Below are 72089 nucleotides of genomic sequence, written 5' to 3' on the forward strand. Positions count from 1 at the left end.
TTTTAATTTTCATTTGCAGAGACCCCAGCACAGGTTCTGGCTGAGCTCAAAAGTGGCAGTGCATGATAGATTTTGTTCAAGGTACTTTAAGCACATATGAAAGTAGGAAGTACCATTTCACAAGATAGATTATTCTCATAAAAAGTCCAGCTCAGATGGCAGACTCAATCATTTGACAGTTTGTAAAGTTACAGTCATATATTGGGACCCAGATTCTGTTCTTAGCTACACCTACGCAACCACCACTGAAGTAATGGAGGCTGAATTTGTTACTTTTGAATGTTAACATTTGCACTGCATTAGAAAAAGAATGCAGCAGTTACAATATAATCCTCCTGGCTTTAAATGTGTCTGAAGATGTGGGATTTTAATCAAACGTTAATATAAGTGGATTCTCAATATAATAGTTACTTTTACAGAGCCCTACCAGCTAGATCAGGATTAAGCAACAGGCATTTCAATAGTGATCTGCAAAAAAGAGCTTTAAAAGAAAATGGTAGCTAAGCACACACAATATAAGGATTGGCTGGAAGAATCCTCTTAGTGTAGTTAGTCAGTCAAATATTTCTCTTGATTACTGTGCAGGACAGAGGGAGAAATGGGCAGTTGTAGACCTTTTGTAAATTTCACTATGCTTCATATAATTGGCTTTACTGGCCACTGTATTGTGCTGCTCAGTTCACCAGGAAAGGCCAGAGAGATGGGCAGACAGATGAGGAGTATGGCAACAATTACACCAGGATGTTTATTGGGGGTTCTTTGCCATTAAAACATTACCCTAAGCCTGCACAGCCATTTTTTTTCTTGCCTTTCTGTTGTCTTTCCCTATTCATTTATACTTTGTCAGGTTCCTGAAACTTGTGGTTTATTGTGATATGTTTAAAAATCCATCTTAGCATGTAGCACCTTCCTTTTTCTCAATGGTAGCAATGAGAGTCATCAACCAAGCCTAGCAAGATATTGTGTGATATTTAATGGCACATTTTGAGCTGCAGGATTGTTTTTCAACAAAATGGTGAGGAAAGAAATTGTGCACAAATTGTAGAGAGAAACAATGCAGACAGATGGTGTCTGAGCTGTTTAGTGCATTATATATTTGTAAACAAATTATGTAAATTTTAAAAGAAAAAACTACAAATTGGTCTTAAGACATCTGGTAAAAAACAGAATTTATTAAGCTAACATTGAATTAATGGAAAATAAGCAATTGCAAATACACAACCGTATTCTTGGTTCTCTTTTTAAAATTCTCATGTCCCCCAAAAATTGGTGAGATTGTGTCTTACAGGTGATTCAAATATTGAAAGATGAGCCAGTATGCTGCTGCCAGTACTACTCTTATTTAATATTTGTTTTACAGGAACACTCAAAGGCTGTAATCAGGATCAGAATTCATTGTACTTGGTCACATACAAGTCACAATTCCTGTTCACCTGGAGTTAATTGCAGGACCAGGGCATAGAAAAACAAATGGCACATAAAAGATGGGAAGAGAGATATACTATCAAATATCTACAATTTAATTATAGGAAAGGATGGTAGCACTGCCTATAATTAAGGTTGCCTGCCCCTTTCCATTAGACAACCCTGTTTTCAGTTGCCTATACCTTTGATAAACATTAACCATTTGGGCTGACATTTTTCATGCCTGGTGTCCACCTCAGGGTGAATTTTTCTGAAAGGTTCAGCCAAAACAGTCTAGCTGTTTCCAAAACCTGAGGCTGGCAATCTTTTCTTTAAGAAACTCTAGCTCCCCCATGCTTTGTAACAGGGACTTGAAATTTGGAAGGGGGTGGCCTTTGTGTCAGGTATGTGCCTTTTGCCAACCCTGTGAAAACTACCCAAATTTGACCAAACTTGCACATGTTTAGTAGGGACTTTTTAAAGTTTAGCAGCTAAATTCTCTGATGTTTCCATCTTCACTGTGCATACTCCATTCCATTACAGCTCCCAGTGCTGACCAAACTGCACACACACCATACGTTGAGAGCATGCTCTAGCCCAGGGCTAGAGGGATCACTAGGAGTTCCATAGCTGTTCTATACAGACCGGAGGGAGAGCACTGAGAGCAGGGACCCTGTCTCCCCGGTGCTCTCAGTGAATGTCCTGCTGGTGCCCAAGCAACATAAATGTGAATGCAGAGGGGAAAAGAGCCAGACCACAGAGGTAAAGGGTTAGGTAGGGACAAGGAGTCTGGTGATACTGATACTAGGAGTAGAGAGAGAGAAACTGTGATTGGGATTTGAAGGGGGTTGGTGATTGGAAGCCACAGTGTTGGAGACTAGGAGTGGTTGGGCAAGGAGTCGGGAACTGGGAGCTAGTGCAGGAAATGGAGGAGGGAGACTAGGACCCAGTTGGTCGGGGATGAAGGGATTACTGAGATCAAGAGAAGTAAGAAGATGGAGACTTGGACAAGGAATGGGGAAAGGGAAGACTGAGAGTGGATGAGGAGCTGAGGAAGCTGACTAGAACTAGGAGCCAATGGGGGAAGTTGACTAGGGACTGGTAAGAAGGAAATAAGAGACAGATCCAACAAGAATCCAGGTGGGGACTGGTTATACAAGGCAGCTGAAACTGGGATGAAAAGCCTGAACAATTGGAACTGGGTAGGCAAGGAGAGCGGGACTGGGACAAGGACCCAGGGTTGGTGGAGAGACAGGGCTAGGATGAGAACATGTTGGAAGGGACAGGGCAGAAAGGGTTCACATTGGTGGGAAACAGGCAGAAAAGTCTGTGACCACTAAAGCACACTCCCCTCCAGAGCCTGAAATAGAACTCATGAATCTGAGTTTCACCATTCCTCTGCTATCAGCAAATAGCTGTGGGTCCCACTGGTAATAGGTCTGTTTCACTGTTCAATATTTTGTTTTATCCTCATTGTTCTGTGTGTAGCCTTAGGACTTATGTAGCACACCTATTGAAACCTCCTTTGAATACAGAATTATTAATTTCTGCACAAGCTTTTCTATGGCGATCACTTGAGAGTCTGTGGGTTTCACAAACATTAATTATCTTCACAACTTACCTGTGAGGTGATATTATCCCTATTTTGCAGATGGGAGGCAGAGGCACAGAGATTAAAATAAAAAAATGCCCACTAATTTTGGATGCTCAATTTGAGATAAGTACGTAATTTTTCAGAGTCCTTAGCATTATATATCAATGTATATGTGCAAAGCACAGCTCTCATTAACTTCAGTAGCAGCTATGCACTTCTGCAAATCAAACCCCAGGGTCTCAAGTCAGGAACCCAGAAGATGTAAAACACTCAATTAGAGACCACAGCTGAAAAGTTTGGTCTGTTATTTGCCTAGTATTACATAGGAACTCTGGCCTAGGCAGGGATAGAATCAGATTATTCAGGGCAGCATTCAACTGCCTGAACGAGACCATCCTCTCTCTTCTGGCAATCTCCTGCCTCATTCAGTACACGCCTTCCAACTCCTGCAAGAAATGAGGAAGGGATCCCACATACAACAGCCTCCTTTATTACACAACCATGATTCATCACAGGATGCACAGAATGAGGCAGAGGTTCTGTGGAAAAAATAGCACATGATCAGGTAATTAAAGACTGTATAATAATGCATATACACAAGGAAGACAAATTAAGTTTAAGACAAAGAAAAGAATGACACGAGAGCTACATTTCTTAAACAACCCAGTTTTTAATTAATTTTAATTCATAAACAAATTCATTGTAAATTAAAAGAAAATTTATTTTGTCCTCAAGGAGTAAGGCCTATAAATTTGAGGAGGATATGTTGTATTCTTCATACGTAACAAATGGTTTGAAACTGAATTCTACCTTGATTATGGAGTTGCAACCAGTTCTTCTATTATAAAGGACCTCTTTTTTTCTCCCTTCTAACTAGAACTGGTAGAAAAAATTTTGGTGGAAGAGTTTGCCATCTGTAGACGCAATTTCATCAAAAATGATACTTTTGCAGGAACATATCAATTCTGATAAAATTTTCAATGGGAAAAATTCAAAATGAATTGTTTAGACTTTATTGTTTAGATTCATTTCATTTTTACTACTAGTTTATAAAGTTTAATATTTTATGTACGTTATACATAATTAATCATTTATATTTTATTAAGGTTTTGACATTATCAAAACAAAATTTTGATGGTTCTGAATCAAACTTTTTTAAAATGTTCGTTTTGTGGAATATATTGATACAAACATTGGCTTTTTTTTTTAAGGAATTGGAACAAAAACAGATTTCTAAATGTCAGGATTTCCTCCAGAATGGAAATTCCAGTTTCTAACTAGTTCTATCCCTGACTTATTCAACAGTCAGCCTATCAACGAGAGGCAGCCCTTGGTGTCACTTATCTTGTATCATCCTTCTTTCTCCTCTACCTAGCTCACAATGGTATTATACTTGTCCAGTTTCTTGGATGTGTCAAAGCTATTGGCATATGAGAAACATTCCCCACTGTAACTGGTGTTTTCCTGTGTGTCTCATGATATGTTCATTGCCTGTATCTCAGATCCCTTCTCTATCGGATTAATTGTTTTGAATAAGCAACCTTTTATCAACTATAAACATTCCTTGGAAAAACCTTCTCACAGTAATGGTGCCTCTGTCCATATTCATATCTTATCACCCCAAATAAATGCCTTATTGAATCAGAATGCCTCTCCCCCCTCCAACAACAATCTGCTTTTTGTGCTGGCTGCTTGCATGATCCTTCTCGTTCTACACTGGAAAAAGACAGGAAGTTTATTTAAATCATTTGGATAATGCACATCTTATTGATTCTTGTAGTAAGAGTTGTTGTTTTTGTAGCGGATCATGTTAGTTGTCACTGCCTGTCATATTATGTGTCACTGAGAGGAAGATTATCAATAATTACTTGGAGTATTAGCATTGTTGGGTAAAGCAATGCTTTGGGGAAAAAATATATCAGGTATTTTTCTACTGCAGGGGCTGGACTGCATTCCCAAAACCTCCAGAAGGAATATGGGTTTTATCCATGTGTGGTCACTTTCATAAACTTCAGTCTGGTCTTCAGTATTAGAAATAACCATTTAGGAAGTCTGTGTCTGTAACTAAATAATTATTGGACTTTGATTTGCAGACATTAACACATTAAACAGAGATAATGTGACATGAGGAAAGAACATTTATTGATCCTATACAGAATTGCTTTTCAGCTTGGTTTGTTTGTAAGGCACTGACAGAATGAGATCATATAATGAGCATTAATGTTTATGGATAAGAATTTGTTTTATGTGTTATCCCAGAAGTGTACTTTTTTTTCTTTTCAAAGAAGAGTTTCTATGTCAGTATGTTCCTTAAAACTCGGATTCTTCCAAGAATATGTGAAACACCAAATGATGCTGTAGAATTACACATAATTAGTTGAACTGATTGAAATGTCTTGACTAATTTTTGCCTATTAAAATGGCTTGTTTTCAAAAATAAAATTTTTGCACAAAAATATATAATATTAATTTCCCTGGTTTCCCCCCATTTTCACTGGCAAAATGGAAAAAGGAGGGGGAGAAAGGGGCATAGAAGGGGGAAAGAGAGTATGGTTCTATAGAGAAAAATTGTAGCACAAGGTTCTATATTTTTCATCCCTCAGTGATTTCAGATGATATTCCTTAGTTTATAAATCAAATAATGTTTTCTTCTAACCACCACTCATGTAAATGCAGACTAGACTCTGAGAATCAAGATAGTGTCAGGACCCTGATATTTAACCCTGGCCCACCAGAACCTTAGGTGCTGGGCCATAGTGATGCACTAAATCATAGCTCCTTACCAACAGCCTTAGTGCTAAAGGCCTACAGACCGACAGCAGCCACACCCCAGACCCCTGACTGGAGGGACAGGCAGAACTCTCATTGGGTACCAGGACTACATAAAGACACCAGGAAGAGAATGGTGTGAGCAACAGATCATTGTCTGCTGGTTGCTGCCCAGACCAGCTTGCCTTTACTGCCCTGCTTAATCCTACATTATTGCCCTGCTGCCTTGCCTGACCCTACTTTGCCACTTCACCTGATCTCATCTCCCCAACATACTGACCTGGTCCTTTTGATTGGATCTACTGGCTCCTGCGAAAACTCCATCAATTGCCTTGGACTGCCTCTGAGATTAATTGATCACCTTTCGACCTGACCACCTGTGCACACTTCACTACTGCTCTAGACTGTCCCTAGCCCACCGTTGCCACCAGGCATTACAGATTCCTTCAGTCTCCCCCTAGGCTCAGCCTTCCAGAAAAGGGTATTGTAATGGAATGCTAAACTCTATTATACTGTTCAGCCACTAGATGGTACTGTGTGGAAAATACCTCATTTAAACGAAGCTCAGCCATACCTGGCAGAGCATTAAAGGATCTTATGATGAACACATCTGGTGTATAAAAGTAAGTTCTGTAGCCAGTCCATATGTGTACAGGGACATGATGTCAGAAGTAAACTAAGAACAGGAATGGAAGGAAAACTACAACAAAGGTTGCAGACAGAAGAAACTAAGCAACAAAGATTTCAGGATCTCAACATGCCATTTCTCAATGCCCCAAATAACTTCAGCTTTGACAAACTTCACAGTGGACAGCCTGGAAGCAGTAGTTTGCAAGATTTTGAATTACAAACAAACTCCACAAAACTGGAGATATACAGGTATCTTCTTAAATGTACAATATGGGGAAACAAGCAGAGCATATCTCTAAATTCTTTGACTTTACTGAAGACAGTCACAAAGATGACTATGCAAGGATTCTGGCTATGTTTGATGCATACTTTATACCTCAGCAAAATGTGATTTATGAAAAAGCATGTTTCCACCTGAGAATTCAAGAACCAGGGGAAAATGTTAAATGTTTTATAAGAGCTTTGCATACATTGGCTGAAAACAATGATTATGGGAATGCAAAACATGAAAATATCAGAAACTAGCTGGTTATTGAGTTAAGAGATTAAAACTTTTCTCAGCAGTTACATTGGAAGACAGATTTAACTCTAGCCACAGCTATACAAAGAGCAAAGCAGGTGAGGTGAGACAGCAAAACCTAGAGCAATTTGACAAACTTGAAAACCCTGAAACAAGCTTAGAAACTTGAGTAAGCAGACATTTAAGTGTTAAAAGTCATTATCATAAAACCCTTGTCTCCTTGCCTCAGAACTCTCAGACAAAAAGCAACAAATTCCAGCCTACTTCCACAAAGTGTGGAAAAAAGTCATATCCCAGAGATGATGCATGTCCAGCCAAAGGCATACAGTGTAATAAATAAATGAAATATGGACATTTTGCAGCTGTTTGCCACATCAAAGCAGTCAGGGATTTGATTCATAATACAGACAATGAACAGTCACAGTTTCTGCAGTCTATTACTTTTGATGACATAGAACTTACCTGGAGAGTGAAATTGAACTTCATGGCAAGACTACTGACTTCAAAATAGATTCAGAAGCTGACGACACAGTCATCACAGAAAAGACTCAAAATCACCTTCAACCCCTCCCAGAGCTGAAATCACCTGCCACAGCTCTGACTATCCTGGAGGTATTCTGAACTGCATGGCACAGTTCACCACAGAAACAATGTACAAAGACAAAAGCTATGCATTTAGAGTGTATGTGATCAAAGGATGATAGACCAAATAGTCTTCTCTGCTGCAGCCATGATAGGCCTAGTGAGAAAGGAAGAAAAACTCAATGGACTATTTGGGAATATTGGACTTTTCAAAGGAAACCCAGAACTAATCAACTAAAGAACCAATGCTGGATCGTGCAGTGTACAAACACCTCTACAAGGGAGACCTTGGAAGAGACTAGTTGGATATTTATGCAAATTCAGATGACATCATTACCTGGTTGTGATGGTTGATTTCTCCAGGTAAATAGAAACAAAGTACTTGAAAGATATAACATGTCACAGTGTTCCTGAGAAACTGAAATGCACTTTTGCTCACTTCAGTATTCCAGAACAACTAATAATGGACAACGGACCACAATTTACTGCAGCAGAATTTGTCATTCTGAATGAAATATGATTTTGATCATACTACTAGGAGCCTATATTACCTAAAAGCGAATGGAGAGGCTAAGACAGACAGCCAAGAAAGTCCTACAGCAGGAAGACCCATTCCTTGCACTTCTGAGTTACAGGTCAACACCGATAGGGGCTACTGGATATAGTCCCGCACAGCTCCTGATGGCACGACAACTTAGAACTACTGTTCCAACTTTGGAAAAGAACCTATTTCCAAAATGGCCAGACATGGATAGTTACCAAATTGGATAAAAAGGCTAAAAGAGCTTATGAACATTTTACAACAGATGTTACTCAGTTAGGTCTAGAACCTGTGTCAAACTGAGCTCAGTATGGCCACTTCGAATATCTGGTGATGCCTTTTGGACTTACTACCATGCCCAAGACTTTTCAGCAACTAATTAATGATGTCTTCTTATGAGATATACTGGACCACTATGTGATCACCTTCTTAGATGACATTCTCATTTACTCTGAAGACCAGCGTATGCACAACCAGTATGTGTGTAAGATCTTAGAAAAAAATCTGCCAACGTGGCCTCTATGTTATGCTGGAGAAATATGTCTTTGATCAGCCCACTGTGGAATTCTTACGCTACATTCTCTCCACTGAGGGAGTCTACATGGGCTCCCAAGAGATAGAAGTGGTTTGCTCTTGGGCAACACCAAGAAACATTTCAGAAATTCAGCACTTCACTGAATTTGGGAATTTCATAGATGGTTTCATAGATACTAAGGTCAGAAGGGACCATTCTGATCATCTAGTCCGACCTCCTGCACAGCGCAGGCCACAGAATCTCACCCACCCACTCCTATGAAAAACCTCACCTATGTCTAAACTATTGAAGTCCACAAATCGTGGTTTAAAGACTTCAAGGAGCAGAGAAGCCTCCCTCAAGTGACCCGTGCCCCATGCTACAGAGGAAAGCGAAAAACCTCCAGTGCCTCTCCAATCTGCCCTGGAGGAAAATTCCTTCCCGACCCCAAACATGGCGATCAGCTAAACCCTGAGCATATGGGCAAGATTCACCAGCCAGATACTACAGAAAATTCTTTCCTGGGTAACTCAGATCCCATCCATCTAATATCCCATCTCAGGGGATTAGGCCTATTTACCCTGAATATTTAAAGATCAATTAATTACCAAAATCACATTATCCCATCATACCATCTCCTCCATAAACTTATCCAGTAGAATCTTAAAGCCAAATAGATCTTTTGCCCCCACTGCTTCCCTTGGAAGGCTATTCCAAAACTTCACTCCTCTGATGGTTAGAAACCTTCGTCTAATTTCAAGTCTAAACTTCCTGGTGGCCAGTTTATACCCATTTGTTCTTGTGTCCACATTGGTGCTGAGCTGAAATAATTCCTCTCCCTCTCCTGTATTTATCCCTCTGACATTTATAGAGAGCAATCATATCTCCCCTCAACCTTCTTTTAGTTAGGCTAAACAAGCCAAGTTCCTTAAGTCTCCTTTCATAAGACAAGTTTTCCATTCCTTGGATCATCCTAGTAGCCCTTCTCTGTATCTGCTCCAGTTTGAATTCATCCTTTTTAAACATGGGAGACCAGAACTGCACATAGTATTCTAGGTGAGGTCTCACCAGTGCCTTGTATAACGGTACTAAAACCTCCTTATCCCTACTGGAAATGCCTCTCCTGATGCATCCCAAAACCGCATTAGCTTTTTTCACAGCCATATCACATTGGCAGCTCATAGTCATCCTATGATCAACCAATACTTCAAGGTCCTTCTCCTCTTCCATTACTTCTAATTGATGCATCCCCAACTTATAACTAAAATTCTTGTTATTAATCCCTAAATGCATAACCTTACACTTCTCACTATTAAATTTCATCCTATTACTATTACTCCAGTTTACAAGGTCATCCAGAGCCTCCTGTATAATATCCCCATCCTTCTCTGAATTGGCAATACTTCCCAGCTTTGTATCATCTGCAAACTTTATTAGCACACTCCCACTTTTTGTGCCAAGGTCAGTAATAAAAAGATTAAATAAGATTGGTCCCAAAACCGATCCCTGAGGAACTCCACTGATAACCTCCCTCCAGCCTGACAGTTCGCCTTTCAGTAGGACCCATTGCAGTCTCCGCTTTAACCAATTCCTTATCCACCTTTTGATGTTCATATTGATCTCTATCTTCTCCAATTTAAGTAATAATTCCCCATGTGGCACGGTATCAAATGCCTTACTGAAATCTAGGTAAATTAGATCCACTGCATTTCTTTTATCTAAAAAATCTGTTACTTTTTCAAAAAAGGAGATCAGGTTGGTTTGGCACGATCTACCTTTTGTAAAACCATGTTGTATTTTGTCCCATTTACCATTGACTTCAATGTCCTTAACTAATTTCTTCTTCAAAATTTTTTCCAGGACCTTTCATACTATACATGTCAAACTAACTGGCTGTAGTTACCTGGATCACTTTTTTTCCCTTTCTTAAAAATAGGAACTATAGTAGCAATTCTCCAATCATTCGGTACAACTCCTGAGTTTACAGATTCATTAAAAATTTCTTGCTAATGGGCTGCAATTTCAGGTGCCAATTCCTTTAATATTATTGGATGAAGATTATCGGGCCCCCCGATTTAGTCCCATTAAGCTGTTTGAATTTCACTTCTACCTCAGATATGGTAATATCTACCTCCATATCCTCATTCCCATTTGTCATGCTACCATTAGCCCTAAGATCCTCTTTAGCCTTATTAAAGACTGAGGCAAAACTATTTGTTTAGATATTGGGCCATGCCTAGATTATCTTTAACCTCCACTCCATCCTCAGTGTTTAGCGGCCCCACTTCTTCTTTCTTAGTTTTCTTCTTATTTATATGGCTATAGAACCTTTTACTATTGGTTTTAATTCCCTTTGCAAGGTCCAACTCGACTCGACTTGTAGCCTGTCTCACTTTATCCCTACATGTTCTGACCTCAATAAGGTAGCTTTCCTTGCTGATCCTTCCCATCTTCCACTCCCTGTATGCTTTCTGCTTCTTCTTAATCACCTCTCTAAGATGCTTGCTCATCCAGCTTGGTCTACAACTCCTTCCTATGAATTTTTTCCCCTTTCTTGGGATACAAGCTTCCGATAGCTTCTGCAGCTTTGATTTAAAGTAATCCCAGGCCTCTCTACCTATAGATACATAAGTTCTTCAGTCCAATCCACTTCCCTAACTAATTTCCTTAATTTTTGAAAGTCAGCCCTTTTGAAATCAAAAACTCTAGTTGCAGATTTATTTTTGTTAATCCTTCTGTTCAGTTTGAACTGAATTAGCTCATGATCACTTGAGCCAAGATTATCCCCTACAGCCATTTCTTCTATGAGGTCCTCGCTACTCACCAAAATTAAATCTAAAATGGCATCCCCTCTAGTCGGTTAAGCAACTACTTGATGAAGGAATCCATCAGCTATTGCATCTAGAAAAATCTGAGCCCTATTATTATTACTAGCACTGGTCCTCCAGTCTATATCTGGGAAGTTAAAGTCTCCCACGGCCATGCAGTTTCCATTAGTATTTACTTTATTAAAAACATTAAAAAGGGCTCTATCCATATACAATTAGATCCCAGAGGTCTATAGCACACCCCAAGCACTATCGTAGGAGAGGCTCTACTAGTTATCTTCCCCAATGTAATTTTTGCCCGGACGGACTCTGTCTTATCCATTGCATCGCTTCTTATTTCTTTACATTCTACCTCATCATTGATATACAATGCTACTCCACCACCTTTACCTTTATTTCTGTCTTTCCTAAACAGCACATACCCTTCAATAGCTGTAGTCCAGTCATGACTACTATTCCACCATGTTTCTGTTATCCCTATAATATCTGGTTTCACTTCCTGCAGCAGTAGCTCTAGTTCCTCCATTTTGTTACCTAGGCTCCTCGCATTGGTGTACAAACATCTTAATTTTTGCTGTTTGGCCTCGCTCACATTTGTACCCTATTAGGCACAGTCATTCTACAGCCAGTATAACCTATTAGACTAGTATCCACACTGCCCTCGCTCCTTATATACATTCTCCTACCCACGGCTGTATCCTTTCTTACTTCATCTTCTTCCCTCTCAATGCTAAAATCTGGTGTGGAGTTTACCTGGACATCTCCCAACCATCTCCCCCAAATTCCTAGTTTAAAGCTCTCTTTATCAGTTGTGTCAGCCTCCATCCTAGAAGTCTATTTCCTTCCCTACTTAGATGAAGTCCATCCCGAGACAACTGCCCTCTGTCCATGAATGACTCCCAGTGGCCACACATCCCAAAGCCCTCCTTATAGCACCACTGCCTAAGCCATCTGTTGACAGTCATAATCTTGTTATACCTTTGTTGCCCTTCTCTAGGAACAGGCAGGATCCCACTAAAGATCACCTGAGCCTCAATTTCTTAAGCGTCTTCCCCAGCCTAGCATAGTCTCCCTTAATACTTTCCAGTGAGAATCTAGCCGTATCATTTGTTCCCACATGAAGGATAATTAGGGGATTCTTTCCCGCTCCCTTTAGGATCCTTTTCAACCTCAGGTCTACATCCCGTATCTTAGCACCCGGAAGACAGCACACCCTTCTATTCTCTGGATCTGCTCTGGTTACAGGCCTGTCTATTCTTCTCAATAAAGAGTCCCCTATGACATAGACCTGCCTTTTCCTGGTGACGGTGCTATTCCCCAGTCTCTCCCCTGTTCCCTCTGGCTGCAAGTTCTTTCCATTCCTATTTTCCCTTATAATCCTCTTCAACCCATCCTGTATCCTCCTGGGGCTCATATTTGGTGTAGTCTCCCTTGACTCTTCTGCTTTTCCTATAGGACTAGCCTCTCTTCTCTTCTTCCTTACCCTTCCACCTTCAACAAATACCTGCTGAGCCCCTTCCTCATTTTCCAACTCTGCAAACCTATTCCTAAGCTCTATTTCTCCTTCACTAGCCCGTCTTTTCCTCTGTCTGGTTCTTTTAGTCACATGCTTCCACTGACCACTTTCCTCACCCACTCTCCCCTCAAAATTCCCCAGCCCTGCTTCCATCTGTAAGTCTGAGCTTTTCCCTTCAGATACCTCATGTCTTTGCTCCATCATCTGCTCAAACCCCTTCCTAAACTCAACCAGACTTTCCACCTGCATCTCCAAACCTCGGATCTCTTCCTCTATCAGCTCTATCAGGCGGCATTTCATGCAGAAAAAACTCTTACCAGGTCCCCCCTCCAGGATCATGTACATACCACAGCTTCCACATCCAGTCATCCTCATTGTGTCTTCCACTACAGGAGTCACTCCCACAGCTGCCTCCGTATCCGTCATAGCCTTCCCACCTAAATCCTGTTAATCTGGGAAACACAAGCCACACCAAAAAGACCCCCCCCCAGCAAAAACAAACCCCAAACAAACACCACAATACAAACTCCCCTTTCAAACTCCTACTCAAACTCCCCTGTTTACAGCTCTGTTTGCTAGCTCCTGTGCCACTGCAGCTGTCTGTGCCGCTGCCTGACTGGCTGGCTTGCTACCTTTATAGGACCCCTAGTCAGAAAAGCCCCACACCCTAATCAGGGCTCAGCTTCTCTCCCAGCACAAAGCCCCTACAAGCCTCTACACACACACACAAATACTAAAAATACAAAACCAAGTACAAATACCTTCTCCTCCAACAGAACTCCCACTCAAAATCCCGTTTACAACTCTGTTTGCTAGCTCCTGTGCCGCTGCAGCTGTCTGTAGATTTCTATAGATGATTTATATGGGACTACTTCCGAATCCTGATCCATATATCCTCTCTGCTGTGAAAACCCATCAAGTTTACTTGGACATCAGAAGCCCAAGGAGCCTTTGATCATCTGAAGACTGCACTCACCTCCACACCCATCTTCATACATACTGACCCAAGCCAGCCATTTGTCCTGGAAACCAATGCTTCCAAAGTCACTATTGGGGTGATTCTGTCCTAGAAACAGGCCTCAAACAAGAATTTCATCCCTCTGTGTGCTATTCCTGCAAACTCACTCTTGCTAAATACAATTATGAAATTGCAGACAAGGAGCTACTTGCCATCAAATGACTTTTGACACCTGGAGTCATTATCTAGAAGGTGTTCACTGATCACAAAATCTAGCATACATGCACTCTGTGAAATCCCTAACCCATTGATAGCTCTCCTTTTTGCTACGTTTGATTTTTACTATCACCTACCACCCTGGTTCCCGCAATGGCAAGGTAGACCTCTCTCCCACAAGGAGGAATATTCCAACAATCCTAAAGGACCTTAAGAAGGTCATTCCTGCATCCTGAAACTGCATAACTTTCTCAGAGGAGCATCGCTATCAGATTTGTTCATGACCATACGTTCCGCCCTACCAAATGACCCCTTCACACAGATACTCCAAACTTCCAACACAAGTTCACACAAAAGGATGGACTCCTCCTCATTCACGGGCACATTTACGTCCCTGAGGGACTCCATCATTTGGAGGGTCCTACACATTTGCCATTATGTCCCTTGGGTTGGACACTTTGGCCAGATAAAGGCAACTCCCATAGCACATCAGTCATTCTTGTGGACAACACTGAAGTCTGATGTTCAATGTCAAGTCTTGAGGCACCTGATGCTGTACCAAAGTTCACGGAACTAAATCCCTTGGGATGTTAATACCCAGAGACCCCATAGGGACCTAGGGCTATCATTACAATAGACTTCATTGTTGAATTCTCAGAATCTGAGATATGTCACACCACACTGACAATTGGTGATCAACTGACAAAGATGGCACTTGGTGTCCTCAGTTGTGGGAAGAAGTGCACAGGGAACACTCACCTCCTCGTCACACATGTTCCATCTCCATGGCATCCCAGACCATCTCACCTCAGACCAGGGTTCCCAGTTTGTGTCTTGGTTTTGGAAACAGGTTTTCCACCTCCTAGATATGCTTCTCAATGTATCTACTGCCCACCATCCATAAATCAACAGCCAGTCAGAAAGAATGAACCAATTATTGGAACAGCACCTGCTATGCTACACAAAATACCACCCAAATGACTCAGTTTCACTGATTCCATACTCAGAATTCCCATACAACAACGTAGACCATGCCTCAACCAAGATGTGTCAGTTTTTTTTTTACAAAATGATGGCTTCTACCCCTTTTTTCATCCTATAGTGCCCACAGAACCCAGAGTTCCTGCAGCCTCAGACCTGGTTCATTAAATCCATCAAACTTAGGAAGAGTTGAAACAATACCTATTTGCAGCCAAGATGACATACAAACATAATGCTGGCCATCACCGACAGGATGGCCCTACATTTGCAGTAGGACAAAAGGTATGGCCAAGCACCTTATGACAGGCAGCCTTGAATGTAAACTGGATTACCAGTACCTAAGACCTTACCAGATCTGCAGGCAAATCAACTCATAAACCTTTGAACTTCAACTTCTTTGCTACCTTAAGGTGCACCCTGTATTCCATGTCTCAGTTCTTAAACCCTTCCCTGGCAACCCCTGTCTCAAATGTAAACAACCTTCCCCTCTGCCAGTCCAAGACCAAGGCCAAGAAAAGTTCCTTGTCCACAAAATTCAAGACTTCCATATACAGAGAGGGAAGAGATGGTACCTTGTCAACTGGGAAGGATATGGGCTGCAAGAACCAGCCCCTTATGTGCACACTGCCAAAAAGCCAAGAGCCTTCCACAGAGCTCAACTGGACAAGCTCAGTCCTTCGGTGCCCTGAGGGAGGAGGGGTAATATCAGGAACTTGGTATCGAACCCAAGCCTGCTATGTCCTTAGGAGGCATTTCAGCTGCTGTGACATGGTGATGCACTGAACCACCACCCCTGACCAACCACCTTAGTGTTAAAGGCCTAAAGATCCACAGCAGCCACAACCCAGGTCCCTGATTGGAGGGATGGGCAGTACTCTCATTAGGTACCTGGACTACATAAAAACCCCAAAAGGAAGAGGGAGCAATCTGAGCAACAGACTATTTCCTGCCTTTTGATGCCCTGCTTGGCCCTGCATCATTGCACTGCTGACTCACCTGGCCCTCTCTTACCACCTCACTTGACCTCACCTCTCCAACCCACTGATCCAGCCCGTTGGATTGGATCTTCCAGCTACTGAGCCCTGCAAGAACTCCAACCATTGCCCTGGACTGCCTCTGCTATCTGACCACCTCGGCAGTCCATAGCAGTAGTCAAGAATGCAACCTACCCTGCCTCAGCCACCAGGCATTGCAGGTAAGTTCTTTCCTTGTCATGCCTCAACACAAATAAAGATTCTGCAGAATTAATTCCTTCCCTCGCTTGCCGCATGTGTCAATGTGACTGCTTAATTTGAAAACAACGATGTTGCAGTGGTGTAAGAGGAGTGAGTTTTGACTTGTATCTTTATTATTGAATTGATTCATGAGAAGAAAAGAACCAAGCTTGACTTTCAGAGTCTAGGAGGAGTTTTCAATTTGTGACAGATACATATGGAATCCTAAAATGCTGTTTTAACAGTCATTTTTAAGATTAAAACTGTACTTCATTTAACAAATAGTACTACAGTGAATGCTTAGAAGTGGAGGGTGAGAGAAAGGTTGGAAGACCCAACACTAGATGGATGGTTGTCATACAAGATGATTTGATTAGCTGTGGAGTTTCCAAGGAACTGTATGAAGACAGACAGCAATGGAGAAAAATGATTTGAAAAGCCGACCCCATATAGAGGGGACAAAAGCTAGAAGATGACAACTATAAGTGACTATTGTAAATTAAATGTAAAAATGCCAAGGAAAACAAAGATAAATAAGGTCTACTCTGAAATATAAGAAGAATCTGACTGAACAGCAAGAAGGCGGTCAGTCTACCTAGGGACAAGTGAAATGTTATGGACTCAAAAGCTCGTAACTGTTAATTTTTCATCTCAGTATTCACAAAAGAAGCAAAAGGGTAATAACCCAGCAATTGTCTTTGATACTTTCTTGTGGCCAGGAAAGTAAAATATCAAAATGCTTTACCACTTCAGTGAAAACAAATAGATTTATAGTAAGCAGCTTCTACTACTCTAAACTGGCAAATCCTTGGCTCAGATCAATTATATCCACAGTATAAAAGATTGTAGTAGATGAGGAAAGCCTTTTAGAGAGAATAGCCGATAGCTCACTTGGGATTGGAGTAGTAGAGATGATGGAACCTGGAATGTTTTGAAACTGTTTAGAAAATCCCCCAAAATGATGAGGTCTGATCCAAATGTGTTGAGGGCTTCTCATTCCCTTTTCTGCCCCAACACCATTCTTAATGCACCATCCTTTTCTTCATTTCTCCATATCAACAGATCTTTCACCCTTCTACTTACAGTCTGACCCTCAATTCTGCTCTCTTCCTCTTCTATGCTGTAAGTAGGATTTTGAAAATCTATTTTATATATTGTTGCACTAGATATTCTTTAACTTCACTTTTGCCATAATGTAGTCTTAATACAGAGGAGAAAGTACATTTTCTCTGTAGGGCTTTCAGAGAGGAATTTTGTAGCCTCTGAATTCCTGCAGAGAATCCAAGAGACTATGCAACACACACAATACATTGTTTTTGCAATTTCCAGTACTGAGGGACAAGAAGGAATGCTCATACTTTTCAGCTGTCATTAGTGTATTTTTATATAAATATTTATAATGAATCTATATTACTTGGAAATTCCAGGAAGGAAAGGAACAGAGTGATTTCAAGCCACTTTTTGATATATAGCAGTGCTTAATAAGAAAGAAGAGTTCCGGTATTGAATTTGGCTAGCATGTATGAAGCAATATAGGTAAGACTTTTTTTAAACTACAAGTGGATAGAATGCTGAATAAACTGCTGAGTCAGCAAGAGAAATAAGTAGGGTACAATAAGATAGCAATGTAATACAGAAGCTGAAATATCTTTAGAAAAGGAATTTAGGCAGTGCAATGACTTTTTTTGCACTGAGGTGATGAGAATAGACGGCTATGTACTTCCAAGATACATGAAAGAGGATATTGATTAACGATATGATGCACTCTAGGCTCTCATCTTCCTTCAGGGTTGGCTGGGAGCAGAAATTCTCACATTTGATAGCTCACTAACTCTGTTTATTCCAATTCTATTTCTATGGTATAAACCACAGGAAGCATAGCACAGATATTATATCCCTAACTAAAACACTGGAAAGAGATATCTCCAATGTGCCCTCCCATAGGGAGGTAAGAATAATTTGGGCCAAAATCAGAGCAGATTTTAAGGTGTAGATTCTGACTTAAAGCACACAAGTCTAAATCAATTGATTACAGTGGAGTCATTGCACTGGTGCTACTGAGATCAGAATTTTCCCTTAACAATCGAAGGGATTCTTAGAATCCTGCCTGCCACTGACATTTCTTGTCCAGACCTTTTTACACATGTGTAATAAAGATTTACTAACATGTTGCTTGCTACAAGCTGTCTCTGTTATAGCGAAAAGAAAAGGAGTACTTGTGGCACCTTAGAGACTAACAAATTTATTAGAGCATAAGCTTTCGTGAGCTACAGCTCACTTCAAATGAAAATGCATCCGATGAAGTGAGCTATAGCTCACGAAAGCTTATGCTCTAATAAATTTGTTAGTCTCTAAGGTGCCACAAGTACTCCTTTTCTTTTTGCGAATACAGACTAACATGGCTGCTACTCTGAAATCTGTTATAGCGGTGTACAATAATATACACCGCTTAAAAAGAGGTGTATAGCACAAAAAGCAACAGGAGAACACTAAGAATGTCTGTGACAAAGTTTACCACACTTGTATCTTTTACCTTCTTGCATCTTCTTCCAGTTCCTCAGCATGTAAAATTACACTAGCTTAGATTTCTTTACATTTGCTTAGCTCCAGCTCATGGATGGACTGTTGTGATGGTTTGTATTATACTGATTCGGCAGTCCCACTACAGTTAAGATTGCATTATGAGTTCTGTTAAAGGTTCACTTCCATACTTAATTGGATTCTTTTGAAATTTGGTGACTCTCAGGAGAGTGCAGAGTAGGGTTAGTGATCCCAGTTTGGGGTCATTTGACTGGAATTGCAGAGATATAAGCCCCAGCCCAAAAATAGCTATTTTGCAAAAGTTTCTAGGTGTGGATTTTTTCCACAGAGCTGGAGCTCAAACTATGTATGTGATTGTCACTGGGCCTCAGTAGGTCACAGCTGAGAATACCAGATTCAAGACAAACTTCTGAGAAATAGGGCAGACTCACCCCAAACTAGTGGTTATTCTATTATTAGATATACCAAGCCGGTAAAAAAGTAAACTTCTGTCTCATCACACTGGCTAACAGTCTCCTTAGGCACTCCAGCACTCATTTCACCATCCAGACACTAGACTTTACGATGAGTGGTTATTTAAACCAATTTCATCAGCCAAAGGGTCCTTCTAATACTAAATGATCAGCCACATAGCCAGGTCAATATATAACTCAGAATTTACCCAATAATCATTCTGTTGCCAATCCTTTGGTATCTAATACCTAAAGGTTTATTTATAAGAGAAAAGGAGAGAGTTAAAATGATCAAAGAAATCATATACATAAAATGATTGCAAAGTTCTTGGATCAGGTTTCTAGCAGTGATGTTATAGACTGCTGGCTTGTAAATGCTACGGTAACTTCCAAAACGTTGGAAGGTCCTCACTCCTTTGGAATGTTGGAATGCTCCTTTTACTGTAAGTCTATAGTCCAGAGATCAGAGCAGGAAAGAGGCAAAATGGAGATGCTTCCAGGGTCCTTTATACCTTCACCCATGTGGAGGGGATGCTCTCAGTCTTAGTTTGTGGAAAATTATAGGCACAAGATAGAGTTCAGGGTCACATGAGCTAGTCACAAGCCCTTGCATGCTTTGATGACTCATAGGAGTAGCCATTACCCATGTTCTGGCTAAAGGATCCCCCAAGGAAGTCTCAAGTCAGCAAGGAGGGGAGATGAGCAGGGAGAAAGGAGGCATGGTCCCTTCAGTGGGGATGGGGTGGGGGCTTCGTTGAGGTTTGAGGATCCTGGGAGGGGTTGGGGATAGAGCGGTGGTGGGCAACCTGCAGCCCATGGGCCACATGCAGCCCATCAGGGTAATCTGATTGCGGGCTGCAAGACATTTTGCTGACATTGACCGTCCACAGGCGTAGTTCACCATTCCCGGTCAAAGGGAGCTGCAGGAAGAGGCAGCCAGCACATCCCTGCAGCCCGCCGCTTCCCGCAGTTCCCATTCCCGGGAATGGTGAACCATGGCCATTTGGATCTGTGGGGGGCCATTCCTGCAGATGGTCAATGTCAGCAAAATGTCTCACAGCCCGCAATCAGAGTACCCGGATGGGCCATAGGTTGCCCACCACATGGGAGTAAAGAAGATGCTCCTGCTTTTCTAACTTTGTGTGGATTTTAACTCAAACTCTTAAAAGTGAATAGATACTCTACCCCCTGATATTTGTGTGTCCCAGATGTATATGAAAAAAATACCTGAAAAAATAGCCATTTTTCAAAAAAGTTTCTAGGTGTGTTTTGTTTTTTCTACAGAGCTAGAGATCAAACTATTGGTGTGATACAGGTTAATATCATTTCAATTGGTCAATTTTTACTCAAGATAGTGCATGGCACTCACTAAGACTTTGGTATTTCAGAGCACATTCACTTCTTCACTTGCATAACTTTGCAGTCTGGAAAGATTACTTGCACATGTGCCAAGAAAAATGGGGAGAAGGTGTAAAACAGAAACCTCTTGGTGCCAACTGGGTTAGAGGGATGTCCTGGGCTTACAAAAGGTGTCATGTAAGGCCTCTACTGAAAGCCTATATCACACTGGTCATCACAATGACTGTGAGATGTATGGGCAGATAATGTGAAAGGAGTTATGTATGTAACCTGAAAATTACGTTCTTAATGTATATAAGTTAAGACAGGTCACGAGAAGGTGATGAACAGATTTTAGGCAGGAAGGGAGTAGTAAACACTTACCCCTCTGGCAGACCACTATGTATGTATGTATATGTCTCCAGGCCAATTCAACCAGGATAAAAAACATAAAACATATTTGACAACAGGCCCTGTTTCGTGCCAGGTACAGGCCCTCAGGACTTACAAAGACAAGGGAATTCCAAGATAAGGGGACCTTCAGAGGGCGAGGGACCATACTCTGTAATAGCATAAACAAAGTGGAGAGAGGCAAATTTTCATCCTTCAGTCTGGGAAGACAAGTGGCCAGCAGGCCTGATCTTATGAAAGAAACATGTCAGCCGTCCTGCTTGAATGAAACTGGGAAAAGGGACTTGAGGTAAGATATCCTGTAAGAGACTGGATAATGTCTTATAATTAAGTTTAGGCTCTAGAAAATGGGTTATACTTTTGTTTTATATGTAACCATTTTTCCCCAATAGTCTTATTTTTGTTGTCACTCAAAATCTGTCTGTGTGCTGCATATTATGTAGTGTGCTGTTCCTGAGTTAAAACAAGCTGGTGTGTACTGGTCCTTTGGGAGAAGCGAGTGGGAGAGTTCTGTGAGTGTTCAGTGGAACAGGGGCTGGGCACTCCAGAGGTTCACATAGAGGACTCAGAGTTTGGTGCGTGCCTATCACTAACTTGTGGAGAGAATTAGGGCTGTGGAGGCCTGGAAGTAGTGCTTTGATTAGCAGACGCAGGTGGAGTTAGTGAGCTGACTCACAGGAGGCACAGACAAGGCTTCCTCATATGAAGGGCTCAGGATAGCAAGATACCTCACAATCCTGGGTACGCTGGGAAGTCTCACACCACTTTATGCTTGTTTGGATAGTTCGAGGAAATGTACCAATTCAGTTGCTTATGGTGAATACCCTGCCACTGACATTTCTTGTCCAAACCTTTTTACACATGTGTAATAAAGATTTACTAACATGTTGCTTGCTACAAGCTGTCTCTGTTATAATATGCTTTATGTTATGGGGAGGTTTACTGTGAACAGAGCAGAATAGTGAGCAGCTGGTTTAATCAAAATTGTTCTCAGGTGGGGAGGAGCTGGAGAAAGAGGCAGGAATGGGTGGAGAGGGACAGGATTCATTGATTCAAAGGTCAGAAAGGAAGGATTACTGTGATTATCTAGTTTGACCTCCTGTAGAACATAAGCTATAGAACTTCCCCAAGAGTATATATAGTAGGAAAACATGGCAATTTTAAAATCAAGATTGGATGGAGAATCTACATGTTTCAATGGTTAATTACCCTGACAGTAAAAAATGTACACTTTATATCCAGTCTGAATTTGTCTACTTTCAACTTCCAACTATTGGATCATGTTACACCTTTCCCGGTGGGATGGATGAGCCCATTATCAAAAATATGTTCCCCATATAGATATTTATAAACTGTGGTCAAATCAGCCTTCTCTTTGTTAAGCTGAATATATGAAGCTCTTTATGACTATCACAATAAGGCATGTTTTCCAATCCTTTAAATCAGTCTTGTGGCTCTCCTCTAAACCCTCTCCAATTTATCAAAATCCTTCTCGAACTGGGGACACAATATTCCAGCCAAATACAGAGGTAAACTAGCCTCCCTGCCGCTACTCTAGATTTCTCTGTTTATGCATCCAAAGATTGCCTCAGCCTGTTTGGCCACAGCATTACATTGAGAGCTCGTGGTCAGCTGATTATCCATCACCATGCCCAAATCTTTTTCAGAGTTACTGAGTCCCAAGATAGCGTACTCCACTGTAAGTATGACCTACATTATTTGTTCCTAGATTTAATATGGCTAAATATAAATGTATAGAACACATAATGTTCTTGCCCAGCTTTCCAAGTGATCCAGATTGCTCTGTATCAGTGATCTGTCCTCTTCATTAGTCACTACTCCAATTTTATATCATCTGCAAACTTTATTTTTTCTTCCAGATCATTGATAAAATGTTAAATATCACAAGGCCAAGAGCTGATCCCTGCAGGTCCTTATTAGCAATACAACCATTTGATAATGATTCCCTGTTTATAAAAAGAAAAGGAGTACTTGTGGCACCTTAGAGACTAACAAATTTATTTGATCATAAGCTTTCGTGAACTACAGCTCACTTCATCGGATGCATTCCTGTTTATAGTTACATTTTAAGACCTATCAGTTAGCCATCTTTTAATCCACTTAAATGTACCATATTAATTTCATATCATTCTAGATGTTTAATTAAAATGTCAAGCAGTAACAAATCAAACACTTACAGAAGTGTAAGTATATTCCATCAATTCCATCTACTATATTTATCAAAAAATCTTTATATCTTTTTTTGGTGAGATTACAAGTTAGATTGACACAATCTATTTTCCATAAATCCATGATGATTGGCATTAATTTTATTACCCTCCTTTAATTCTTTATTAATTGCATCCCATTTCAGCCACTCCATTATCTTGCTCAGGATCAATGTCCAACTGGCAGGCCTATTGTTACCCAGGTCATCCTTTTTAAATATTGGCACCCCATTAGCTTTCTTCCAGACTTCTGGAATTTCCCTGGTGCACTAAAACTTACAATATTAGTGGTCCAGCAAGCTCCTCAGCCAGCTCTTTTAAAACTCTTGGAGGCAAGTTATCTGGACCTACTAATTTTAAAATGTCCAATTTAGTAGCTGCTGTTTAAAATCCTCCTAAGGTACTAATGGAATGGAAAGAACATAGTCATATAATGTGGTTGTGATGTATTTTTTCCAAATCGAGAACCAAAATATTTATTGAACATGTCTATCTTTTCTACATTATTATTGATAACTGTACCATTTCCATTTAGTAAGAGACCAATACCATTTTCAGAATTCTTTTTGTTCCTAATGTAGGTTTTTTGTTTTGTTTAGTTTTGTTTTAAATTCTTGTTAGTGTCCTTAACTCTGCTGGGCATAGATTTCACCTTATGTCCCTTTGGTTGCCTTATCAATTTTCTATACTTCCTATCAGAGAGGTAGCCATGTTAGTCTGGATCTGTAAAAGCGACAAAGTTCTGTGGCACCTTGTAGACTAACAGACGTATTGGAGCATAAGCTTTCGTGGGTGAATACCCACTTCGTCGGATGCAGCCAACGAAGTGGGTATTCACCCAAGCTTATGCTCCAATACATCTGTTAGTCTACAAGGTGCCACAGACTCTTTGCCACTACACTTCCTAGTAATGAATACAAATCAAAGCTATCAAATTCCTCTTTCTTCAATGGATTATTTTATAGCTGCCTTCATTTTTTTATAACCAAAACAATTCCTTGATTGTGGCTTTTGGGGCATCTACTAAAGTGTTAAGCAATTTCTAATTATTAGTCTCACTTACTGATTTAGTGGTTCTTCACAGCTTATTTGGCTCAACTGTTTTCAGCTTTGTAAAATTGGCCCTTTTAAAGCATGGAGATACAGGGCTCAACTTTGGTGAGTCTCAGAGCTTCAAGGAGAATGCAGAATGGGCATAAGTGTCTTCCTCAGTTCACACTGAATGTAAAGATTTTCACTTCATCCCAGAGCTCTTGTTCTGATCACTTAAAGGTGAAGACACAGCATAAGTTGTGTGAAAGGGCAAAAACAACCATATATGCATTAAACTGCATTTGCTAGAAACCTGGTAAATTTCAATTCCACAAACCAGTAAAAGTGGTTCAGAGGGAAGATTTGTCAATCTTGTACCCTACACTGAGTGATTATGGATAACAGCCATATTTGCATAGATATTCACTGACAGCACTGAGGTGTTTGTCCTTTGTGACTTGAAGTGAATACTGGTAGATGTTAGATTCATATGCATATTAAAATCAATTCATAGTCCATTTCCTTGCTCTTACATCAAACCATGAACAACATTTATACAGTGAATTGTTTATTCTCTATGTATGGTTTTGTTTCGTTTTTAAGCTTTCCTTACCAAAATCTACCATAAGTATCATGTAGCAAAAAAACCTTGTTTACACTTTTTTTTCCCCCACACTAAAACAACCTAGCCCTACCATGGAGCTCCCAAACAAAGCTACTTGTTAGTTGCTTGCATTTCCTCCCAGTAGTGTACATTTTTCTTTTTAATCAAGTATTTTAACATCATGCGTAATGTGTTGAATTGACTGTAAAAGCAGAACTATTCCTGACTTTTTGAAATGGTAAGTGGCACTGAAACAGTTAAATTGTTTCCTCCTGTTCCACATTGGAATAAAGTTAATAAGCAACCAGTGACAGGCTGTAGCTGCAGAAGCTAAAGTTATAAGTAATCCTAAAGGGAAAGAGGAAAATTGTTCCTGACAAGCTGAAATTCCATTATAAAACCTCCTGTATGTTGAAAAGCCCTGAGTTGTTCAGGGCATGAAGCTTATTTCAATGTTTAACTAAACCTGTTTATAAAGAAAATATCTTGCCCAATATCAGTTTTCCTAAAGCATGCCCCTTAACCCCTGTTTTTTTGTTTCTTTTCATTGTTGGCATGGAAACCAAGAGGCACTCCATTAGACTGATCAATGCATGGTTACATCAACATAACATTTTCAGTCAAGTTCCCAGGAGCCTTTCTCCTGAATCTGTCATTTTGATTCAGATAACTAAATCAGGCTAAGCACTGCAATGATAACGGATGACTTGCCTCATTAGCTGGCTCCTGCTGCTTGACTCTGTCAGGAAGCACCACAGTGACTGTCTGGGTTCCTGGGAGAGAGAACTGGTTTCCCTGATATTGCTTTGGTGTCTTTTCCCCTCCCCACATTTCTATCTGTTCTTTTGTCTCTATCTATAGAGGGAGAGAAAGAAAAAAATACCAAAAATCTTTATGCAGAGAGAGTAAGAATTTCTCGCAAATGTTAAATAAATAGCTGATTACATTTTGAGTAGCATCCTAATAACAGTACTGTATTACGTTCACCACTAACTCCATACTTCCTATTCCCTTTATATAGTCTTGAGGGTCACTTTTTTCATCAGTATGCCTGTAATGGAATTTATAAACCCTGCACTGGGACACAAGGGGTTAAGGAGCAGTTCTGGGCCCAGGTGGCAATGCCCTGCTGCACCTGCAGAGTCTGCTCCAGCTGGAGGAGCTTAAAAGAGAGCCAGACAGCTCAGAAAGGGGCAGAGTGGGTGAGAGGACTGACCTATATTGGGAGCTCCTCGGTAAGGGGCCTGCTGGAGTCCTAGCTGCAGTGGAGAGGTCTGCAAGCAGCAGCTCCCTTAGAAAAATCCCTTAGGACTTTACTAAGCTCTGAGGAACCCTTCACTCCATTGTCTGGGGACCATTTGTGATGCTGTTTGATTGTGCCCTGAATTAGGAAGTGGCCCAGGGAGGCAGCTAGGAAGCAAACCTAGGTGTTCGATATTGCTGCCTCTTGTAAGCCTCTGGGCTGGAGCCTGGATTTCCCTCCCAACACCCTTCCCACAAAGAGGGCACAAACACCTTTACCACTGAACCTAAGGGGAATAGAGACATTGCAAGACCTGAGGAAAAGGCTCACAGCACACAAAGGCTTGGACCTGGGCTGAAGACTCTTTCCCTTGTGGGCGACGTTAGGCTTGTATTTATTTTGTTGGACTCTATTACCCCCAGACACCTCTCCCCAGAGAGGGGTGGACTCAATTGGTAACATGGCCAAAAGGCTGAGTCACTCTCCATCGGAAAAGAAGACCACAGATGGCATGACTGCATGGCCCCACAGTATGCCAACATTTTTATGGCGGACTTAGAACAACGCTTCCTTAGCTCTCATCCCCTAACGCCCCTACTGTACTTGCGCTACATTGATGACATCTTCATCATCTGGACCCATGGAAAATAAGCTCTTGAGGAATTCCACCATGATTTCAACAATTTCCATCCCACCATCAACCTCAGCCTAGACCAATCCACACAAGTGGTCCATTTCCTGAACACTACTGTGCTAATAAGTGATTGTCACATAACCACCACCCTATACCAGAAACCTACTGACCACTATACTTACCTACATGCCTCCAGCTTCCATCCAGGACACACCACACGATCTATTGTCTAAAGCCAAGCTCTAAGATACAACTGCATTTGCTCCATTCCCACAGACAGAGACAAACACCTGCAAGATCTCTATCAAGCATTCTTAAAACTACAATACCCACCTGCTGAAGTGAAAAAAACAGATTGACAGAGCCAGAAAAGAACCCAGAAGTCACCTATTACAGGACAGGCCCAACAAAGAAAATAACAGAACACCACTAGCTTTCACCTTCAGCCCCCAACGAAAACCTCTCCAGCGCATCATCAAAGATCTACAACCTATCCTGAAAAATGATCCCTCACTCGCACAAATCTTGGGAGACAGACCAGTCCTCACTTACAGACAGCTCCCCAACCTGAAGCAAATACTCTCCAGCAACCACACACCACACAACAAAAACACTAACCCAGGAACCTATCCTTGCAACAAAGCCCGATGCCAACTCTGTCCACATTTGTATTCAAGTGACACCATCATAGGACCTAATCACTTTAGCCATGCCATCAGGGGCTCGTTCACCTGCACATCTACCAGTCTGATATATGCCATCATGTGCCAGCAATGCCACTCTGCCATGTACATTGGCCAAACCAGGCAGTCTCTACGCAAAAGAATAAATGGACACAAATCTGACATCAGGAATCATAACATTCAAAAACAGGTAGGAGAACACTTCAACCTCTCTAGCCACTCAGTAAAAGACTTAAGGGTGGCAATTTTGCAATAGAAAAGCTTCAGAAACAGACTCCAGCGAGAGACTGCTGAACTTGAATTAATATGAAAACTAGATACCATTAACTTGGGTTTGAATAGAGACTGGGAGTGGCTGGGTCATTACACATATTGAATCTATTTCCCCATGTTAAGTATCCTCATATCTTCGTGTCAACTGTCTAAATGGACCATCTTGATTATCACTACAAAAGTTTTTTTCTCCTGCTGATAATAGCTCATCTTAGTTAATTAGCCTCTTACAGTTTGTATGGCAACTTCCACCTTCTCTGTATGTATGTATATATCTTCTTACTCTGTATTCCATTCTATGCATCTAATGAAGTGGACTGTAGCCCATGAAAGCTTATGCTCTAATAAATTTGTTAGTCTCTAAGGTGCCACAAGTACTCCTGTTCTTTTTGATAGAGCTAGACACGGGGGAGAGTTGTGAGCCAGATACCTAACCACTAGGCCATACTACCATTTAGCTCCGCCTGTCAATGCCCTACTTATGTTAATATCCAAAAAATACTTCTATATTAATTTTGTGTTTAAATGTACTGTGATTATAAATACAATATATTCAGATACTTTAAGTTGTATTACTTATGAGTGAGACACCCTGGCACCCCAATATTTGCTACTGTCATGTCATTATGTTTTGTACAAAGTATGCTTTGTGAGGTTTCATTCAAAAAGTCTTGATCTGCTAGACATTAATAGCTCATTTGATTATACACGCTATCATTGTATGTGAAGTTATGAAGTTTGGCTATGCATGTGTTACTGAAACATGCTGTGAGGTTGAAAACACCCACAAGCAGCCTTTCAGGTACAACAGTAAAAAGGCCAAACAATGTTAATGTCTCATTGAGGAAATGCACACAAGCACAAAGTTTACCCCAGGAACTGTGTACAATAGAAGCCTCTCAGAGATAGCACTACATAATAGGAACTGTTTGACACGGGTCACAGCAAAAGAGCTTTCCAGCAAGTGGGAAGAAGATATAAAAGAGGGAAAATGACATCGTGGGGGTACCTCATTCTCCCTACAACAATGCACCTAGAAACACCTGAGGAATAAAGACTGAACAGGAGGGAAGTGATGGTCCCAGGCTAAAAGGGATTTCTAACCTGTGTATGAAACCCTGGGAAACCCAAGATGGAAGCCAAGGCAGCTTATAGCTTAAGAATCTGCCAGCCTGTTTATCACTCAGGGTAAGAATTTGTTAATTCATGTCTTACCTATCTTGTATGTTAAGATCAGTTTGCGGTTTTGTTTATTTACAAGGTAATCTGCTTTAATCTGCTTGTTATCACTTAAAATCTCTCCTTTTGTAGTTAATAAACTTATTTTATGTTTTAATCCAAACCAGTGTAAGTTTGACTAAGGTGTCTGGGGGAAATCTCAGCTTGGTTATCACAAGTGTGCATGGTTCTTTGCACATTGAGGGAGAGGCAGACCCATAAGCTGGCCAGATTTGATCAGGGCAGAACAGTATTCCCCTGGGATCTTAGGCTAGGAGGCAGGTGGTTAGAGAGCCTGCATGTGACTGCAGCTGCGTGTGTCCCTACCTGCGTGAATGCTGGTGAAAGTGCAAGCTTGCAGAGCTTTGCAACTTGTCACAGCAGCACAGAGTGAGAGGGAGCCCAGGTTGGTGTGTCAGAGGGCTCAGTGATACTCCAGTTCCAGGTGGCACCCCAGGGACAAACTCTTCACAATGGGTTTTAAATTGCAATTGAAATTTAATAGTGAGAAGTGTAAGGTTATGCATTTAGGGATTAATAACAAGAATTTTAGTTATAAGATGGGGACGCAGCAATTAGAAGTAACGGAAGAGGAGAAGGACCTTGGAGTATTGGTTGATCATAGGATGACTATGAGCTGCCAATGTGATATGGCTGTGAAAAAAGCTAATGCGGTTTTGGGATGCATCAGGAGAGGCATTTCCAGTAGGGATAAGGAGGTTTTAGTACCGTTATACAAGGCACTGGTGAGACCTCACCTAGAATACTGTGTGCAGTTCTGGTCTCCCATGTTTAAAAAGGATGAATTCAAACTGGAGCAGGTACAGAGAAGGGCTACTAGGATGATCCGAGGAATGGAAAACTTGTCTTATGAAAGGAGACTTAAGGAGCTTGGCTTGTTTAGCCTAACTAAAAGAAGGTTGAGGGGAGATATGATTGCTCTCTATAAATATATCAGAGGGATAAATATAGGAGAGGGAGAGGAATTATTTCAGCTCAGCACCAATGTGGACACAAGAACAAATGGGTATAAACTGGCCACCAGGAAGTTTAGACTTGAAATCAGATGAAGGTTTTTAACCATCAGAGGAGTGAAGTTTTGGAATAACCTTCCAAGGGAAGCAGTGGGGGGCAAAAGATCTATCTGGTTTTAAGATTCTACTCGATAAGTTTATGGAGGAGATGGTATGATGGGATAATGGGATTTTGGTAAGTAATTGATCTTTAAATATTCAGGGTAAATAGGCCAAATCCCCTGAGATGGGATATTAGATGGATGGGATCTGAGTTACTATAGAAAATTCTTTCCTGGGTATCTGGCTGGTGAATCTTGCCCATGTGCTCAGGGTTTGGCTGATTGCCATGTTTGGGGTCGGGAGGGAGTTTTCCTCCAGGGCAGATTGGAGAGGCCCTGGAGGTTTTTTTGCCTTCCTCTGTAGCATGGGGCATGGTTGACTGGAGGGAGGCTTCTCTGCTCCTTGAAGTTTTGAACCATGATTTGAGGACTTCAATAGCTCAGACATGGGTGAGGTTTTTCATAGGAGTGGTGGGTGACATTCTGTGGCCTGCGCTGTGCAGGAGGTCGGACTAGATGATCAGAGTGGTCCCTTCTGACCTTAGTATCTATGAATCTATGAATCAGTACGTAGCTCATGGGTGTACCCCAGGAAATAATTTGACCAAATGTAAGACAAGGTGATGCCAAAGTCCCACTGTTATCTATATACTAATGGAACAAGGAACAACTTATTGACTTGTATAAAACCTTCTGCCTTTGCAGGTAGATGCCTTAAATATAGAAAAATTTAGAGCCAGATCCATTAAATAAGCCACCCAAAAATGCTGGTACTCCCTGCACCTGTGCTATGCCCTGCATAGATGGGCTCAAAGCAAAGAAGAGTGGTTGGGATTTCTCATCTAACTATATTCCATGGCATGCAGGATTTTAAAGATCGTCCTACAGAGGAAAGATGGTATAAATGATGGCTGGGGTGCTAGCCTGGAATAGGGGAGACCCAAGTTTAAGTCCTTGCTCTGCCAAATAGTAGTGTCCCTGTCAATTTTATAATCACACAGTATCCTGGCCCACTTTTTGAAACTTGCTGAAGACTGGTCACCTGAAAGAGCTTCCAGCCAACAGAGCAGGTGAAACTGACAGAAGGCTGGCTGAGTATATTTGTATCTCAAGGACCTCACTTTAGCAATCTATCACCTGTTGATACCTTCCTTCGACCATCTAGTGATAACTCCCTCTCCTTTGCATCAGCCATAACCCACATATAGAGTCAAACTCAGAGGATAGCAGGGAAGGGATTACTTGTCTAAGGAGAAAGTACCTTTTTCCTCTTGCTGCCCATGCACCGCTCTGGTACACTCAAACGGTTCCCTGTGCATTCTGATACACATACCCTGCATAAAATATGCTGTTTCTTCCTGTATTTCCCCCACCCATTTTCTTAGACTAGTTTGAGGAGGTGGATGACTAGGGGATTCACCTAAATGAAGTTTCTTATGGGACAATGACTGACTGAAAATCCCACCTGTTAAGATTAAAACCCGATCAAGCTTGCAGTTGTTAAATGGCCTTCATTTGAATTAATGAGGAAGTTATGTGAGAAAAGCCTCACTTCATTTATTAGTTAGAGGTAGGTGATGAGAGATTTCTTTAATGATTTTCATACTAATTTTCATACTCATTTCTAAGTATTCAACTACTTAAACTATCTCACATTGTTAGAGTCAACATAAGCAGCTTTTTTTGTTGAACGATCACAGGTATTTGATTCTAGCTTCTCTGATCTTTGAAACAACTGAATATTACTATAACATTTCCCTTAAAAGCACTCTGTGAAAGACAGGCAGATCAGAATAAATAATGACAATAGGATTGCAGTTTATGCTATAGAACAAATAAAACAGAGCAAATGTGTTTGGTGCTCATGATTGTTTACTCAGCATTTATTAGACTGTGTACCAGTTAAACATTATATAGAAAACCTGTTGTACAAGGATTCAAATGACTAATAAAAGGATCTTATTTTCTTTAATTTAAGTTACAGCTATAAGGTTTCAAAGCTGTTTCTTTATGGCTGTGAGTAGTGAGGCATCTAGCAAAACACCAGCGCTTCACAACAACCTGGGGTTTGATGCCCTTGATCCATGTTGAGAGCATATTGCCAAGTTCCTCAAAGTATTTCCATTTTTCTACAAGGATCACTTAAGTCGTTGCTGCACTGGAATTGAGCCAATGGCTCTTTTTACATCTGGTGATTCCTTCGAAGAGTTGGGACATCTAAGTGATGACAAAGGATGTATTGGTGGAAGTGCACAGTTGAGTATTACCAGCGTATCAGCACTGGACAATTAGCCATGTCAAAGGCTGCAGAAAGGTCTGAGTATCAACAGGCAGGTTTGTTTATTTTCCAAAGCCAAAAGCTGCTTGTCCATCAGTGCCACTGAGGTTATTTCTGTGCGGTTTCCTGATCTGAAACCTGATTGTGATTAATCTAAGACACTAACAAAGGACAGTCTGTAGTCCGTACTTGGTGTTCCCACCCCCACCTCAAAATGTTCTAAGATATTTCCTTCTTCTGGGTCTCAAGGTGTACTTGACTTGTGTTGACTGTGGGTGAGATCATGGCACTACTGAAGTCACTTCAGAGTTTTGTCATTGACCTCAATGGCAGATCTCTCTCTCTCTCTCTGCGCCTCTCATTGTTTTGGAATTAGTGGTCAATGGGCCACTGGAGCCATACATTGCATCTGGGATATACAGTGAGAGTGATGCATCAGCTCCCCTTATGGAAAGTTCTGATCCAGGGTGAAATTATACCATCTCCTGTAGCAAATCAGTATTTCAAAGGGAAAATTATTAAGTTTCTCCTCTGAGCACATATGAGTTTATCCCAGATAGAAATTCATAATACTACTAACTCCAAGCACTGAAAAAAATCACAAGTCAGGCAACCTAAAATCATATTTGTTTTAAAAAAATATGTTTTTGCTTTGTCTTCTGAGCCTTTAGGGTGCACTCTTCATGTCTTCAAGCTTTTATCCAACCATGAGTTAGAAGTATATTTTTTAAAAAACAAAAACTGAGATTCTCATGGAATCTGAGGCTTTAAGAAAAAAGATACCTAATATCATCAGGCTAGCAATAAGTCATGAGTTGACAACTGAGTTTATCATTTTCAAAATGAAAACATCTTTGTGGTTAGGGACAGTCTTCTGCCTGAGAACGGTCTTACATTTTACAAAAATCCCTGAGTTGTCATCTGCACACACTTTTTTTTAAATCAACAATGAGGATTTTCTTGCACAATTTTCTGAGCAAGCTCTTGCAGCTGCTTCTAACCTTTCTATGAAGTGACTTTAGTATCTATTTCCCCACAGGTTTAAGTATAATATAGTATACTCTTTTTAGCTAAAGACAGATTAAGATTAGCACTGTCTCCCAGTTTGAGATTCCCTCTTTTCAGCAGTAGTTTTCCTTACGGTAACTACTTATTGAATCAAATAAAGTTATCAACATTCTGTGTCATCCTGACTTCAGGAAGCTGAACTATAGAGATTTTTCTGGACTCAAGGCATCTTACTTCTACCCACTGCAATGTAGGCAATACCAAGTATTCAAAAAATCTTTACCCTAGAAATACATGTTTAAAATTCAGTTGACTGGCAAATTTTGATCCGTGCAAAAGAAAACAAACTCTTTCTAAAGCCTTTTGGTATTCATGGGTTTCTGAAAACTGAGTTTCCCAGTCTAACATGCCCTTGCTATGATGCTAAAAGTTCAGTTACTTCAATCCTATTGCATTTAAGGCATTTTTTCTTTAAGTAAAACATCTGGAAATAAATTGAGTCTTTAGAAAGCAATGTGAGTCTGCTATTTCAGAGATACCCACTCTTTGCCAAGCTACTTAATATCTCTACGTTCTATTACGTAGCACCTGTGGCAAATCATCAATAGCAGTGTGTGCTCCAGAGTGAATTACAGATTCTGCTGGCATTACACAGATATTATCTTCACTTCCCAAAGCAGTGACTCTAAATATCAAATGCTATATAGCAAATTGATCATATTCCTCTCATTCATGTTAGCTCCCTCCAAGTATTTATATACAATTACTGCATTTAAGCAGTGTATGGAGTACTAATAAAAATTATAGTCTGAATGCTATTAAAATTGCCCAATCATTTCCATTCTAAGTTCCTCACAGACTAAAGCTTCCCCTACTGGACTAAAATGTCTAGGCCTCATCTGTGTCAACAGGTAAATTGTTTTGGAAAGTTTCAGGGGAAAACCGTTCTGAGTTTCAAGTGTAAGAAATAGATGTTCTTAATTAAGAATATTCTTATGACTTATCTTTTAAATAGTGCTAGCTCTTAAAATGGCTGACTAAAAGCTGAAATATTGCAAGGAAAGATAGGGGGAAGGCCTTATGAGGTGAATTGCTATTGAGCGTTCCCATGAATACTGCTTTTTCACTTGACTGAGTTGTGAGCCTTCAAAAAAAAAATAGTCTGCACATGTGCAGGGGGCTGCACAAGCATTGCCTTATTTTTCAAACATCTCTTGTAAACATGCATTGGGCCAAAGTTACCAGAGTCCACTGTCCAAAGTGTGGAGGGTGGAATGCACACTTTATGAAGCTTGCACTTAATATTGTAGGGGTCAATAGAGCCATACTTCATTCACTGAATACTTAAGTTGAGCATTGGAAAAAGGTATCTAGCAATAGTCTGCCAATATCAAGACAGTAGATTATCTAAATATTAGTAGGTAGTATATAAAACTTTAAAATAGTTCTTGTAAGGTCATGAACATATAGCAATCTTAATTCTAATTCCCAAAGGGGATGTTGTAGTCCCCCAGGATGAAAATGAATATTTTAGAGGAGATGAAACAGGAGAGCCAGGTACTGAAGTCAGACAAAGAGAAGAGATTTGGGTTTATATTTTGAGAACTTATGTTTAGTTATTACAATAGTGTCTAATGGCTATTTAGTGAGAGGGATTAGTCTAGATCAAGATAAACTAAGGTTAAGTGGCAGAACTGAAACTCATCAGCATGTAATGTTTTCCAAAAATCAGTGCAGTGTTGGGGACAGTTATACCATTTCTGTAGCCTGCTGAGTTTCCGTATGAACCAGGTTAGTACAGACAACACTTCACAGAGAGAGCATACTTAAATACACAGATGACCACTGAAAAGCACCATCAAGTATTATTACTCATTAAGTTACTTAAGGGTAACTATTAAAGCTAAGAAAAGACAATGTGGAAGAATCATTCATATGGGGTTCGTTAGTCAAACTCTCAAACCTCACTAAAAATGTAGATGTGATTTAGCTCAAAGGATGGGTGAAGTTTTGGGAGCCTTCTGATGTATAATACATCTGTTTTACTAGCACAGTAGCAATATATTGTTGCCATTTAACCATGATCCATTAGAGCATTTTTAACACAATGTTCCATCTTAAATCCAAAACCCTTTAACTTATCAAGATGCTGAAATATTTTCCTCACATCCACCCTTAAATCTAAATATTGGCATAACATTTAAAATAGGAGAAACTTCCATATCAGGTGGTGTAAGGTGCCTAGCACCAGAGAGAACCATTCTTGGCTGGCCATTAAGTACTGTAGTTTGCTTTTAACTACACTGATACCAGAAACCATCAGCAGAGAGGAATTGTCTGAGCAAAAACTCAATCACACATACAAGGGTATATGGATCATCTTATTCTATGCTCATCAACAATAGCTATTCTCTAGGTTTCATCCAGCTGAACTTACTTGGATGACATCAAGTAAGAACAATTGATTTCAGTTAACTGAATAATAATCTTAAAAGTATCTTGCTTTAAGATAGTCTTATGAACTATAAAACTATACATTGCACTTATATACGCAGCGATGAAGATTCCAGATATATCTAAGGTAATACTGATTTCTGGGTGACCAACTTGAGACACTCACTGCTGGAGCCACCTAGTAGTCAGGCCGGGGCATCTCCTTTCTGGACAACCCCTGCTGACAGCCACTCCAACCCTACAGTGGCCTGCTCCTTCCTCAGCCCTCTAGCCAGGTTGTTCATTTGTGTCTGTCCATTTAGGGGTATATAAAGAGTCCAGAGAGTAGCCCTCTTAAGCAAGGGGCTCTGGGCTTCCCCTTGGATCAGCGTCTCATGGTCCAGATCCTTCTGTCTTCAGGGACTCCTCAACTGGATTCCCCATACCAGGGGGAGACTTTTGGTACCCACAAGGGATTGGTAGAGGAATCCCAGTCCATCCTCTCCACCAAGTTGCAATTTAGGACCCAGTGGTAAGAAGCTAAGTCCTGCATCCCAAAATGCCATACTGCTGCTTCCCTGGATCACTTCCTACCAGCCCCCTCTCTTCCCAACAGATAAAGCGAAGTTTACACATAACTGAACTAAGTCACAAAACATTCAGAGAGTGTCAAGTCCATCTTCATGGGCTTGACCAAATCACTATCGCCAGGCCTCAAGCAGCAAGAACTCCAGGAATACAGGTCCCGTCGCTTCCACTGTGTGCCTCTTACTGAGCTGCTCTACTCTGCTCCCCTTTAAGCTCCTCCTCCAGCTCATGCATGTTGGTGAGGCAGAGCCCCCTGGCCCAGAGCAGGTCTTTAACCTCATCCTTTCCAGTGTGGGGTTTGTACATCCTAGAACAGGCTTGACATTTCATCTAGTACTGAGACATCCAAAACCACTAGTTATGTTAGAAAATGTAAGCCATATCTACTTCATGCATATAGACTTTACACTCCTTACTCTTTTTACATTGTATCAGTCACTCTAGTAACAGGTTTTAAAAAAATTCAAAATATATACCATTTATGGGGAAATATAGGAGCAAAATATAGGACATATCACACACTTTTACTAGCGAAGTAAAATATTCCAGGAGACAAAGTTTCTAACTTGGACGCAGGGTGTTTAGCTTTACCCAAATATTGATTTAGGCTCTTGTCCTATGTGCCTTTTTGCTAGATCAAAAGTAGGATATGGACATCTGATTAAGGTAGTCAAAAGATCATTTACATGGCAGAATCAAATTTAATATATTCTGTAACTAATTTTAAACTGAGTAAAAAAAGCACAAAAAGTAGCATTCCAATGCTAGATATTGCCATGATAAGCATCAGATATGACAGGGAATCTGGCCTTTATACACAGTAAAATTAAGACTTTCCTTGCGTCTTCAAGGCCTAAACACAACACTTTATATCAGGAGTGGCCAAACTGTGGCTTACAAGCCACATGTGGCTCTTTTACTGTTAAAATCTGCCCCCCCCCATTCTCCGCTTACCAGACTGGGGGAGGTGGGGGAAGAGCTTGGGACCTCTGCCTTGCAGCGGGATGTGAGGTAGTGGCTTCTGCCCAGTGGGGAGGGAGGTCTTGGAGCTTCAGCCCCGTGGGGTGCACCTGCTGGGGCTTGGGGCTTCAGCAGGAGCACAGCTGAAGCCCCAAGCACTGTCAGGAGCCTCCTGAGAGGCTGAAGCCCTGAGTCCCAGCCCCAAGTAGGTGTGCCCCAGATCTCAAACTTCTGAAGATTGTTGTATGCGGATCAGAGGGCCAGTAAGTTTGGCTACCCCTGCCTTATATCATAAATATGATATTTTTGGAATATGTTTTTAAAATTGTGTCCATTCCAATAAACTGTCACAGAGCCAATAATGTCCAGTTCTAATGTCTCGATTGTTTTATGACTTGGCACGTAGAAACTTCAGAAGAGATAGGTGTCTTAATGCCTTAAGTGTTTTGACCAAAACTATGACTATAAAAGTTATGATTTTATTTCATTTATCCAGGTTTCTCTATACTTGGACCTGTGCTGTATGCAGCTCTTGTTTTCTTACTACAGTTTATTACAGAGTATAATCTTCTGTAGTCACTATCTCTCAATCTTCTTTATCAGTTTGCCCTTCTCTCTTTCTTATAAGTAGAGAATAGCTTTGTCTTTTTATTATTTTCCATTTTTAAAGCTTTAAAAGTTGTGATTATACTAGCCTGTCTATCTAAATGCACTTTTACAGGGTTCTCTGAAAATGTCTTCTGTGTCCTGGGTGATATTATCTCTAGCTATTGCTAGAGAAGCATCAGTTCTGTCAGACAAAAACATATACTAGATTGTCACTTGTCTTAGCTCTGGTATCTCTGAGGAGTATTTTGGATGATATTGACATTTATTTCAGGGGTTCACTATGATCATCTTTAACGGGTTCATATATAACCGAGTTACTCAATCATCTCCCTCCTTTTTCAATTGAATTCTCTTGTAAATCAGGTTATTTGGTTGGCTAAATGCTTTACCTCTTTTTCTGATACCTTGTCTGCATTGTCCTCTCTGTAGTGTTTGTACACAGTTCTGACAAAATGAAGCTGTTTTCAATTCTGCTATATTTCTCCCCAATTATATTTTCATACAAAACAAATTGGAAACGTACTGATAATGGATGGAAACTATCTTAATAAATCCCCTGTGCTGTAAGATATAGCATTGCTAGGCTCTTTTGTTATATAGTAAGTAGATTCAACCATTCAAAATAAATGTTAGACATTAAAGGGATGTTATTTAACACAGTGAATAATTAAAATATCCATTTCTCATACAGATGTTAGCACTGCTCATATATTTTGCCTTCTTCTGTATTGCCATATTCTCTTGCTTAATGGAGAATCTTCTGTGAAAGATAGTAAACACACAAGTAACTGAATGCAAAAATGTGCAACAATTCTTTGTACGCAAGGCCTGTCCAACATCCATTAAAGTCAATGGAAAGAGGCATGTTGGTTTCAGTGAGCATTTGATCAATCCTTTGTATAGCATCTTCCACCGAAGGATTTCAATGTTCTTTAAAAAACTTCCAGCTTAGCCTCACAACACTCCTGTGAGGTACCATAGATAAGTGCTATGCCTATTTTGCAGATGGGCAAACTGAGGGACAGAAAGTTTTGGGGGCCAATTTATCACTTCTATATTTATTTTTCCCAGATAAGGGACTGAAAAGTCCCTAAGGGCTGTCTGGCAGAATTTCTGTTGGTGAGGAGGCTTTCAGCTTTTGCCTCCTTGTGGAAGTGACCGCAAGTCTAACGCCTGAAACCATAGCTCTCCTAAGATCTATGTAGATCAGGACATTGTGCCACTATATAGCCTCCTAGCTCCACCTCCTCAATGAGCCATACTCCTATCAAGTATCTGTTGCACAAACCACCAAACTGCATTAAATTAGCCTAGAAATCCCTTCAGGGAAGGATGAGGTCATGGAAAGCAGCTTTCATGCACCATCCACTGAACCTGATCTTATGGCACAGCCAAGGACTGGACTGAGATCAGAGAAAGGATGAGCATGCCACAGGATTGGCTCACCATCTCTATACCCCTCACCCCTCAAGTCTCAGGGAAGAGCAGCATGTGGCCATATGTGACTTGCCCAAGACCCCACAGGAAATACTCAGCAAAGCCAAGGAATAAAGCAAGGTCTCAAGCTAAGAGTTCAATCAAATATGGGTGTCTAAATGCCATCAGTTGCATCAGCACTTATAAGCACTTGCAAATTTGGAATCTGCTTCTAAAGCTTTCCTCCATATTAAATGTTCTGGAGTTAGTTTTTGTGGAACTATTCATGAAATAGGAACTGCTTATATTTCTGCATCAGAGCAAGAGGATCATCCTTCTAGGTACCTCCTCCTTCCACTTCAGTCTAGGGCCAGCCTAGTGGCTTGTAGCCAAGTCTAGGATTCTGGCAACCTAGGAGCTGACTTTCCAGGAAAATACAAGAAATCTGCATCCCACCTCTGTTCTAAGAGATTTCAAATATTACTTATAGATATTCCCCCAACAGACTGCTTTTCTGAATATATGCAGCAAGTCTGTCCCAGACTTGTATTTTTAGCTTAAATGCTTGTTTGCATTATTTGACTAAGCATAAATTGTGTTCTTGACTACATAACATTTAAAATAAATTCAGTCTTAGGGAGTTCTGAAGAGTTATTAAGGTGTTAAAATTATATTTATCTCTTCTCCCTCTGATTTTATGAAACAGACTTATGCAAAGGGCAGTATTTCAAGATGTCAAATTTTAGTTTGAGTGAAAATGCAATGATTTGACAAGAAAGCAATATCTTTATTAGTGTTTTTATTATTATTTTTTTTCCTTTTCTTATTTCCTGTCAACCTTTGAAAAGAACAAAAACATTATGCCTCAGCAACTTCTAATTATATGAGATCCTACAATGCACTGTGTCACCAATTCTTAAGACAATACAATTCATTCAACTTTCCTCCTTAAAGCTCATTTCCTTTGTAAAGTATACTATTAATAATTATCCATTTCATTCATTTGTATATGTCTAAAATAACCAAGGTATTTTAAGTGTTTAAAGTTAGGCACTACTAGTAATACAAATAGGTCCAATAGATTAAAATTGCTGAATGAAAGAGGCAGCTGAAAAATTCTGAAATTTCAGTGAATATGTTGAAATGTCAGTTTTTTGACAAAAATGGATAAACTCACCTTTTTTGCTGAAGCACTCACTAGCTCTCACTGACTTCAAAGGGTGCTTCTTAGCATTTCTGAAAACCAAGACACTTATTTAGGCTCCTAAATAGGGATTTAGAATCTCTTAAAGTGTAGGCAATCAGTAATAGTTAAAAGTTGTTTCCATATTGGATTTTTTTCCCCACTTCATGTGTTCTGCAAGAAATTGTGCCACAGAGTATTTTCTCTATCCAAAACTTTAAATAATGAGTATTCCCATTCACAATACTACTTAAACAAGTTACAATACCACTCAGATGAACAATATTAGATACATGCTTTGAGCTGCTAAAGAATTTTTCAGTGACCCATTTTCCCCCCCAATATTTCTGATTAATCAAAACTGAAACTGTTGGCAGGAAAGGATCAGTTTCAATTAATTGCTTGACTTGAAAAAAAGAATTCAAAACTAATTTCAAGATTGTTAAAATGGGGCATTTTGACACTTTCTAAGCAAAAGAGAGTTTCAAAATTTGAGCTAATTATATATTTTGTTTTAAATTGGTCAAATTTAAATGAAACATTTAATATCATTAAAATAAAACATTTTGATTGACCCAAACAAAAAATAAAATCTGTGTATTGATTTGCAAACTTTCTGAGATACTGAATTTTCATCCTGATTCGAGATGGGAATTTTTCTTTTGAAAGCTCAAATACTTTTCTAGTATGAGAAAAATATTTCCCACCCAATTCTACATTTACATAAGTGTTTGCATGAACAGGTCCTTACATTGTAAACATCCCAGGAATGGAAAGTCAATGGGACTTAGGTTCCTCAGTAACTTGATCACTTTATTTTATATTTTTAAGCTCTGATCTTTTTATGCCTGTAAAGTGGTACTCTCAGCTTTGGCAGTATATAAACAACAAACCAAATAGCTTTATCACTATCTTACCTTGGTCATGTCAGCAAATACATGTGTGTTCATTTTATGGTCCTGTTGCAATCTTTCTCCTCATGCTTTATTTTCTCACGTAACTTTTTTAGTTACCTCAGCCTGTTATAGCTAAAATAGACAGAATTTGAGAGCAATACTGTGTAGTATACAACAACATGGAAAAAGGCTAATGTAGTGCCCATCTTTAAAAAAGGGAAGAAGGAGGATCCTGGGAACTACAGGCCGGTCAGCCTCACCTCAGTCCCTGGAAAAATCATGGAGCAGGTCCTCAAAGAATCAATCCTGAAGCACTTAGAGGAGAGGAAAGTGATCAGGAACAGTCAGCATGGATTCACCAAGGGAAGGTCATGCCTGACTAATCTAATCGCCTTTTATGATGAGATTACTGGTTCTGTGGATGAAGGGAAAGCAGTGGATGTATTGTTTCTTGACTTTAGCAAAGCTTTTGACACGGTCTCCCACAGCATTCTTGTCAGCAAGTTAAGGAAGTATGGGCTGGATGAATGCACTATAAGGTGGGTAGAAAGCTGGCTAGATTGTCGGGCTCAACGGGTAGTGATCAATGGCTCCATGTCTAGTTGGCAGCCGGTGTCAAGTGGAGTGCCCCAGGGGTCGGTCCTGGGGCCCGTTTTGTTCAATATCTTCATAAATGATCTGGAGGATGGTGTGGATTGCACTCTCAGCAAATTTGCGGATGATACTAAACTGGGAGGAGTGGTAGATACGCTGGAGGGGAGGGATAGGATACAGAAGGACCTAGACAAATTGGAGGATTGGGCCAAAAGAAATCTAATGAGGTTCAATAAGGATAAATGCAGGGTCCTGCACTTAGGATGGAAGAATCCAATGCACCGCTACAGACTAGGGACCGAATGGCTCGGCAGCAGTTCTGCGGAAAAGGACCTAGGGGTGACAGTGGACGAGAAGCTGGATATGAGTCAGCAGTGTGCCCTTGTTGCCAAGAAGGCCAATGGCATTTTGGGTTGTATAAGTAGGGGCATAGCGAGCAGATCGAGGGACGTGATCGTTCCCCTCTATTCGACACTGGTGAGGCCTCATCTGGAGTACTGTGTCCAGTTTTGGGCCCCACACTACAGGAAGGATGTGGATAAATTGGAAAGAGTACAACGAAGGGCAACGAAAATGATTAGGGGTCTAGAGCACATGACTTATGAGGAGAGGCTGAGGGAGCTGGGATTGTTTAGTCTGGAGAAGAGAAGAATGAGGGGGGATTTGATAGCTGCTTTCAACTACCTGAAAGGGGGTTTCAAAGAGGATGGCTCTAGACTGTTCTCAATGGTAGCAGATGACAGAACGAGGAGTAATGGTCTCAAGTTGCAATGGGGGAGGTTTAGATTGGATATTAGGAAAAACTTTTTCACTAAGAGGGTGGTGAAACACTGGAATGCGTTACCTAGGGAGGTGGTAGAATCTCCTTCCTTAGAGGTTTTTAAGGTCAGGCTTGACAAAGCCCTAGCTGGGATGATTTAACTGGGACTTGGTCCTGCTTTGAGCAGGGGGTTGGACTAGATGACCTTCTGGGGTCCCTTCCAACCCTGATATTCTATGATTCTATGATTCTATGAACATGTCAGGAATATTTATTCTAAATGGATTTTTATGTGACTATTGAGATATTCAAGACAGACAATGTTGACCATGAAGAAAAAATGCAGCACCAGAATTATGAAGACATTGGAAATGTAAGATGTCAAAACCTTTGATTGATCAGGTATGTCCTTGAGATTCATTATATTTCTAAATATATTTGAAGATTCTGAAAGTCATTACCTGGGTCTTGAAGGCATAACAGCTGTTACCTGGAAAATAGCAATAAAAACATTGTATTTCTCATCTTTAATTACAGAACAGAATAAATATTGATTAACTTGGGCTATATGAATGTATAGCCCCTCGACAGCCAACCTCCTTTAATGTGATCAGTTTCAAGTATATCTGCCAAATCAAACTGTAAGAATCCTAGCCTGATTCTGCGTCCATCACAACCACATCAGAGATGTTTACAGTTTAAATCACAAACCACAGGACCCGCCTATTCAAGGAATGGAAGGATCTGTGGTTATAAATTTGTTTTAGACAGAAGGCTGAAAATTGAGAAGCACACGTAATTTGTTCTATCCAGAATGGTTGAGAAATGCGCACCTTCACTGAGAGCAAAGTCATGTTAGAAAGATAGCAGTACTGTTAATAATTAATTTCACTCTATTGTGTCTGGTATCCTGGCTATGATACCACAATATCCAGTCGGAAACTGTCATATCTCCCAATGTGCAGTAATCCAGTTGAGATGCATTGTGCCTTGCTGTGGTACTGCCCAACATTATAAAATTAAAGCAGGAAATACTGTCAGAAACACCCACCTCATTTAATGTAATTAAATCTAATTTGGAGGTGAGAGAGTAAGTCTAAAGCACTGGCCCAAAGTTGGAAAATCTATATAGTGCAATCCCCATGTTAGGAGTTCGTAAATCATGTTTGATAACCATTCTTTCCCCCTGAACTTGCATCCAATTTTTTTTTATTTAAACTCAATTCAGAAGGAACCATTTCACATTTTCAAATTATGGGATACTGTGACTCAATCCTGCTGAAACAACCATATAGTGAAAGCAGTTGAAATTTTCTATTTATATGGCTCAGTTTTCTTGATTTGGTACATCGAAGTTTGGGTAAGCTCTCTCTCTATGGAAGAAATACTATCTAACCAAGGTACTTGGAATAATTCTCAGCTCTTATATAGTGTTTTTCAGCAGTAGATCTCAAAGCGCTTCACAAATATAATGTCAATATAATTAGCCCCGTTTTTATAAGTCAGGAAATTGAGGCAAAGAGAGGTTAAGTGACTGGTTCAAGGTTACCCATAGGCCAGTGGCAGAGCCACGAACAGAACCCAAGTATTCCGAGTCCCTCACAGAGCCCTATTCACTAAGCCCCGCTCTCTCATTTGCCCCTCCTCTTACTGTAGTAGCTCAGTGCCTCAGAATCTTTCAAAAATGTATCCTTCAACATCCTGGCTAAGTAGGGAAGTACTATCATCCCCATTCTACAGATGTGGAATTGAGGGACACAAACTAAGCTCAAGGTCACAGAGGAAGTCTCTGGCAGAGCAGGAAACTGAGCCTTGGTTTCCTAAGTTCCAGAAAATAACCACTGAATTATCTGGTCCCTTGGTGCAGGTGTCTACCATGCTCATCTCATACATTAACTCAGTCTCTGCTGGACTCCATTGTGCTAGTGTAACCCACACACCTTCTGGGTGTGGTGTTCTGTCCCATCTAGTGGCAGAGACCACTGAGAGAGACAGAGAGAGACTGAGACTGACTGCTCTACAGCCAGAGCTAACAGGAAGTTGTTTTTTAGCTCATGCACCAAGGTCGCGAGGTCCCTGATTTGATCCTGCCGGCCGATGACTGGGGTCTGTTGGCGTTACACTAGCCTCCTACCTAAACTTTTGCCTCTGAACAAAAAAGTGTCAGAGGCCATTTGTTCTGCAGATGTTTTTAAAATGGGAGCTTTTAAAATGTATTTTTGATACCTGTTACAGCAATATACAAATTTATCTAAAGTGAAGACTGGAGAAAGGCCATAATGAATTATTCACCAGTTCTCAGTGTGTAGGACCTGAGCCTGCACCACTGAATTCAGTGACAGCTTTGCCATTGCCTTCACTGGGTGCAGGATCAAACTTTTAATGGATAATGTTTTGAAATGATCTGAGGCCTGGTCTCTGATAGTTTCCTTAAATTGCACCTGCAAAATTTGCTCCACAACATAATTAAGGTTTCAGCCACAAAATTTAGAACAAGAGCTCTTATACCTCAGAATATGGAAGTTTGGACCCATGGATTTGGCTTAGAACAGTATAGTGATGGAGGGCTGTGCAATTTGATTTCCAGATCTCCCTCCCCATGTCTAAATTTCATGATAGTTAGAATATAGGATTTTAGTTCAGGCTTAACTAACAGAAATTGGCTGAATGTTGCTTTGTAGTCATTTCCCCTGGGGCAGTGTTGATTTTACCAATCACTAGTCTGTCTATGGCCTCTTGAAATTCCTGAGTGTTCTGTATGGCTCTTGGTGTTTGCAGATAGATCAAAGACTGTCTGCTTGGTCCCCCTTCCTCTTCAATGTACTTCTGTAAAGGGTGGATACTTGGTTTCAATGTGCTTACAAGGTTTCCAATGGCTAATTTCAGTAGCCAGAAATAGTATTCCTTGAAGAGATTTCTGCTTTACAGAGCATACTCTCAGCTTTCACCAGGTTCCTACCGCTCTCTAAGCAGCTTCTAGACAAGGCTTTTCTCTTTCTCTACAGTGCTTCAAAATGGAGGCCTTACACTTCAAAATCAGGTTTCAGAGTAGCAGCCGTGTTAGTCTGTATTCACAAAAAGAAAAGGAGTACTTGTGGCACCTTAGAGACTAACAAATTTATTTGAGCATAAGCTTTCGTGAGCTACAGCTCACTTCATCGGATGCATTTGGTGGAAAATACAGTGGGGAGATTTTGGAGTCTGTTTTTGAAGTTTTTTTGTTGAAGGATAGCCACCCTCAGGTCTGTAATCGAGTGACCAGAGAGATTCAAGTGTTCTCCGACTGGTTTTTGAATGTTATAATTCTTGACGTCTGACTTGTGTCCATTTATTCTTTTATGTAGAGACTGTCCAGTTTGACCAATGTCCATGGCAGAGGGGCATTGCTGGCACATGATGTCATATCACATTGGTAGATGCGCAGGTGAACGAGCCTCTGATAGTGTGGCTGATGTGATTAGGCCCTACGATGGTGTCCCCTGAATAGATGTGGGCAGAGTTGGCAACAGGCTTTGTTGCAAGGATAGGTTCCTGGGTTAGTGGTTCTGTTGTGTGGTGGCTAGTGAGTATCTCCAACGAGAGACTGCTGAATTGGAATTAATTTGCAAACTGGATACAATTAACTTAGGCTTGAATAGAGACTGGGAATGGATAAGTCATTACACAAAGTAAAACTATTTCCCCATGTTATTTCTTCCCCCCACCCCACCCCCACTGTTCCTCAGATGTTCTTGTTAACTGCTGGAAATGGCCTACCTTGCTTGTCACCATAAAAGGTTTTCCTCCCCCCCCCACTGCTGGTGATGGCTCATCTTAAAGTGATCACTCTCCTTACAATGTGTATGATAAAACCCATTGTTTCATGTTCTCTGTGTGTGTATATAAATTTCCCCACTGTATTTTCCACCAAATGCATCTGATGAAGTGAGCTGTAGCTCACGAAAGCTTATGCTCAAATAAATGTGTTAGTCTCTAAGGTGCCACAAGTACTCCTACTTCAAAATCAGCCAGTCTTGCCTTTTAAGGTTGACTGACCAATCAACACACAGAAATCAACAAGATTAGGTGATGGGTGAATCTCGGATCCATATATCTCTTATCCTAGTAATTCTGCATGCAATTAAATAGAGTCCTGTGCAGATCAATTAGTATTTGTCACATTTCTACCTTTGATCCATTGTATAATTATTTTATGAGTTTTAGTTCAAACTTCACGAACTGTTAGTGTCAATGATTTGCATATTTATTTCTCTACAATATTAGGGTAGGATAAGGAATGTCTAAATAGTTTATTTAACAGCAAGGTACTTAAATACATTATTTCTTTTGAAATTATTATACTGTGCTGGCACTGTGGGTGGATGGCAAAGTATAGTCATACAGTTTAATTTCAGACAATGGTATGACGGTTAAAAATGTTCATGATATAAGGAACTGATTTAGGATTGTTCTCTTATAGTTTGTAGATAAGATGCTTGTAACTAATTGACTGATACTTTTCTTCACTTTTGTTTGGACAATTTAACAAACAAGTTCTCTTAACTGTCACATTTAATATATTTTATTATAGGCCCTGGAATTTATATTGCAAATGCAAAAAAGTTGCTGTACACAGCATGGGAAAATTAAAATATGCTATGCTATTCAGATGGCTGTAAGTTGCTATTGTAACATACTGTGGTTTAGATTCATTTTTAGTATCTATTTTTAAATAAAGGAAATTAAGCTGGTTAACTGTGGCCCTCCCCTAGAGTCAAGCAAGCACATACAACATACTTGTGTACATTGTACTCTGGTTATGAACACAAATGTTAATTACCCTAACCCAAACATTACACTCTTTAGGCAGACTTTTAGGACTTGATCCTGCAAGCTGCTGAGCACCTTTAACTTCAAATGAGGTCAGTGGGGATTAAGGCTTCTCAGACCCACACAGGTGCATGCAGCACCTTGAAGGATTGACGCCATACTTAATAAAGATGAAGGACCTATCAAGCTGTCTGTATACAAGCAATATTCCTGCTGATCTTAGCAGGCATGCCATCTGCACATGTAGTTTAGGAGGAGTAAGGCCAGTGGAAATTGGTCCCCCATGTGGACAGATTGGGGAAAGTCCAGAGAAAAGCCACAAAAATGGCTAAAGGTCTAGAAAGCACGATGTATGAGGAAAGATTAAAAACATTTGGTTTCTTTAGACTGGAGAAGAGAAGACAGAGGGAACATAACAGTTTTCAAGTACATAAAAAGTTGTTACATGGAGGAGGGAGAAAAATTATTCAGCTTAACCTCTGAGGATAGGATGAGAAGCAATGGGCTTAAATTGCAGCAAGGAAGGTGTAGATTGGACATTAGGAAAAACATCCTGTCAGGGTAGTTAAGCACTGGAATAAATTGACTAGGAGGTTGTGGAATCTCCATCACTGGAGATTTTTAAGAGCAGGACAGACAAATACCTGTCAGGGATGGTCTTTCGTCCTGGTATGAGTGCAGGAGACTGGACTAGATGACATTTCAAGGTCCCTTCCAGTCCTATGATTCTATGAACTAAGTGGCACCTATTTTTAGTTAACTTGCCTGTATGTTGCAATAAGCCTGAAATCAATGATCTGTTTCTCAGTAGGCCCAGTAAGATAAAGAATTACTCTCTCATTTATATGTTACTCTAAAGCGTTATTCCCATCTTCTCTGTAAGTAAGTGGAAGACATATTGGGTGTTTGATTTAACTGTGTAGCAAGCATGCTGGTGTTGGAACTTTGGGTTTATAATTTTATAATTGGGTTTATAATTTTTTTGAGGGGGGAGGAGGATATTTGTTCAAAAACTTGCTTTGATGTTGGGTTATTATTCCTGCCAACCATTGCTTAACTGAAAGTGTTTTATTTAACAAAATAGTAGCCTTATTGAAAGAATGCATTTAAAAACAGTTCTGGGGTTACTGCAATGTCAGAATTATTTGAAATTTACTTTGAAATGTGTTTTCTAAGATCTTGTTCTGATCTTCTTTAAGTTAATTTCTTTTCCCTCATCAAGAACACTTATATCTCTTTACTTTTAGAGCATTTGTGCACAGAGGGTTCTCACAAAATTTCCTTGATAGTAGCCATATGGAAGCTATAAAGTCCCTAGAAAAATGTATCTTTCCTATGTTTAAAGGGAATGTGATATTCTTATTCTAATATAAAGATTTATATCATTATTGGACACTAACCACACTCCTTTAAAATGAGAATAAGATAATGGTTTGTGATACTGTTGCTCGAAATGGTCTGCACTTCTGAAGTTTAGCTTCAATAAAAATATGTCGAGCTTTGAGAGAGTCTGCAGCAGTGTTTTGCAATCTATATAATGTTGTCACATTTACAAGCAACTACCATGGGAAAAATTGTTCTTTTTATGACTACTGTCTCTATTTCAAATGTTTCCCCTGATGAAAGAATCTCACATACAGTACAGAATTAGGAAGTAGTGTATCTTCTGCAAGAACCATATTCCTAAGTGGAATACATGTCCAAGCTTATTTCACTTTCCTAAAACTCCTAAATGTGTTTTGCTTGTTACATTCCATTTGTTACTCTATTTTTTTTTGTCCTCCCATTTCTGGCCCACTCTTATCCTGTCCTGTGATATGGGACAAATCCTGGCCAATGCACCACCCTCTTTACATAGCCACTACAAGAACAGCCTTCAAGATGCCTCACTTCTTCTGGTGGATAGTGGATCTGTGGCCATCAAAAGTGGCTTAAAGACTCCTATGCCACCAACTCTGGAGTTGTGCCAAACATAGCTCAGCTGCATAAGATAATCTGGACCCAAGTCTCTATCTTTTTTCTTTTTAGAGGAATAATATGTAAACTAATCACTAGGTTTGAAAACAAGTTTGATCCTTTTCTCCTCCAAGAAGTGGGACCCTAAAGATTCTCCCTGCTACTACCACCACACACGTTGAATGAGTAAGTTAATGTTTGTGTGTCTCTTCCCCCTCCCCCCCCACACACACAAAATTTGCTTTCTACAAACCTGTAGGCTAACCTTGTGTAAAGTGGGATGATCATGGTCGGCATGAATGAGTTTGTATTCAGTGGGACAGTGAAAAATTGTCCCACAGCTCCTGATGAAAAAGCTAAAAGATAGGTCTATTCACACAAATGAAAGCTTCTTCCCAAAACCACGTATGAAGAAAGAGGTCTACATTGACTGTGACAAGTAAATTTAATTAGGTTTGAACTTGATTAGACTCAGTTGTAAGTAAAAAGTTTAGATTTTTGAATTTTTAGGGAGGGGGAGAAAAGGCAGAAAAATCTGACATTTTCAATGTTATGTATTATCTTTTTGCTTGTTAGAGCTCAAACTGGAAATCAGATATATTGAACATTTGTTAATTGGGCTTTGTGGGAAATGATTTAAGATTTTTGAAAACTTTTTTTGTCCCAAATCAGGTTCAACATATGCAATTTCAAATTTTCATGAAGGGACAACCTCCCCTGCCCAAATCCATGAAGAACTTAAGAATGCCATATTGTGTCAGACCAATAGTCCATCTAGCCCAATATCCTGTCTTCTGAAAGTGGCAAATGCCAGATGCTTCAGAGGGAATTAACAGAACCAGGCAACTATTGCAGGATTCATCCCTTCTTGTCCACTCCCAGTGTCTGGCAGCTAGAGGGTTAGGACCCCCAGAGCATGATTATAGCTAATAGCCATTGATGGACTTATCCTCCAGGAACTTATTGAATTCTTTTTTAACCTGTCATACTTTTGGCCTTGTCAACATCCCATGACAACAAGTTCCACAGGTTGAGTGTATGTTGTTGGAAGAAATAAATACTTCCTTTTTTAAAAAAAATCTGCTGCCTAAACCAGTCACCTAAAACATTTTGTCTTGATAGTATTACAATATTTCATTCTGATTTTAACCTCTCTTTTTAAAATATTTGTGTTGTGTAAAAAATATTTAGTTGAAAATTTCCCAACTAGCTCTAGTTGTGAGTACAGTTTCTCACTGCTCACCAAGCCTGGCTTCTGATAATAACTAAACCATGGCTCTTCTGCGGGGCTGGATAGAAAAAGTAACACATATCACAGACCTTCAGGATATTTCTTTTAACTCTTGGCTGAGGCTGGCAGAGTTTAAACTCTTTTCAATAGGCAGAAAGGTGGAAACAAGTCCTTAGAGCCCATCTGAGCAGTAAATCTGGAGTGAAAGCTGGTGGCTATGGATTGTTAGGCTACTGGGAGATGGAACTGAGAGCTGTGCCTCCAAAGTGGGAGAAACTATAAAAAAAAGCATGTTTCCAGAAAGGAGGTGCTGGTGTTCTCTGTCTCTTAACCTGGGAGACTTCTGAACTACACCCTGGCTAGAGGAAAGAGAGACTACTATTTTGTTTGTTTTTTTCCCCCAAGTGGATCCTTAGTTGAATGAAGCAGCCTTGTGCTATTTGTGGTTACTTTAACTGAATGGAAACTAGCTGCCCTACATTTCCTTTGTTTTACTTGAACTACTAGTACTTCTTTCCCTTATCCCATCATCTGGGGTTGGGTTGTCATGCAAGCATCTCCATCTGTCCAAGGCACATTAAGATCACCTGCTTACCACCATCTCTGATGCAATCCATCTATTGCTTCCTTTCCTTGGGATCTCTTTCCTACCAACCTCTTCTGCAATGCATCTTCACCAGGTCCTCTTCATTCATCCTCTGTACATATCTGAACAAGCACTTCCTAGATTTTGCCAGCTACATCAGACTTACTTGCATCCCATTGATTTTACTTTGAAAGCTCTTTGTGTCAGTCTTTTTATAGCACAAAGACCTCTTATCTCGTACTCCCATAGGCATTGAATCTGTCTCTTTTCCACCCAGGGTTGAGCCATAGAGCAGACAGCATTGGAGGCTGCACCACTGTTCTGTACAGCTGGGCTTTCAGTCTGAGTGGTACATGCTTGCATACACAACACCTGAGTTGTTCCACACTTTTCCAGCACTCCCTGGTCTGAACTGTATCTTACATTCAAACTCACTATCTTCTGTAATCCAGCTGCCAAGGTACTTGAACTGGTCTGCCTGGTTTAGTCATAGTCCATTAATCTCTATGTCAAATTTCCCTGGGGCACCTCTACTGACCCACTCTCAGTTTTAGTCATTTTCATCTCATGTCTGCTTAGCTGATCATACCACTGGTTACCATTTCCCCCTAGGTATTTTTTGATGACACCTTTATTTATATGTGTTCTGCATATCACAGTGCCTCCCCTTTTTCCCATTGGGATCTTCCTGCTGACATAGTCCATCAATATGATAAACCAACAGTGGACTTATCCTGATGCATGACCCCTGATGCAGTCTGCCTTCCACTTCAGAAGGACTCACCATCCCAAAACATGTTCAGTATTAGGTGCTCTATATAGGGCATTCGCTATAGTTATTAAATCCTCAGACACTCCATATTTCCTCAGCACTGATGTGAGAATCCTTCTGTCCACTTTTACTTGAACCTCTAGCCAAAAGAGCTGCCCTGTGATGGATATATTTTCCTCTGGTGGAACCTGCAAGTTTTTTTCCTCCTTTTTGGGACCCAACTTAAAAGGACTGCTATCCCAAACTCCAAAGGTAACAGGTGGTCCTGTTACTTTCATGCCATGAGCTCTCTCTAAAGGAAGATGTGGGACTTACCGACTAAAGTATACCTTGCTGAGTAAATCCTTACATAATCAGTAAATAGCAAAATTCTTTAGTGGTAATAATAGCTAATCACTTATGACACAGTGGCCTTACACAGGCAAATCTAGGATCTTGCTGAAATATTTTTATCAAGATATTTCTCTTTCCTGTGACTAAATTGTTATGTCATAAACTAATTATTGAACGGCTGAGCTAATTTGACAGTCTCTTCTCAAAAGAAAATACTGTGGGTTGACAGATTTGGCATGGGAAGACTAAGAATTATCTGAGCCTACTAAGAATAATATAAAAAGCAAATTGAAAGTGTTTTAAAGACAACAGTGAATGGCTCTAACATATTGCTGGTATCTATATGCCCTCATGCACATGCCATCTTTTCAATATTGCTATTTAAATATTTAAACATTTTTCTCTGATGCTGATTAGCTCTGTGGAAATGCTTCGGTTGATAGTGCTTTTTTCAGCTTGAAGATTCCTTTGTAAAGATTTCCAGTATTCTTCTCTCTTGCTTGCATGCTCTTTTGAAAGACAATATGGCTCCAACCTCAGCAAAGCACTTACACAATTGGTGCCTTTAAGCAAGTCACATTGAAGTTGCTGGATTTTTCCAGTTTTGCTTTCAGCAGTTCACTGCTGAAGTCAATGGGAGTTAGGTATGCATGACCAAGGACAGAACTGAGCTAAATTTTATTCTTTAAAAAAAATTTCTTCAAGAAAAATTGCAAACTACTCCATTTGCATTATATCTTTAGTGTAAAGGGCTTTCTGGGGCTCAGAGGAGTAAACAGTAAGGGTAATGTAAGTTTGACAAAGGGACGCATGAAAGGATGCAGAACAGCATTCATACCTTAACCAAAGCTATGCTAGTCTTTTGAAGCACGCTTATCACCTATCTGGTTGCTTCTACAAAACATAGTAGGGCCCATGAGAGAGACCTCTTCCTCATCATTCCAATCTCCCTTATATGTTCTGGCTTTCTGTAAACAAACCAGCCACATTATTTATGGTTCACTAGAACTAAATACCAGCATACACCTTTAATTTAAAAAGCAAACAAAAAACCTTGTATCACAGGATTATGAAAAGTGAGGTAAAGATTGAAGGAATAGCCGTGGGCATACGTATTAAAAGAGAAGATACCTTAAGTTTTAGATGTTGAGCATATGAGAACTACACATTAGTTAAGACAGGTTTTACCACCACAAAACCAATTTTTCTATCTTACTTTAACTCACTCAGCTAGCCTCTACCTACACTGCAGCACTTGATCAATTTTCTCTCTTTTGTCCCTCATACATTCTTACTACAGTATTTTGAGCACTGGCTGTATGCCATAATAATGGACACTTCACTGTGGTCTGACAAGAAAAGCCAGATTTGTCAGCAGACTATAAAGCACATGGTGAGAAAAATTATCAGTTCTTCGCTACACAGAGTACATTCAAGGTAACAGGCAAAAGTTGCCTTTTGTTTGCTGGCAGAATGCAATTTGTCACTTTCCTGTGTGGAGCCACTTTATTACAGTTATTAAGAAACATTGCATGAGATCTAGAAGTTGTAAAGATGATGAAATGAGCTGGTGCTACAAAAGTCAGCTGTACTGCTAGAGACATTCAGAGTCCAAAAATACCCATCTTTTGTGTTTGTGAGGGCCCTTTATATGCATACATGGATTGAAGAAGAGATATTGGTGATATTAGTGTGCTGGAAATTTAGTGAAATACTTAGTTTACATGATCCTATAAAATAATTACAGGTTTCATAGTAGCAGCCGTGTTAGTCTGTATTCGCAAAAAGAAAAGGAGTACTTGTGGCACCTTAGAGACTAATGAATTTATTAGAGCATAAGCTTTCGTGAGCTACAGCTCACTTCATCGGATGCATCCGATGAAGTGAGCTGTAGCTCACGAAAGCTTATGCTCTAATAAATTTGTTAGTCTCTAAGGTGCCACAAGTACTCCTTTTCTTTTTATAAAATAATTGTAAGCTCCTATTTTTACTTTAGATACTAAGATGCTCATAAGGGTCTAGATGGACTGTTTGACTGCTTGCCTTGCATATTTAGGATGTATTCTCTGACAATGCACTTCCAATGACTGAGAAGAACTGCCACTATCATCAAGACAGAAACCAATGAATCTAAATACATCTCTATGTCATTTGGCAGATATCTCCAGCAAATTGGATATGAAGACTTGCAGGAAAAGAAATAATTTCAGATATTTGCTGCTGGTTTCATTCCAACTTATAGAGGCAATATTTTTCCCCCAAAGGCTTTGCCTTGTTTCTTGACACATGACTACCGAAAATAAAAGTCTGATCACACTGGGTGGCTTAGGTTGCACAAGGAGAAAACGCAGATGGTTGCATTTATCCACTATTGTTTTGAATAGTTTTTATACCATCACCTTTCTCTAACTACTTGCATTGACTCTGTCTCTGACTATTTGCTGTTAATTATTTGGCCTGTTTGATCACCTACATCCCATAGGACTAGATTCACAGAAAGACTTAGGAGTTAAGCCCATCAAGGCCCAAGCACTCTGCTACCCAGTGGAATTCGCAGCCCAAAGTTGGGTGCCCAGGCACCCCATACACTGCATGGGGAGAGTTAGGCACTAAGAAAGCCATCAAGTTGAATGCAGACCCACCAAAGCTAGTCAGGAGTGAAATACAGAGGAAAGGGGAGGCGCTTACAGCCCAGATTCACAATGGTGCTTAGGAGCCTAATTCCCATTGATCTGGACCTTAGGTACCTGACTGACAGCCTGGAGGGAGGCACCTCCCTCCACCCAAGATTCTCAGCTATGAGCCCTCTCCTGGAGTTAGTCACTTAAACCAGGTCAGTCCTTTCTTGCCCTTCCACACCACTAAAAACAAATGAGAGAACCACTTCATTATAGTCAAGCAGTTAGAGCACTCACCTGAGATGTGAATGTGTAACTGGGTTCACTCACCACTCTGATGCCTCCTACTTGCCATCTTGGGGATTAGCTCTGCATGTTATTGTGCTCTCTTCAGGTGGTCCCTCACCACCATCACTCCTGCTCTAGGACCCACATTTCTCCAAGGACTGCAGCATACTCTTCAGTGACACAGCCCTTCAGCCATGCCATACACTGTGCTCCCTCTTCCGGGGGACCTGCAGTCTACTGTTCAGCCACTTCCCTTAGTGGGTACTGGAGAAAAATAAATTGTCTGGCAGCTTCCTAGTGGCCCCAGTATCCTCTTTGCCCTTGCCTCAGTGCCTCAGCCTTCAAACCCCAGCAGCCAGTCATGAGCTTTCTCTCACTCCTCCAGTCCCAACTAGTAGCACTGCTCTGTCCAGGGTGCTGGCAGTTCTCTCAGTCCTCCAGAGACACAGTCCTACCTCCCTTGACTCCCAGAAGAGAACTGCTTCCTCTGCACTGCATCTCCTTTTTTATATGAGCCTGTTTAGCCCTGATTGGCTGCTCCTTTTAGCCCTTCTCTGATTGGCTGCCTCCTCACTAGGGCTCTATTCACCCCTTGGAGCCCAGTGTGGGGCAGATGCCCAATCAGAATTCACAGAACTAGTAAGTAGGGTCAAATGAGAAGAAAATCTAGGGAAAAAGGGTGTTCAGGATAGTCAGCAGTTTCTCAAACAGATAATGTTAAAAGCACAGCAGCAACCTATTCTAATCCAAAGGAAAGAGAGGAAGAATAGTAAGAAGCCAACATAGCTGCATCAGGAGCTTGTTAATGACCAGATTAATCAAAAAGGAATTCTACAAATAGTGGAAACAGACAAACAGCTAAGGATAAATATGAAAGAAGAGGACAAGCATGTAGGTGCACCTGGCAAGGGATATGAAAGCTAATGAGAATTGGTTCTATAAAGACATTAGGAGCAAGAGAATGATGAAGAAAAATGTAGACCCAGTACTTAGTGAAGGAAAGTTAATAACTTACAACAGAGTAGGCCGAGGGGTTTAATGCCTATTTTGCTTCAGTTTTCCTTAAAGTTTAATGGTGCCCAAATGCTTCATACATTTAATATTAACAACAAGGGGAAGAAACACAAACCAAAATAAAGAACGAACAGGTTAAAGAATATTTAGTGAACTTAGATGTATTCAAGTCAGCAGGACATGTTATAATTCATGCTAGGTTACTTAAGGAACTCGCTGAAACAATCTCATAACCCTGAGCAATTATCTTTAAGAACTTTTGAAGGAGAGATGAGGTCTGGAGAAGAGAAAATATAGTACCTCTGTTTAAAAAATAGAACAAAAATCAACCTAACTTCACTACACAGAAAGATACTGGAACAAATTATTAAACAAACAGTGTGTAATCACCTCGAGGATAACAGGGGGATAAGTAATAGAAAACATGGATTTGTCAAGAACAAATCTTGCCAGACCAATCTAATTTCCTCTTTGACAGGCTTACTGGCCCAGTAGACATGATGTATCTTGATTTTTAGTAAGGTTTTGACATCCCATGACATTATCGTAAGTAAACTAGAAAAATGTGGACTAGATGAGATTATAAGGTAGGTGCAAACTGGTTGAAAGTCAGTCATTTTCAATCGTTTGCTGCCAAACTGGGCTGATTTATCTTGTTAGGTCCAACCAGGGTCTGTCCTGGGTCTAGTACAATTCAATATGTCTATTAATGATTTGGACAATGGACTGGAGAGCATGCTTATAAAATCTGTAAATGAAACCAAGCAGGTAGGGGTTGCAAGCACTTTGGAGAACAGGATTGGAATTCAAAACTACCTTCACCAATTGAAGAATTGGTCTGAATTCAAAAGACAAAATTCAATAAAGATAAGTGCAACCTTCAAATATGTTAAGGGCTGTCACAGATTATGAGCAACTGTTCTCCATGTCTACTGATGGTAGGACAAGAAGCAATGGGCTTAACCTGCAGTAAGGGAGACTTAGGTTAGATATTAGGTGCTTGTCTGTGCACTGTGGTAATGCACATCAGTGGGGTATGAGTTTTAATGTGCACCAGTGTGTTGCATGCTAACTAGTCCATGTAGACCTTGCTGGCATTAACTTAATATACCCTAGGGAAGTGTTAGTGCACGATAGCGGGCCACTGTGTATTGAGTGGACCACTGTGTAATGAGTATGCACATTAAAATTCCTTCCCATTACTGCAGCATGTAGACAAATCCTAGGAAAATCTTTCTAACTATAGGGGATTGTTAAGTACTAAAATAGGTTACCAAGGGTGGTTGTGGAATTCCCATAATTGAAGGTTTTTAAAAACAGGTTAGACAAACCAAATACCTATCAAGGATAGTTTAGGTATATATGATCCTGCCTCAGTGCCAGGGGCTAGACTAGTTGACCTCTCAACATCCCTTGCAGTACTACAATTCTGTGATGTGGGGGACCAACAAATCCCTGTTCTGCTTGATTTGGAGGAGATACCTGAACCTAGGTCTTCCAAGTGAGTGCCCTATAGCCTGGTTATTAGGACACTCACTTAGGATGCGAGATACCTGGGTGCATGTTCCTGCTCCAAATCAGGCATTTTAACTTGGGCCTCCCATGTCCCAGGTGAGTGCCCCAATGTGGGACACACACATACATTTTTGGGCCAGGCCCCAAAATTCCTGACCTGCTCACCCCAAACTGTCTTGTGTGTGTTAGGTGCATTCAGAGCACACATACCAGATCAGGCCCACAGGCAAAATTGGCAGGGGAATGCCTGCTTTGAGAATCTTCCTGGGGATGGCAGAAGTTAGGACTCACTAGTTGTAGGGCAGCATCAGGACTTAGGCAGCTTTGCGCATGCCTGATGGTAGAAACTTCACCATGGGATTTAAGGTCTCTACAGGGTTAGGCAGCAGTTGGTTGCACAGATTTGGCATCTAAATGTTGGGCTTAAGCACTAACTGCCTCTTCAGGGAACAGTGTACCTTGGTGAATCTGGCCTCTGGGGCCTAGTTTTCCACTGCCTCACACTATGGGCAGTCACCTTATCTGTGTAACATTTTTTGTTTCCATGGAGTTCTTGTGAATAGATGTTACCTATATATTAAGATTTGGGGGGTGGGGGTGGGCAAGGGAGACAACAAATTTTAAAATGGTATTGAATACCATTAAGCAAACTTGTGGGTATTTCTCAGAAAAGTTTCCAGGAATATTTTACAATTTTTGCCCTCTGTATTTCTGAGTCTCTGGGTCAGCTTGATCAAAGCAATAATAAGGATTATCTGAAATTATGTATAAGTGCATTGTATTTTGTGTATATAGAAGTCACTATTAAAATCTCTGTAATTTTGACTTTGCAAGTAATTAATTATCCTAGTAATGAGACAGAAATTTTTATTTTAAGAGTGAAAATCTGGCCCCATTATGATGTACACTCCATATTCTTTATGGAAATATGCTTATTATATGAATATGACATAACTGATGTACTTTATGCAAGATGGCTCATGTAGGATATCATTGAAAAGGTTCTGATTTACTGAATGTGATTATTCAGTTTGTATGCCTGTGTCATTTCTGTGTCTAAAGTTAGGAATATGGACTATGTAACAATTACAACTAGGGCTATATCGGGAAGACACCAACCAGACAACAGGGCATCAGATTTGATGGGCCATTAGGAAGGAACAGAAAACTGAAGATAAGACTCTCTCTCTCTCTCTCTCCTGGGAGCCATCCGGGGATGTAACTGTAACATTACTAAGTCAGGTGGTCTTGTCACCTGATACTGAACATTATTTTGTACTTCTTGTAACTTTCCCCTAAAAGGGGAGGGGGGGTCAAGTTTGGGAAACAAAGGATTCCTGCCTTATGTAAACCTTATTTAAGGGTGGGGAGAAAGGCAAACTGGACTCCTCTCCGTGGCCTGTCTGTCAAGAAGAAAGACTGCTAAAGACATCTGAAGGGAAAGGCCAGTGGGGAGTCCAGACTAACACACGGGTCCAGTCCGAAAAGAAATAACTGGAACTCTAAACTCCAGTACAAACAGCTGCATGAGGCCTAGGGCTAGAGCAGCTACCTTTGAACAATGGGGCACAGACTTATTCACTTTGGTGCAAGCTCCATTTTGAAGTGTCTGCCCTGGAGGTTTGCACCAGTATAACTAGTCTGTAGTCTTTACCCGAATCTAAAGTCCTTAGGTCAGTAAATTCTCCATTTTCTCTTGCTCTTATCTATCTTGTTCTTCACCCACAGCTGGATCCAATGTTCCACTTTCCTGCCTTATCAATTTCATCATTTTCTAGAAATCTTTTCTTCTCTGTTATGACCATACAACTGTATTAGTCAGATAACTCTTCTCTTCCATGAGTCTGTCCATACAAGGTCTGTTTTTATCTCTTTATTGCCAAGGCACATGAGATGCCATCAACACAATATATTTTTTCAACTGGTTCCAATTAAGACAGCTTCAGACACACCAAATACCTTTAGATATACAACAGGTAGCATGATCACAGTGGCAGAAAAATAACTGAAATAACTAACTTCTGCACAATCCCATCACTACAACTTGTATACTTGTTAGAACTGGGCAAATAATTAGGCAATACGTCCCCAGATGCCTCCCAGGAGAGAGAGAGAGAGAGAGAGAGTCTTATCTTCAGTCTTCTTGTTCCTTCCTAATGGCCTATCAAATCTGATGCCCTGTTGTCTGGTGGGTGTCTTCCCGATACAGCCCTAGTTGTAATTGTTACATAGTCCATATTCCTAGAACTGGGCAAATAGCTTGTAACAAATAATTTGACACATTTTGACTCTTTTTGTGTCCACAAATTATCTGTAAACACATTAGCCTAACTTTATGCATTATTCAGAATTTATTCACCAAATAATTGAACAGTAGCTTGTTCACGAGTAGACAGTTGAATTTTCTATAGACAAACTACATGGTTTTAACTAGATATGTTGGGCATATAGTACATTTTTGTTGCCAGATTGAATGTACGTAACTCTTAGAATTTTGGTTTTCAGGGCAAATATTCATTATGAATTTGACATTTTCTTTCCATTAACATTCTGTAATATTTACTTTAAGAGTACTGGGCTTGTGTTTGATGAGAATAATTATAGAAAGGCAACACAAAGGGGTAAGACCACAAGAAAGGGATTTAATTTATTTAAAATTAATAAATATTCATGAGGTTGTTTTTTACGATATCTGCCTCTAACATTTTGAAGGGCATATTATAGGAATCTTTAGAGACAGAATAATTGTGTTGTAGAAGGATTTTATTGTGGATCAGATCCTCAGCTGTAGGATCCTTGGATAATGAAGCTTTGCCAATTTACACCAGCAGTGAATCAGGCCCATAAATGTAGGTGTAATTTTCTTGAATTTGGATGAGGAATTTACTTTGGTTACATTATTATTATGATGAATTACCAGGCTACCACACCTTAATGCAAATATGGTCTTACTGCTCATGTTGCTGATATCACAAAACATGATAAATTCTTCAGCAGCTTCTATGAAAGGCTAGCTTCTTTTGTCTGAATGTTCATGTTCAAGTGCAGGGGATATTTATTTTGTGAACAATGCTTTTGCTTAACAGAATGTGTTGTTTGCACATATTCCTTCGAAGAACTTCACAGTGTAAAAACAAAATACAGTAAGAAATGAAAACTGTTTAGCTTCTTAATCTGCTAGCTCCCTGTCCTTATGGATTAATTTTGAGCTGTGATCTTGGATAAATATGCCTGGCAAGAAAACTGTCTCTTTTTTTTTTTTAAGCTTTTAAATTCTCCAGGCTGTAGAGACTAAAGTGAGTTTAATTAATTTCAATGAAGAAATCTCCATTTCCCTCTCCCCCAGCACAATATTCAAGCTGCATATCCCAGAATACATACCCTGGTAGTTTTGCGATTCATGCATTGACACAACCTATTTACTTTCAACTTACTCATGGTTTGAGTCTGATTGGCAAACTTCAATTTGAAGCTTTATTTAGGGAGTTTTTAAAGGGTTTTCTTTGCCACAGTTGAAGTTTGGCAAGTGGGGGCCCCAGCTAATCCTATTCATCTTTCTCTAGAGTACTACCTACCTACGTACACAACAGCTGCACCTGAAATTCTTAAAATGCAAGTTTTTGCCATTTTGAAAGATATTTCCTATCCATACCATGGAAACTTTAAGGTTCTCATCCCAAACCCATTGAAGTCTATGAAGACTTCCATGAATTTTGGATCAGACCTTTAATCTACCCAGCTCTGATAATTTATTCCATGGCTGCTATAACTGTAATATCTGAATGCTTTCATAGTACTTGGGGGAGGGAAGAGTGACTGTTCAGAGTAACAACTAAAGCCAGGGATACAGTGCAAAAATGTTTCCATAAATATTAAGAAGTGCAAGCAAGTTTAAGTGAATTAATTTCTAACGGTTTTCTATGAACATGTGTGTGGCAGGGCAGGACTCACTGGCACAGCACCTCCCACTGGTCATCCTGGGAATTAGCTCTCCAGCCTCCCGAGCACCCTCTGCAGGCCAGTGTCCCACTTGCCTCAGGCCCCCATGTCCCTCCCAGACCCCAGTGCCCCTTTATCTTGGGTGCTGCCCCCTGGCAGTACACCCTCTCTCTGGGTCTCCCCACCCAGGGGAACCCCCAACCCTCTATCCCCACCTCACCTCAGTCTATGGCTACTACCAGTCACCCTCTAGCTGCCGCTCACTGGGGCAGACTGCAGTGTACAAGCCATTCATCATTGGCAAAGGGGGGTTTGGACATGCTGCCTTTACCTACCTTGGGCTGCACCTCTGCATCCCCATACCCTTCCCAGCCTTTTACAAGGCCTGGGGGGTTTCCCAAACTGGAGCTCCCCAAGTCTTCCCTCAGCCCTACTCCACTCTAGGTACTTTACTCAGCTCCCAAGTAGCCAGTCCCAGGTCTCTCCACAGCTAGAGAGAGATTGCCTGAGCACCTGGCTCACAGCCTTTTATAGGGCCAATGGTGGCCTGATTGGGGCGTGGCCCCATCTGAGGCTGCCTTCCCCATCAGCCTAGCCTTTGGCTCACCACCCCAGCCCTCTCCCAGGGATGGCTGTAACCCTTTCAGGCCCGGAGCAGGTGACCACCCTGCTACAATGTCAGAGACTGAATTTTATCTATGTGAGTACTCATGGAGAGTACATTTTAAATGTAAACATCCATGCATTCAGATTGGATGTGGTATATTTTCTGTGAAGTGGGACACTGCTTTGTATGGGAAAAGGACTAACTTTTACAGTTATTGCCACAGCGCTGACAATGAGGGAATCTCTTGAACCAGAAATTCCCTACCCCTTTCCATCTGTTATCTCTCTGAAAGAACTGATACCCAATGGCTTCTTTAGCTCTCCTAATTTATGGGCCAGATCTTTCTTGGGGGAAACTGGAGTAGCTTCATTGAGAAGTAACAGATAAACAGAATTAGGGAATTTGGGCAAATTTTAAACCTTACCCTTGTAGATCACACAAGGTTTTGTCTGAGACTCCTATAAAATTAATAGTCTGGATGCAGTTTTCTCTCATTAGTCACTCAAGTAATTGTTTATGTGCAATGGACCTAAGCCTTAAAACAGTAATGCTCATCTAATTTAAGGACAAAAAAGTGGGACTAATTATGTGAACACTCATAGCTATTAAACACACCTTTGATTTCCAAAATCAGTTTCTGAATTATTGAACCAAAGTACTCACAAGTACTTAAAAAAAGAATTTAGATCTCTTTTTTTAGAAAATGAGAATGAAGGATAAAATCTTAAAATTTGCTATATATTTGTGGACATTCTACAAACAAAAAATGAGGCTCAGTTCATGGAATAAATTATTCTCTGCTAATTATTCACACTGCTCTAATATCAATGGAAAAATCAACTAGAAAATGTAGTGCAATAACTTAGCAATGTGAATGGGAAGCATAGCTGCTTCTAGTGCAAATGAATACAAAATGCAAAATTGTATGACACTAGCCCCAGGATATTGTTTCAGATTTTGTACTGTATTGCAGTCTGTAAGATTAGCACTGCTGCAGTAGAAAGCAAAAGAAAACAAATTCAAAACTTGTCTACTGGCAAGAAATGTAGCAGGTAACATCCAATATACCTAAGGATCATGAGTTCAGGTTAAGTAATAAGCGCTCACTTGGCCAATCACTTTCTATTTTCCTTTGGCTATTACTTTAGATATTTGTTTGCTTAGAGAAAGGTCATTCTTCAAATCCCAGGGGTTCTTTTTTTGCTTTGATCCTTTCGTGAAGTCCTAATCCCACGTCTGTAACATCATAATCCCTTGCTATGGCAATGAATGTGGTGTAACACCAATTCAGCATTATAGGACTTCAGTGCCGGAAGGGACAGTGAACCCTGAAAGGAGCAAGTTTTTCTTTAAAACAAAACACCCCCCTCCTCCCAAAAAAACCACAAAAATTAAAAAAAAGTTATTCAATAAATTGAAGTGGCCAGAAGTTATGTAAAAGTTAGTCTGCACTAGCAACTGGACATGGGTCCATGTGCCTGGTTGTGCCCAAACCCCTTACTGTCCACCTCTAAATCCCAGAAGCGCAGGTTTCAAGGCATGTACTGACCCTTTCCTGTCTGACCCTTACCCAAATCTATAGAGGTCCTTCTCCCGCCATTCTCACTGGTAGTAGTAAGCTGTGAGGACCATTTTAAATCAGTTCTCCACTGCACTCTTTTCACCAGTATTCATGAACATGCAACATGCTCCAAGAGCAGCTGCCTGGTCCACCAAGCACATCCAGGTGCTCATCAATATGTGGCTGTAATTCATTGTCCTCTGTAACTTCTCCTGCAACACCAGGAACTTACACCTGTACTGAGAAGTTTTGGAGAGGCTGGCACAGGCAGGCATTCACCATACTCTGTCCCAGTGCCAGGAACAGATAAAGCACCTGAGGCTCTGGTATTGGAAAGCAAAAAGATTCCAGTAGATGTTTTGGGAAGAGTCCTCCAAAAATGCAAAATACTCTACTTAGGAAGGAACAATCAGTTGCACACATACAAAATGGGAAATAACTAACAAGAAAGGACTACCACAGAATAGGATCTGGGGGTCATAGTGGATCACAAGCTAAATATGAGTCAACAGTGTAACATTGTTGCAAAAAAAGCAGACATCATTCTGTGATGTATTAGCAGGAGTGTTGTAAACAAGACACAAGAAGTAATTCTTCCGCTCTACTCTGTGCTAGTTAGGCTGGTTAGAGAAGACTGAGGGAGGACATGATGATCTTTTGCAAGTACCTAAAAGAGTTTTACAAGGAGCAGGGAGAAGAATTGTTCTTTTTTACCTCTGAGAATAGGACAAGAAGCAATAGGCTTAAATTGCAGCAAGGGAGGTTTAAGTTGGACATTAGGAAAAAATTCCTAACTGTCAGGGAAGGTCTAGAGATAGTACTTAGTCCTGCCATGAGTGCAGGGGACTGGACTAGATGGCCTCTTGAAATCCCTTCCAGTTCTATGATTATCTAAATGAATGTCTAATGACCCTCAAGAGGGGAACAAAACTATGTGCATTGAAACAAGTGAGTGGCAATATTCCCTCTTGTCAACATAAACTGTTCTTTTCATTTTTTTTCTCTGTAGTAAAAGTAGAACTAGCCAAAAAAAATCAGATTATATGAATTTTGTTTTAGATAAAGTGTCATATAATTGCTGAGGTAGAATTGTGATTTTGAAAACAGGTTGAAAATTAATATAAAGCTAGGTTAGGCTTCTCATGTGGGAGGAGGAGAAAACAACTCCTGAGAAAACAACTCAGAAGGAACATTTTTCAAAAAAATTATCTTGCACATTCAATTGATTTCTAGATCACAAATCCCAGCCCTGGTGGGAAGACAGCTGTCAGGAAATTGCAAGACTTATGAATGTTATAATTTGGAATATTTTTATGTACATCTCTTATAATAATTGGGAAATAACACTAGTGGAGTTTTCAAAATTTATATTACCACATTTTTTAAGCATAAAGATCAAATATTTCAGGCAAATTGTTTATTCAGTGATTCATTATATTTCCCAGCAGGCAGTGAAGTCAGCAAGAGCATGGGCTTGTTGGGTTACTCCATATGTTTATTTGCTAGCATATGGAGAAAAAGCATCAGACACATATCCTGAAAATGCTGACTAAAGCAAATGCAGTGAAGCTGGGAAGGAGAGAGTGGGGGGTGGTACGAAGAGACTGAAATGCAGAAAGGGGACCTTTTTTATAATAATGGAGCAAAATAAAATGTACAGGAAAAGACAAGGGACTGGATTGTAGGTCTTTGGTAAGGTCCCTTTGAGGCACCAAGTGCAAATAGACCTGAAACAGTCTCTACAGGGGCTGTTGAAGATTCACCTGACATGAAGGAATCACCATCACCTGTCCTCTACCTCTTCCCCCATTCATTCAATGCAGAAAAAGTGTAAGAGTGGCTGGAGGCAGGATGGGCCACGTTCCAAGAGAAAAAGAAAGATACTGCAAGGGCCAGAGCATGGTGTTCTCTGCTAATACATTTATTTTTTTTCCTGAGCCCTCTATCATAGATCAGGGCACCATTGTGCCAGGCAATATATTAACATACAACAAAAAGCCCCTGCCCTGAAGAGTTTACAATCTCTATAGTTGGCACAAAAGTCCCTAGAGGCCTATTCTTCCTAGTACAAGTTAGAGTAGCTGGCATCTTTTTTCAACCTGCTGGCCAGCCCAGGATTGGGGGGCATCTCCACTCTGACTTCTAGCGCCTCCCTTCAATTCTATATATGTTTGTGATGGGTTGTCCATACACACAAGGCAGTGCAGGTTAATTAACCTGATAGGCAGCAACTGAGGGAGAGCCAGGGATTGAAAGGCTAATGGAAGATGGAGTTAAGCTAAGAAGGAATAGGTGGGGCTGGTATAAATCCAGGACGCTGGCAACAGAAAAGGGCTGCAGGGGAAATAGTCTTCAGTTGTTCCCTAGCAGGAGGGCATTTGGGCTGATAAACCCAGAAATGGGAAAGGCCAGAAGATAAGAGCAGAGAAGTAGGAAGGAGTGTAGGGAAACAGCAGTAGAGTCTGGGTGCAAGCAGACCATAGTTTCTGGACGTAGGGTTCCCAGACTGGAACCTGGAATAGTGGGTGGGCCTGGATTCCCCTGCCAGCTGCTGGGGAAGTAGCATATACTGGGCAATATACAGTTGTCCAATGGGAATTTGGTACCCCAGAAGTGGAAGACTGTACAGTGACCTGGCCAGAGGGCTGAGTCACAAAGAAGGAGTACCCTGAGTCCCAGAGAAAGAGAGAGAGGCACCACTGGGTGTGAAAAGAGGCATAGGACCAGAGTGGAGTTAATCCCCAGATTCAACCACCAGGAAGCTCCCCAGCAGTTAGGGTATCCAGTGAAAAGGTTCATATATCATGCTTATTGTATCTGAGTGCCTCCAAGGAATGTTGCTTCTGTCATATGTTGTTTTCCCATCTCCTCCCTGGGAGGAGAAACAGGTGAAGTGGAGTGCCTTGGTTTGGTAGGGCTTTATATATGTAGCTCACATACACACACATACATATATGTAGGAATATACACTGTAGAATTTAATTTCAGAAAGGAGAACTACACAAAAATGAGGTGCTTAGTTAACCTGAAATTAAAAGGCACAGTGCCAAAAGTGAAATTCCTGCAAGCTGCATGGAAACTTTTTAAAGACACTGTAATAGAGGCTCAAATTAAATGTATACCCCAAATTTAAAAAAAAAACACAGTAAGAGAACCAAAAAAAGTGTCACCATGGCTAAACAACAAAGTAAAAGAAGTAGTCAGAGGCAAAAAGGTATCCTTTAAAAAGTGGAAATTAAATCCTAGTGAGGAAAATAGAAAGAAACATAATCTCTGGCAAATGAAGTGTAAAAATATAATTAGGAAAGACAAAAAAGAATTTGAAGAACAGCTAGCCAAAGACTCAAAAAGTAATAGCAAAAAAATTTGTATATACATCAGAAGCAGGAAGGCTGCTAAAAAAACAGTTTTCAGAGTAGTAGCCGTGTTAGTCTGTATTTGCAAAAAAGAAAAGGAGTACTTGTGGCACCTTAGAGACTAACAAATTTATTTGAGCATAAGCTTTCGTTAGCTACAGCTCACTTCATCAGATGCTGTAGCTCACGAAAGCTTATGCTCAAATAAATTTGTTAGTCTCTAAGGTGCCACAAGTACTCCTTTTCTTTTTTTAAAAAACCAGTGGGGCCACTGGACAATCGAGATGGTAAAGGAGCACTCAAGGACAATAAAACCATTGTGGAGAAACTAAATGAATTCTTTGCATCAGTCTTCATGGCTGAGGATGTGAGGGAGATTCTCAAACCTGAACCATTCTTTTTAGCAAAAAGAAAAGGAGTACTTGTGGCACCTTAGAGATTAACAAATTTATTAGAGCATAAGCTTTCGTGAGCTACAGCTCACTTCATCGGATGCATTTGGTGGAAAAAACAGAGGAGAGATTTATATACACACACACAGAGAACATGAAACAATGGGTTTATCATACACACTGTAAGGAGAGTGATCACTTAAGATAAGCCATCACCAACAGCAGGGGGGGAAGGAGGAAAACCTTTCATGGTGACAAGCAGGTAGGCTAATTCCAGCAGTTAACAAGAATATCAGAGGAACAGTGGGGGGTGGGGTGGGAGGGAGAAATACCATGGGGAAATAGTTTTACTTTGTGTAATGACTCATCCATTCCCAGTCTCTATTCAAGCCTAAGTTAATTGTATCCAGTTTGCAAATTAATTCCAATTCAGCAGTCTCTCGTTGGAGTCTGTTTTTGAAGCTTTTTTGTTGAAGTATAGCCACTCTTAGGTCTGTGATCGAGTGACCAGAGAGATTGAAGTGTTCTCCAACTGGTTTTTGAATGTTATAATTCTTGACGTCTGAATTGTGTCCATTCATTCTTTTACGTAGAGACTGTCCAGTTTGGCCAATGTACATGGCAGAGGGGCATTGCTGGCACATGATGGCATATATCACATTGGTAGATGCGCAGGTGAACGAGCCTCTGATAGCGTGGCTGATGTGATTAGGCCCTATGATGGTATCCCCTGAACAGAGATGTGGACAGAGTTGGCAACGGGCTTTGTTGCAAGGATAGGTTCCTGGGTTAGTGGTTCTGTTGTGTGGTGTGTGGTTGCTGGTGAGTATTTGCTTCAGATTGGGGGGCTGTCTGTAAGCAAGGACTGGCCTGTCTCCCAAGATCTGAGAGAGCGATGGCTCGTCCTTCAGGATAGGTTGTAGATCCTTGATGATGCGTTGGAGAGGTTTTAGTTGGGGGCTGAAGGTGATGGCTAGTGGCGTTCTGTTGTTTTCTTTGTTGGGCCTGTCCTGTAGTAGGTGACTTCTGGGTAATCTTCTGGCTCTGTCAATCTGTTTCTTCACTTCAGCAGGTGGGTATTGTAGTTGTAGGAATGCATGATAGAGATCTTGTAGGTGTTTGTCTCTGTCTGAGGGGTTGGAGCAAATGCGGTTATATCGTAGCGCTTGGCTGTAGACAATGGATCGAGTGGTATGATCTGGATGAAAGCTAGAGGCATGTAGGTAGGAATAGCGGTCAGTAGGTTTCCGATATAGGGTGGTGTTTATGTGACCATCGCTTATTAGCACCGTAGTGTCCAGGAAGTGGATCTCTTGTGTGGACTGGTCCAGGCTGAGGTTGATGGTGGGATGGAAATTGTTGAAATCATGGTGGAATTCCTCAAGAGCTTCTTTTCCATGGGTCCAGATGATGAAGATGTCATCAATGTAGCGCAAGTACAGTAGGGGCATTAGGGGACGAGAGCTGAGGAAGCGTTGTTCTAAGTCAGCCATAAAAATGTTGGCATACTGTGGGGCCATACAGGTACCCATCGCAGTGCCGCTGATTTGAAGGTATACATTATCACCAAATGTGAAATAGTTATGGGTCAGGACAAAGTCACAAAGTTCTGCCACCAGGTTAGCCGTGACAGTATCGGGGATACTGTTCCTGATGGCTTGTAGTCCATCTTTGTGTGGAATGTTGGTGTAGAGGGCTTCTACATCCATAGTGGCTAGGATGGTGTTTTTAGGAAGATCACCAATGGACTGTAGTTTCCTCAGGAAATCGGTGGTGTCTCGAAGATAGCTGGGAGTGCTGGTAACGAAGGGCCTGAGGAGGGAGTCTACATAGCCAGACAATCCTGCTGTCAGGGTGCCAATGCCTGAGATGATGGGGCGTCCAGGATTTCCAGGTTTATGGATCTTGGGTACCAGATAGAATACCCCAGGTTGGGGCTCCAGGGGTGTGTCTGTGCGGATTTGTTCTTGTGCTTTTTCAGGGAGTTTCTTGAGCAAATGCTGTAGTTTCTTTTGGTAACTCTCAGTGGGATCAGAGGGTAATGGCTTGTAGAAAGTGGTGTTGGAGAGCTGCCTAGTAGCCTCTTGTTCATACTCCGACCTATTCATGATGACGACAGCACCTCCTTTGTCAGCCTTTTTGATTATGATGTCAGAGTTGTTTCTGAGGCTGTGGATGGCACTGTGTTCTGCATGGCTGAGGTTATGGGGTAAGCGATGCTGCTTTTCCACAATTTCAGCTCGTGCACGTCGGCGGAAGCAGTCTATGTAGAAATCCAGGCTGCTGTTTCGACCTTCAGGAGGAGTCCACCCAGAATCCTTCTTTTTGTAGTGTTGGCAGGAAGGTCTCTGTGGGTTAATATGTTGGTCAGAGGTGTGTTGGAAATATTCCTTGAGTCTCCTTCCCCCCCTGCTGTTGGTGATGGCTTATCTTAAGTGATCACTCTCCTTACAGTGTGTATGATAAACCCATTGTTTCATGTTCTCTGTGTGTGTGTATATAAATCTCTCCTCTGTTTTTTTCCACCAAATGCATCCGATGAAGTGAGCTGTAGCTCACGAAAGCTTATGCTCTAATAAATTTGTTAGTCTCTAAGGTGCCACAAGTACTCCTTTTCTTTTTGCGAATACAGACTAACACGGCTGCTACTCTGAAACCATTCTTTTTAGGTGACAAATCTGAGTAATTGTCCCAGATTGAGGTGTCAAAAGAGGAGGTTTTGGAAAAAATTGATAAACTAAACAGTAATACGTCACCAGGAGTGGATGGTATTCACCCAAGAGTTCTGAAGGAACTCAAAAGTGAAATTGCAGAACTACTAACTGTAGTCTGTAACCCAGTGGTGGGCAACCTGTGGCCTGTGGGCCACATGCGGCCTGTCAGGGTAATCTGCTGGTGGACTGCCAGCCAGTTTGCTTACATTTGCATGGCTACCCGCAACTCCCAGTAGCTGCGGTTCACTGTTTCCAGCCAATGGGATCTGCAGAAAGCGGCGTGGGCTGCAGAGATGTGCTGGCTGCCGCTTCTCGCAGCTCCCATTGGCCAAGAATGGTGAACTGTGGCCACTGGGAGCTATGGGCTGTGAAAATGTCAACAAACTGTCTGGTGGCCTGCCAGTGGATTACCCTGATGGGCCACGTGTAGCCCGTGGGCCACAGGTTGCCCACCACTGCTGTAACCTATCATTTAAATCAGCTTCTGTACCAAATTACTGGAGCTTAGCTAATGTGACACCAATTTTTAAAAAGGGCTCCAGAGGTGATCCCAGCCATTACAGGCTGGTAAGCCTGACTTCAGTACGGGGCAAACTGGTTGAAACTATAATAAAGAACAAAATTATCAGACACATAGATGGACATAATTTGTTGGGGAAGAGTCAACATAGTTTTTGAAAAGGGAAATCATGCCTCACGAATCTATTAGAATTCTTTGAGGGGGCCAACAAGCATGTGGACAAGGGACATACAGTGGTATACTGTACTTAGATTTTCAGAAAACCTTTGACAAGGTCCCTCACCAAAGGCTCTTAAGCAAAGTAAGCTGTCATGGGATAAGAGTGAATGTCCTCTCATGGATTGGGGACTGATTAAAAGATTGGAAACAAAGGGTAGGAATAAATGGTCAGTTTTCAGAATGGAGAGAGGTAAATAGTGATGTCCCCCAGGGGTCTGTACTGGGCCCAGTCCTATTCAACATATTCATAAATGATCTGGAAAAAGGGGTAAACAGTGAGGTGGCAAAATTTGCAGATGATACAAAACTACTCAAGATAGTTAAGTCCCAGGAAGACCGTAAAGAGCTACTAAAACTGAGTGACTGGGCAACAAAATGGCAGATGAAATTCAATGTTGATAAATGCAAAGTAATGCACTTTGGAAAACATAATCTCAACTATACATATAAAATGATGGGGTCTAAATTAGCTGTTACCACTCAAGAAAGAGATCTTGGAGTCATTGTGGATAGTTCTCTGAAAACATCCACTAAATGTGCAGCGGCAGTCAAAAAAGCAAACACAATGTTGGGAATCATGAAGAAAGGGATAGATAATAAGACAGAAAATATCATATTGCCTCTATATAAATCCATGGTATGCCCACATATCGAATACTGCATGCAGATGTGGTCTCCGTATCTCAAAAAAGATATATTGGAATTGGAAAAGGTTCAGAAAAAAAGCAACAAAAATGATTAGGGGTATGGAGTGGCTTTCGTATCAGGCGAGATTAATAAGACTGGGACTTTTCAGCTTGGAAAAGTCATGACTAAGGAGGTATATGACTGCAGTCTATAAAATGAGGACTTGTGTGGAGAAAATAAATAAGGAAGTGTCATTTACTCCTTCTCTTAACACAAGAACTAGGGGTCAACAAATGAAATTAATAGGT

At 40.6% G+C, this 72089-nt stretch overlaps 1 long non-coding RNA gene across 1 annotated transcript; it reads right to left on the reverse strand.

Moving 5' to 3' along the window:
• Positions 1–3415: 3415 nt before the first annotated feature.
• Positions 3416–43375, reverse strand: LOC122459369. Its single transcript, XR_006280008.1, has 4 exons — positions 43186–43375; positions 41392–41502; positions 40469–40527; positions 3416–3537 (listed from the first exon to the last, which is right to left on the reverse strand). It is a non-coding gene; the product is annotated as an uncharacterized LOC122459369 (long non-coding RNA).
• Positions 43376–72089: the final 28714 nt, after the last annotated feature.

This window comes from Dermochelys coriacea, chromosome 3 (assembly GCF_009764565.3).
Source record: "Dermochelys coriacea isolate rDerCor1 chromosome 3, rDerCor1.pri.v4, whole genome shotgun sequence".
NCBI lineage: Eukaryota > Metazoa > Chordata > Testudines > Dermochelyidae > Dermochelys > Dermochelys coriacea.